The 72,089-nt window shown below is 34.7% G+C and overlaps 2 pseudogenes; both read left to right on the forward strand.

Annotated features, from left to right (window-relative positions):
- Positions 1–29,022: 29,022 nt before the first annotated feature.
- On the forward strand, positions 29,023–30,281 carry LOC144282849 (elongation factor 1-alpha 1 pseudogene; annotated as a pseudogene).
- Positions 30,282–44,971: 14,690 nt separating this feature from the next.
- Positions 44,972–45,449, forward strand: LOC144282850 (peptidyl-prolyl cis-trans isomerase A pseudogene; annotated as a pseudogene).
- Positions 45,450–72,089: the final 26,640 nt, after the last annotated feature.

The following is a 72,089-nucleotide window of genomic DNA, read 5'->3' on the forward strand; positions in this document are numbered from 1 at the left end:
AGATGTATATGTAAAATACTAGATAATTTATAATACTAATCAAGAACTTGATATTAAAGCAATTCTTTCCCAAAAGAAAATCTGAGGGACAGTTTTTTTTTAAAAGATTTTATTGATTTTTATTTTTAGAGAGACAGAGAGAGAGAGAGAGAGAGCACCAGTAGGGGCAGGAGCAGAAGAAGAGGGAGAGAATTTCTAACAGACTCCATGTTGAGTACAGAACCCGATGCAGAGCTCAATCTCAGGACCCAACTGAACCACCCAGGCACCCCTCAGGGAAACTTTTAAGAATCAACCCTTAGGTCCTTGCTTTACAGAGAAGTAGATGATATTATCTTATTTACACAGTAGATATTGGAATCTCATTCGTATGAATATGTAGGAGAGCTGTTTTTTACTTATACCTCACTTAGGTGGTGGCCCAGATCCATCTAAACTGTCACTTTCACTTTTTTCTTTTTCTTTTCTTTTTTTTTTTTTAAGATTTATTTATTTATTTATGATAGACATAGAGAGAGAGAGGCAGAGACACAGGAGGAGGGAGAAGCAGGCTCCATGCAGGGAGCCTGATATGGGACTCGATCCCAGGACTCCAGGATCACGCCCTGGGCCAAAGGCAGGCGCCAAACCACTGAGCCACCCAGGGATCCCCTTCACTTTTTTTCTGATCACAGAATACCCACACCACATCCTGCATAATTTCTAGAATGACATAGCAATGCAGTTACTTGCCAAATTACTGATTTCTAAAGATATCAATTAGATCCTCTCCTTGCCTCTATAAAACATGGAATGTTACTTCAACTATGTACCAGCGGAAATGCTGTCAGGAAAAATGTATCTGAGAATGTACAGGAGATGTTCAAAATAATTCATGAGCAAAACTTCCTTTGCTACTTCCATCTGTATTAAATCTCTTTTGTAAAATAACAGAGATTTGGAACTTATCTATGTCCATCATATCTTATCAAGTGAAATTGTCAAACTTTCTGTTTAAGAGGTAGAAACCCAGATCATTTTGTGTTTAGTCTTCATTTCCATATTTACTTTTGATCCCCCTCCTTCCCAAACCAGTGTCATGCTTTCTTCTCTGTCTCAGTGTGACTTGGTATTAGAAAATTGTGGGATTGAAAGGAAATGGAAAGCCTTTCTTCATATATTTTCAATCACTTCAGGCTAAAGTTTTTTTCTTTAAGGGAAAACTTTTTTCTTCTCAACAGACTAGAAAAAGCAAAATCAAAATTTATACCTACATAAAACTGCATTTGATTTTCATAATATCAGTGGTAATATAAAAATGAAATCTGCTCATTGTTCTAGTTTTTCTTACTTGTCTCATATTTGCAGTGTCCTGCAACAATCATTGGAACTTCTCAGTAAATGTGCAAGTTGTAAAGGTTTCCTATTTTCCATGCCTGCAGAATGTAAAAGTTAGATTTTAAATATTCAATGCTTGAAATGCCAAAATGTGTTGCTGGAAGAGGATATATAATCTCTTTCGCTGGAGATCTTTAAGAACAGAACAGACACCTCTCCTCCTGTGTTAGTTTAAATGTGGCTGTGCCTAGAGGCAAGGAAAGACAGGGACTTCTGGAGATACTTTTAAGCTCTATGATTTATGAAATGGGTGTGCAGGATTTCAGAGAGTGTGGACCCTCACACAGTTAGACACTTATTAAATTGCCTAAGTTATATAGTACATTTAAGGAATGTATTTTAATGAATTGTAAAAGCCTTAATCTCAATTTGTTAACTGACTTAGTAATCAAATAATAACCATTGAATTTCATTATTATTTCTGGTCAGATGAAGAACGCTCCCCCCAAAGATATGCAAACAAATCCCTGGATCTGTGATCGTTAATCTCATTTAGAGAAAAGGTCTTGGCAGATGTAATTAAGGATTTTGAAATGAAGACATTATCTTGGATTATCAGGGTGGGCTCTAAATCCCGTGACAAATGTCCTTCTAGGAGACAGAGGGAGACTGGAGATGGATAGAAGAGGGGGCAGAAAGCAGTCTGAAGACCAAGACAGAGATTGGATGCAGCCAAATGCCAAGGAAGACCCAAGAATACTGCACCAACCAGAAGCTGGAAGAGGCCACAAATAGATTCTTCCCCAGCCCCCCCAGAGAGTGTGAGGCCCTGACAGATTTAGGACGTCTAGCCTCCAGCATTGTGAGAATACATTTCTATTAGTTTAAGCCATGAAGGTTGTGGTAATGTTTTATAAAAACCACAGGAAACTAATATATCATGCTTTATAATAAAATGTTAAACCTGAATCTAAATTACTATGAGACAATCACAGAGAGTCATTTTCTTTTATATAAATTTTGTTATGCTTGTCTTATTACTTATATGTAAAGGATCTACTTAACAATATTTGATAGAATATATATATATATATAAACTTCACAATACTTATGCACAAAGTACTGTTGAGTGAGGTGGGGAAAACCTTCCTCTGCCCTGTAGTCTTTCTGTCTGGACCTAGAATCAGATTAACATGAGAAAGATTAACAGGAGAAAATAAAATTTAATAGGCATACCTAGGGGGAATCCACATAGGCATGAAATTCCAAAGACAATGAAGCAACGTGAGACTTCTATGAGCTAAGGTGATGGGTAGGGATCTGAGGATAGAAAGGGGAGAAAGGCCACTGGCAAGAAAACCCAAGGAGGTGTTTGGGAAAACAAGGTTGCTTACTTACGAAATAAGTTCCCTAGGTAAAGAGAAGTCTCTAGTTAGTAGTTCTCTTCCTGTTACAGTCTCTCCTTTCCAAGGTAAATTTAGGCAGTTATGAGGCAGGCAGCAACTTTTTCCTGCATTGGCTGGGTTTTGATTACTTTTAACTCAAAATAATATTTATGCCAAAGCGGCCCATCTTGGGGCAGTCTGCTCTGGGACCCTACAGTACTCAACACTGGAACTGGAAGAGTAGTGACAAGTGCTTATTTTGACTGGCTCCTCCTCCATTTTTTCCCCTACCATCTCCCTAGAGGTTGTCATTTTTTTTTTTTTTTGAGGTTGTCATTATTAAGAAATTTGTGTTCATCATTTCTTGTATTTTTGTATTCCTTAATCCCATATTTATATTTCCACAAACAAAATAAATGTTTACCCCTTTATAAGTATTTAAAAATGGTACCATTCTAAATATAGTCTCCAGCAACACAATTATTTTGCAACATTATAGATATAAAATCTATCTTTCCCACAGTTTTAGTTCATTTATTTTCTCTGCTATACAACATTTCATTGTATAACTAACTGGGAGGCCACTTGGATTGCTTGCTTCCAATTTTTGATACTGTAAGTGCACTATTGTGAACATCCTCTAGTATATATCTCCTTGAGCAAATATACAAGGTTTTCTTATCAGGTTAGAAAATGAAATACTGGGTAAGTGGATTGCTTTCCAAGATTGTTCTAGAATTTAGAATTCTACAAGCAAGAATTGGTGTTCATTCATATTCCCACAACATTTGTAATTGTGAACCAGTTTTTTCCATTCTGGTGGCATAAAATAATATTGGTCTTGGTCTTAACTTTAATTTCTCTCCCAACCCATAATCCTTACCCCTTTACCTTACCTTATCTTCCCTTATCTTTTCTGCTTTATTTTCTCCATTGTGCTTATTATTTCTAACATACTATATATGTTACTTATTTCATTTATTTTTGTCTGCCACCACTAGGATATATGTTTCAGGAGAACAAAGAATCTCTGTGCTTTTTCTGTAACAACATACAATATATTCATGACTCTGTTAAGTGTATATTGGTGCTAAGTAAATATGTAGTGAATGAGTAAAGAAACAAGTTTCCTTTGTGTGCCTTTGTTCGTTTTTCTATTGTTTTGTTGCTATTATGATTGCTAATTTGTAGAAGTATTTAGTATCTTCAGCACGAATACAAATTCTTTGTCAATCATTTGTGTTGCAAACATTTCTCCCACCTTGTGACTTGCCCTTTTGACATTTTCACAGTACAGATGAATAAACCAAAGTTCTTCATTTCAATGTAGTCAAATTTATCTTGTTCATAATATCCCTTCTTATGCTAAGGTCATAAAAATATTTGTTTATAATTTCCTGTGAGTTTTTAAAGCTTGATCTTTCACATTGCTATAACTGAGTAGAGTGTGTGAGTGGTAAGACTTCTTTCCCTATATGGATAAACCCTTTTCTCTGCATCATACATTGACCAGTGTTTCTTTCCTCTGGGGTCTGGAATATCACCTATCTCAGAATTACAGTTTTGATATGTATGGGACTACATCTGGGCTCTCTAATCTGTTCCTACAGCCAATTCAACTTTTTAACACCAGTATTATGTGGGCTTAAATGACATAGCTTTATAATAATTCTTGACAATTGATAGAATATGTCCTATAAGCTTATAATTATTTTTCAAGAGTATCTTTGCTCTAATTGGCCTTTTGTTGATGTAGAAATTTTAGATAAAGTAATCAAATTTCATCCACTGCTATGAGGATTTTTGGAGGTTTTTCATTATAATTATATTATATTGTTTTCATCAATTTTAGGACTATTAACAGTGTTGCCCTGTAAAAACACTCCTTTCTGTTGTTTTGACATATATCTCTCATTATTTAACAATATAAAAAAATTTTTTTTTCAATAAATCTTGTATTGTTCACCTGAGATTAACCCAATTATATCATGCTATATTCTTTATACTTTCCTGAGATCTGCTACTATTTTGCTTAAGATTTTTATGCATCTAAGAATGAAATGGGCCTATAAATTTTTTCTCATACTTTTTCCCTAGTTTTGGTATCAAGGATAAGTATTATAATGTAAACATGAATTGTGATTTGATAAGGTTTCTATATATCCTGAAAGAGTTTAAGTAAGTTTGAAATATTTTGTTTTTTTAAAATTTAGGTAGAATATTTTTGATAGAAAACACCTGGCCTGTGTTTACAAGAATTATTTCTTTATATGTCATTAAGACATTGTTCAAATTACAATAATAAAAAGAGGGCAACGAAAGACCAAAAAAGCAGAAATTGTTCAGCTAACAAACAAAAAATAATTAAGGAATTTGGATTATTTTTACCAAGAAAATAGAGATATACTATCACATATAAAGAAAATATTTTTTAAGAAAATAGTGAATTCTTACAATTGTTAAATTCCCAGTGAGATAAACAATCTTCTAGGAAAATGTGTTTCACAATTTGAGTCAAATAGAAAACATGAATGGAAGAATAACCTGAGAAAACCCTGGGATATTATTTATAATGCCATCTTTTGGTATCACTGAATTCAGAGCAAGAAATGTACAGCTCTGGAGCTGGAGCAAAAAAACCTTGAAGCTCAAAAGCTCTCAGAGATTATCCATTATTCCCTCCATTTCTCCAATGCCACAGACTTTTTCATTTCTCTTTTCTCAACACACAAGCTTCATCCTTTTCTGTCTATAGCTGTACTATATAATATAATTAATATAATATAATATAATATAATATAATATAATATAATATAATATTTTTCGGTAATGTGGTTACTTATTTAAGCCTAAATTAATTGAAATGAAATTATTCAATTCCTTAGTCACACTAGTCATTTTCAAATAATCAAGAGCCACTCGTGGATAGAAGCTATCTGAACAATGCAGATGTAGCACATTTTGAATATGTTACATATTTTTTTAAATATATTTTTTATTTATTCATTCATGAGAGACAGAGAGAGAGAGACAGAGAGAGAGAGGCAGAGACAGGCAGAGGGAGAAGCAGGCTCCATGCAGGGAGCCTAACATGGGACTCGATCCCAGGTCTTTAGGATCAGGCCCTGGGCTGAAGGTGGAGCTAAATCACTGAGCAACCCAGGGATCCCCAATATGTTACATATTAACACTCCATCATCTACTTCATCATGAACATATCCAGAGATGGGTGCTCAAACCCAACTTTATAGTTATCTCTAGTTAAAAATACCAATGGGGACTGAATTCTATCGTTTTCCAATTCTAAATCACTGAGGAAGACAATTTGATGGCTTCAGTTAGGTCTAGTAGCTGAATTTTATCTAATCAATTGAAGCAAAGGAACTGGTAGTTTATATAATATAAATATAACCAGGATATGACCCTTCATTAGGAACAATCTCTGAAAGAAATAGCTCAATGTATATTGCAAAAGCTCCTTTAAAAAAAGCAAATATTAATTACCCATACATTTATTTAATGTTTAAAAAATGTAAATTATTTTTTTTTTATTTTTATTTATTTATGATAGTTACAGAGAGGGAGAGAGGGAGGCAGAGACACAGGCAGAGGGAGAAGCAGGCTCCATGCACCAGGAGCCCGATGTGGGATTCGATCCTGGGTCTCCGGGATCGCGCCCTGGGCCAAAGGCAGGCGCCAAACCGCTGCGCCACCCAGGGATCCCAAAATGTAAATTAACAGTTAGATTCAACTAATAATATAACTGTCAAATTGCAAATTTTGTTTTATGTTTTGTTTTTTAATATAATATCCAGTATTCGTAGAGTGGGCCAAATGAACACTTATAATTTTCTAAATGCACTGTAATTTCACATAATATTGTTGAAGTGCAGCTTTGTAATATTTGCCAAAAGCATTTTAAATGGTTTTATAAAGACCCAGGAATTTACACAAAAGAAATATTCAAATAAGCATAAAAATGTTTATATAATTAAAATCTCTAAGTTTTCAGTTTAAGAGCTAAAAATGAAAACAAATATAATGCTATGTCAATCAAAGTATAGGCTGAATCCATAATATTCTGGCAGAGAATGGATGCTCAATTAATATTGTTTATATTGGCTAACGTTTTTGCTATTGTTATTTAACAACATGTAGAAATATTGATAATATATTCCAAATAAGATTATAGAAGTATACCTAAAAATATAAAAAAATGGCTGGATGGGAATAATATTTATCTCTCAGAACTGATATCATGAGACACTTTTTATTGTGTCTTCATATGTATGTTAAGTAGAAGCTAGATATAAGGAAGGAACCCCAAGGAGCCTTCATCCCCTCACCTGAAAGATTTCAGAGTCCCAAGTCCTTGGTGGGGGAGCATGATAGAGTAGGCAGTTAGACACGACTTGGAGGCAAGGATGGTGAAAAATAGGTTATATTTTAGAAGCCCAAGGGCACGACATACTGACTTTGTGTTTTCTGAGATCCTGGGGCTAACAGACCAAGAGCCACAGGTACAGGGCATGGCCCTCCTCTCTACCTATAACTCATTATAATGCATTCACAGTGCAGTTACTGCCACCCTCCCCAACCCAGCAAAGAGAAAAGGCTCCTGTGACCAGCCTGGTAACAAGCTGGTCAAAACCTCCCCCTTTCAACCTATGGGAGGAGTCCCCCAAGTGATGGAGGTAGGCTTCATTAAAGACCAACCTACTGGACATGACAGCTCCTCCCAGCCTAGAAAGGCCTAATAAAAATCCAATTCCAAAATAACCTAGCAGCAGGTTCCACCTGGGGGAGCCTGCCCACTCTTCCCTAGAGTGTGTCCTGTTGCCTTAAGCATACTATCTTCTGTTTTCACTTGGGGCACTGATCTCTAATTCTTTATTGCATCACTGACAAGAGCTGGGGCACAATGCTTCTCGCTGTGACATCCACATCTTCATTTTGTTTCAAGTTTTTACAGCAAACATCTGTTTTTACAAAAATAAATTACAGCAATAAATGCTATTTAAACATCTGATATTTTTAGTTTTGTGATCTAAAATGGTAACATTCTGGAGCACCTGATAAAGTCTCTTCTAAATTCTTTTTTTTTTCTCTTCTAATTTCTTATTTTAAAAAAATTCACAAATGTTTATAATTAAAGGAACTTTTTCATCATTGGAAGTAAAATATATCCTCTAAAAAAAAGGAATTTTCCTACAAGTGCATGTCTAATAAAATCGACCAAAGCAGAATATGATGATCTGTTAACACTTCATTTGCTGAAACAGAATACATGACCAACTTGAGCATATTATGTTGACTTTAAAAACACAAAAGCGCCAGCTATTTTAGTAGAAAAATGATTTTATTCAGGAAGAGCAGAGAATTATAATTCTGGAAAAGTGAACTACAGTGAACCATAGGCGATTCTGGAGGACAAAACAGATAGACTTGTTTTAATACAGCTGAGATGGAAGCTGGAGGGGCTGGATCATGAACTGAAGCTAAGGCAGATGCTGAACCCATTAAGCCACCTAGGCGCTCCTCTAGCTCCATTTTCAATGAGGTTTCCTTTATTTTCACAGTTAGTTAGAGTTGCTATTACTAAATATCATGAATTGAGTGGCTTAAACAATAGAAATGTATCAACCCACAGCTCTGCAGGCAAGAAGTCCAAGGTCAAGGTATTAGTGGATTGGCACCTGAGAAGCTTTGAGGGAGAATCTGTTCCATGAATTAGTTTTTGGTTGTTTTGGACAATCTTTGGCATTTCATGGCAAAGGGTGCATCATTCTGGTCTACCTTCAACTTCATATGATATTCTCCTTGTCCAAATTTTCCATTTCTGTAAGTGATGAGGGAGAGCTAGGTTTTGTGTGTGTGTGTGTGTGTGTGTGTTTAAGATTTTATTTATTTATTCATGATAGACAGAAAGAGAGAGAGGAGAGAGAGAGAGAGCCAGAGGGAGAACCAACTCCCCACAAGGAACCCGATGCAGGACTTGATGCCAGACCCTGGGATCGCACCTTGAGCAGAAGGGAGATGCTCAGTCACTGAGCCACCCAGGTGTCCCGAGAGCTAGGTTCTTGTCTCATGGAGTTGACAAATGAATCCCTGGACAAAGGAAAGTGAGCAAAGTGATAGAAGTTTATTAAGCAAGGATATAAAAAAAAGTACTCAGAAGTGAGAGGGGTCCCGACAGGGTTGCCACGGGGGGTTTGTAGTGGCAGTCTTCTATTGAGAACTGATTGGGAAGTTTGTGGCCTTGAGATTCTTGTGCAGTCTTGGATGAATGACTACTTCTCTCTTGGTCTGGTGAGTTTCTGTAATTACATTGTAGCCATCAAAGAAAGATACTCCCTAATACCCAAGACCAGTTGGTCTGGTCTCGTTTCCTTTTTTTTTTTTTTTTTTTAAGATTTTATTTATTTATTCATGAGAGAAACAGAGAGAGAGAGAGGCAGAGACACAGGCAGAGGGAGAAGCAGGCTCCACGCAGGGAGCCCAATGTGGGACCCGATCCCGGATCCTAGGATCACACCCTGAGCCAAAGGCAGATGCTCAACCGCTGAGCCACTCAGGCGTCCCAGTCTGGTCTCGTTTCTTATCTCTGATTTTTATATCACAGCACCGTTGGGATTTCTGTGAGCCTGATTCCATAGCCCCTAACCTATCTCTCCCTGTCTACCCTGCCTGTCCCACACTCATAAGGACATATCTGTACTGGATTAGGGCTGCCCTAACAACCTCAGCTGAACTTGGTCATCTGTAAATACCCTGTTTCCAAATAAAGTGACATTTACAGGAACTGATGGTTAGAATTCAGCATTTTTTTGAGAACCAAAATTCAACCCATAATGGGAAGTAAGTCAGAAAGAAATGGCCCACTACTCTGCATCTACATTGGATATATAAAGCCTTTCAAATTAGAATCCTGAGCAGCTACCACCACCATTATTCTCCAGTTGCATTAAGTCCTGCTTCCTGAAGAGATGTGCTTTTGTTTTCCTGCTCTTCCAACTTCTGTCACCAATTATAATCATTGAGGGACCAGGGCATACCAAGAGCAAAAGGGGAATAGACAGTAGAACTTTGCTCAGAATAAATACGTAATCCCTTTGAGAAGCAAGCCCATTTGAGAAACTGGGGAATTTCCACAGGAGTTCCCAGAGCAGGGAAGATTGACACCAAATTTCAGTAGGTAAAACAGATAAATGAGAGGTAAGGGAGTGTAGGCTATAACATGTGTAGGCTACCATGTCAGAAATCTCACCTATAAAAGAATGTGTAATATTGAGGAAGCTGTTAATTTGGTTAGTTTTAAGTAGAAGGGAATTCAGTTGAATGCAAGGATATAATATAATAAGAGAAATGGAAAAAATATTTTTTAAAAGAAGAAAATACATGATAGAAGGTCTAGGTAGAATGGGATTTATAGAATTGGAACTATTAGTTTGTGGACATAGGCTAAAAGTCTTTGCCCCATATTATAAAGAGGGCTCCCAGGATTGCAAATGACAGAAAATAAACAAGTTTTTCATTACAGAATTATTATTACATATTTTTTGTATTATTATACTTTGTACACTTTTTATATAAAGTGCCATTTATCTTACATCTTTGTAATCCCTACAGTAGCAAAATAACATGTGGAAATCTGATCAAAAATGGAAAATCAAAGGCTAAAAAGAATAGTGCTGTTAACTCTGGATTTAGTTGTGATGATGACTCACAGCTCTAAACATTTTAGTAAATAAATGATAATAAATGAAAAAGACCTTAGTGGCCTTATTCAGAAACAAAGAGAGAGACCCTCATTGTTAAAGAACTCTATTCTGTGCTTCTGAAGTTCCATATCCTAAGTGAAATTAATTTGAAGTTACTTTCTTCTATGTGTTGTATCGATCATAAATTATAGAAAACAGGGCTAGGAGACATTTTTTCACATTTATCCAGTTTTACCTCCATCTTTAAATTGCATTTATTTTTTATGAACTTCCTTCTCTGCCACAGTACATTTCCCTATGAATTACAATACAAAAATTAGTATGCCCACGCAGCCATTGATTGGAAGGTAATTTGTAGAACACCTATAACTGCTATAGTCTGGTCTCTTATTCAACGTTGTCATTTAAAAAGTATTTCTGGTTATACTTAAGAGTCAGCTCTGTTCTCCCTGATGACTGACAGTGCAACAGTGCTTGTTTAAATACAGCATTTTGAATTTCACCTCAGGTTTTGAATAATTACTGTATTTAATAGTTGACTAATCAGAACCCAAAAGAGAATTTCTGCAAATGAACTCAGTATGAGGCTCCCTAGCTAGCTCTTCCAAAGTGCCTCTGTAAATGTAGCAAGCTTGACATTCATTGCAAAGTTGCTATTATTATAGGTAGCATTAGCCATGAGCCAGAAAATGTGAATTCCATTACTAGAAGAACATATAATACCGTTGCTACTAGAATTCCCCCAGAGGAGTATGAGATAATTCAACATTTTTCTGGCAGCAAGCTATTTTCAATATTAACATGTACGATTTTTTTTTGAAATATATTAATCACATTAGTGTTTATCTTAGGGCTTTTTTTTCCCTGTAAGATAGCCAATATACTCGTTTTATTAATATTTTTCTCTCTATATTGCCTGATAATAATTTAACTTTAACTAGTTACTGATTTTTCCTACTTTCATATTTATAAGAAACAAAGAGTCTTGCATACAGTTATTTAGAAATTAACTAATTATCATTAATTAGCTGTCACTTAGTCTGTCACTAGCTTCACAATGTGAAAATAATCCTTGGAGGAAATGTAAAGAAATTAATGTTTTAAAAGATTTTGTCAAAAATATTTGAAAAAAGTGAAAATAATCTTTTCAGGAAAACATAAAAACTGCAAATAAATGTTTTAAAGATCTAGAGCCAACCAAAATTGAGTTACACTTGCCACCATTACTGAAAAGAGCACTATTCTTCATTTGCGCTATAAATTCTATAAATGATAGTCTTGATCGAAGGTAAAATTTGAAACTATACATTTTCAAGAACTCTCTAGCAATATTTGAAGTTATCTATACTCTGAACATTTTAAGTGCAACCAAAAGGATTAATTTAGAATGAATAAACCTAAATTTAAAAATGTATTGTTTACTAAATATTTAATGTAAACATATATTTCTATTTGTATATTCTTGTATATGTGCATTTATATATAAATATGTACATTATATATTTATTATATGTATGTATTGTGTATATGCATTTTATATTTTATGTAAATATGTATTTGTATACAAATATATATGTAAATAATGTATATAGGATGATTATGTGTATAAGTATACACGATTAATATTATAATATAAATATTTATATATTTAAATTTGATCTGTTGTGCCAGTTAGTTTCTTTTTTTTTTTTTTTTTTAAAGATCTTATTTATTTAGGAGAGAGAGTGAGTGGAAAGGGGCAGAGGAAGAGGGGGAGAAAGAATCTGAAGTCCATTTGCACTGAGCATGGAGCCCTACACTTGATCCTATAACGTCAAGATTAGGATCAGTGCTGAAGTCTAATGCTCAACCCACTGAGCCATCCTGGAGCCCTGTGGCAGTCGCTGCTAAGATGGCTCCAATGACCCTCACCTTCTAGTATTTTAATATTATACATCATGCATACTCCTTAGTGTGGGCTGAACCTAGTAACTTACTTCTAACGGATAGAATATAGCGAAAAGCCCAAAGATTAGGCAACAGGAAGACCTTGGCTTCTTCCTTGTTCACCTTCTCTTGCTTTCTCACTTGCTTTGATGGAAGCCAGCTTTCATAATGTGAAGTACTCTGTAGAGACACTCATGTGGGAAGTAGCTGAGCCAGGCCTCTGGCCAACAGCCAATGAGTAACTGAGTCCCTCACTTCAACTAACCCTAAGGAAATAAATCCTGTTAATGTTAATGACTAAAAAAAAAAAAAAAAAAAAAAAGTTAATGACTGAGCTGGGAAGCAGTCTTCCCTGCCTCCAAGCCATCCAGCCTGTTGAGCCTTCAATTAAGATCACGTTCTTGACCATTACCTTGATTGCAGTCTTGCAAAAGACTGGGAACCAGAGAACCTAGCCAAGATGTGGCTGAATTCTTGAGCAACAGAAACTGTGAGATACTAGATTGTTGTTTTAAGCCACTGCATTTGGGGATGATTTGTTATACAACAAAAGCTAATTAATGTATCTATGTATTTATCTACAAATGCACATAAAATGATATAAATATTGTTTATATGAGTATTTACTACTGATGCTACAACTTCAAAGGTAGTGATAACCATCTTGAGTTGTCATAAAATTACTCTGGTTATTTTGATTCCTATTAATTATTGCACAGAAATTTAAATTCTAGATATTAAGAAATGTATGTTTTTCAAATGTGAACTATGGAAAATATAGTCACTAAAGCCTATGGATACTTTGTGGTGACTTCTCTCTGCTGTATCAATACTAACATAAATATTTTTAACCTTCACTGACTTTGAAGGCTGAGTGCTATTTCAACATGTCTTTTTTTTTTTTCTTAAAATAAGTTTAACTTGTTTCCTCCTGTTTCCCACTATGAAATGACATTCCTACTTCTTTTTTCATACTCTGCTTCTGATGTAGCAGCATGATGCTTTCTTTTTTAATTATATCATGTGTTCTTATTTGTGTCTATGCTGACTTTTGAAAATTAATTCCTGGAGTTCATAGCTATATGCTTCAAAGATAACCTTCTCAGAAATGAAATAAAAAAGGAAATGCTGAAATTCATTTCTCAATTCACATAATGATTCAGAGTTTTAAGGAAACTCATTTTATGAATGCTTACAAATTTAACTATTTTGCTTTAATTTTGGTTAGCAATAGTACTAATGGTAAAAGTAATATTTATGAGCTTTGAATAATATTTATGGCTTTCATATATTTTATATTCTCCTAATTACAAATCCCATAGTAGCTAGCAGTGTTGTCATTTTTCATATGAAGAGACTAATGCTCATAAATATTAACTAACTTACATAAGGTCACAAAGATGGTAAACAATTATGTTAGAAGTTGAATTGGCATACTTTGAATTCAAAATTCTGTTTTTTATAGCAATTAAGAATATTTAACCTAAACAACTAATATCCATAATGAAGTTACTATTGGTTCAAAATTACATAACTATGTTTTTTTCTTCATGTTTTTATTGGTATGCTTAATAATAGAATAATGGATTAGACTAGATAATTTCTAGTGACTAAAAACTCTAATATACCATGATTCTATTCAGGTGACCATTTACACTTAATGACAAAACCTATCACAGTGTGTTGAAATAGCAACCTAAATATGCTTACTCCACCTTTCACTTGTCAGAATAGCTAAACTAAAGAAAAAGTAACAAGTGTTAAAACAGATGGGGAAAAAATAGAGCCTACATACATTATTGGTGGGAATGTAAATTGGTATAGCCAGAGTGGAAAACAATATAGAGATTCCTCAAAAAATTAAAAATAGAAATAACATATGCCCCAGTACATTCACTGCTGCCTATTTACCCAAAGAAAACAAAATAAAAAAGATACATGTGCCTTTATACTTATTGCAGTATTATTTACAACAGCAAGGATATGAGAGAAACCTGTGTCCACTGATAGATGAATGGGTAAGGAAAATTGGATATATATAATGAATGTGATATAATGAAATATTATACAACCATAAAAAGGATGAGGTTGTGCATTTGTGACAATACAGATGAATCTAGAGGGTATTATGCTAAGTGAAATAAATCAGACTAAGACAAATATCATGATTTCACTCACATGTGGAATCTAAAAAAAAACCAAAACAAATGGGTAAATAAAAAGCAGAATACAGGGAACAAACTGATGGCTGCCAGAGGGACAGGGTGGGAGGATGGGCAAAGTGGGTGAAGGAGGGTGGGAGATATAGGCTTTCAGTTGTGGAGTGAATAAGTCATGGGAGTAAAAGGCATAAGGAATGTAGTAAATGATAGTGTAATAGCATTGCCTGTGACAGATGGATGGTAGCTACACCAGTGGTGAGCAGAGCATAATGTATAGAGAAGTCATCGGCTGCCTTTTAGTTTTGTTGATTGTTTCCTTTGCTGTGCAGAAGCTTTTTATCTTGATGAAATCCCAATATCATTTTTCTTGTTTCCGTTGCCTGTGTGACATGTCTGTAAGAAGTTGCTACAGCCAAGGTCAAAGAGGTTTCTGCCTATGTTCTGCTCTAGGATTTTGATGGGTTCCTGTATCACCTTAAGGTCTTTCATCCATCTCGAATTTGTTTTTGTGTATGGTGTTAAGAAAGTTGTCTAATTTCAGTCTTCTGCACATTGCTGTCCAGTTTTCCCAACACCGTTTGCTGAAGAGACTGTCCTTTTTCCATTGGCTATTGTTTCCTGCTTTGTCAAAGATTAGTTGACCATATAGCCATAGGTCCATTTCTGGATTATCTATTCTGTTCATTGAGCTATGTGTCTGTTTTTGTGCCAGTACCATACCAGTCTTGATGATTATAGCTTTGTAATATAGCTTGAAATCCGGAATCGTGATGCCTCAAGTTTTGTTTTTCTTTTTCAAAATTGCTTTGGCTATGTGGGGTCTTTTGTGTTTCCTTACAAATTTTAATATTATTTGTTCTAGCTCTGTGAAAAACTCTGGTGTTATTTTGATAGGAATTGCATTAAATGTGTAGATTGCTTTGTGTAGTATGGGCATTTTAACAATGTTTGTTCTTTCAATCCATGAGCATGGAATGCTTTCCCATTTCTTTAATTTCTTTCAAAAGTGTTTATAGTTTTCAGAATATAGACCTTTTACTTCTTTAGTCAGATTTATTCCTAGGTATCTTATTGGCAAATGAGATTGATTCCTTAATTTTTTAAAGGATTTTATTTATTTATTTGAGAGAGAACAGGAGAATACAAGCAGGGGGAGCAGCAGAGGGAGAGAGAGAAGCAGACTCCTTGCTGAGCATTGAGCCCAACATGGGGCTGGATCCCAGGACCCCAGGACCGAACAGAAGGCAGACAACCAACTGAGCCACCCAGGTGCCAAATTCCTTGATTTCTTTTTCTGCCACTTTGTTATTGGTGTATAGAAATGCAACAGACTTCTGCACATTGCTTTTATATCCTATGACTTTGCTGAATCCCTGTATGAGTTCTAGCATTTTTTTAGTGGTACATTTCAAATCACTGCATTGTACACGTGCAACTAAATAACATGGTGTGTCAACTATACTCAAAGAGATAAGTAAACAAGCCATATAGTATTACAACAACAACAGAAAGAATATTTACTTTATAAAATAGATTCTATTAGAAGGCGAAAGAATATTATCCAAACTGTAGTTACTGAAGTTTGAATATAATATGCTAAATACCTTACATTTCATATTTTAGCAAGAAATCTACCATCTCTTTTTTTTAAAAGATGCATGTTATAAGTTATGAAATAAAATAATCTAAATGCAATAGAAGATTGACTTTCAGGAAACAAAATCATTGGAGATGTTTTAAAGTTATATACTGAAAAAATAAAAAGAAATAAAAGAGACTTGAGGTTGATTTACTGGTTATTCTGTTGTCTCTTAGCCACATACTCCCTCTTCTGTGCTTCTCTCTTACAGATATCTCATTCTTCATTTGCAAATTGTGATTTTAAATCTTATTGTTGAAGTTTTTTGTTTTCTTTTTTTATGGCAATTTGCTTTGTCTCCACACAAATATTCAAATACCTTGATTGTTCTATAAAACATAATAATAAAAATAAATAAATACATAAATACATAAATACATAAAACATAAAATAATTTTTCATTCATTTTCTTCCTCTGGTGGTTCCAATATATGATCCTATTGAGGATATGACTTTGTTGTCATTTGTTGGGTTTTAACCTTTTTAATCATTTGGCTTTCAAGCAATTTGGTCTTTTTCGTGGGTTCAATGAATTTTGGTTTTTTTGGTTGCCAATTTTCCATGGATTTTTTTTCTATAGAAAATTAAGATCTGGAATATAAATGATTCCTTCAGAGAGAATTTTGCTTTTGTTTCAGTGAAGTTCTTTGCTTTACCACCAGACAGGAGCCACCTTAGACAAAAATGTTTTGTTCTTTAAAAAAAAAAAAAAAAAAAACTTGTCTTTTTTTTTTCATTAAACCATGCAAGTCTTATGAATTTTGCCTTCAAATAGGCTTGATAATGTATGTATGTATGTATGCATTAATTTATTTTGTATTCATGACAGACTCAGATAGAAAGGCAGAGACATAGGCAGAGGGAGGAGCAGGCTCCCTCTGGAGACCCAGGATCATGCCCTGAGCCTATGGCAGACACTCAACCAGTGAGCCACCCAGGCATCTCAAGGCTTGATAATTTACAAATCCTCAGGGGAGTTTTTTTCTCCCTTGTGCTCAGCAATAGTGAAGGAGAAATGAATAGAGGTGTGTGCAGGTGTAGTGATGAGTGATGGGTTTATTATTAGCTCATTTTTGCTTTTGTTATGATGCTATAAAGCTTATCCTGATATAGACCCATTCATTAGCCTCCCCTCCATGAGCTGATCTTTCCTTTATCTTTGGTTTCCCAAGCTCCACAAGACCATGAACAGTGTTACTTAAATTTATCAAGTTTGATAAATGGCCTCAAGACAACTGGTCTCAATGCTGATTCTAGTCTATTTGTATTCTCTTCTCCATAAAAGCCCAGCACTGACTATCATGTGATAAAATTATATTACTTACTAATACATCACATTTGTGTTCATTCACCAGTTTTCAGGCCATTCTCTTTTACTTCTAAACTCATTTAGTGCCTGGCTCTTTATAATTATCTCCAACATCATTCATATTTTAATGACTGGTTATTTCAATATAGATGAGACGATTCTGAAATTCTAGCTCTCAGTTACTTAACTTCTCTTTAATGATTCAATCTCAACCATTCACTTTCAAATGCCAATGCCTCCTGGAACTTGTCAGTACCAGGAATGTCAACTCCTCATTTTTTTCCTTTCCCATTTTTTAAAAAACAGCAAAAACACCTTTATTTTTTGGCTTGCTTCCTCAATTTGTTAGTCCATCTCTGACAAATCCCTAGGACCCTTTAGGATCTTACTCCAGTATACTTTCACTTTTCAATGAGCCTTTCCCCCTTGATGTCTTTCTTCCCTATTTATCCAGCCCAACAATCAATCATTATAGTTTCCTTGAACACATTCTTAACTCTCTTGTTCTTTCTTCTTTTTTTTTTACTTTATTTTTTTGAAAGAGAGAATGTGAACATGAGACAGAGAACATGAGCAGGGGTGAGAGACAGAGGGGGAAGTAGACACCCCACAGAGTAGGGAGCAGATGGAGGACTCTACCCCAGGACCCTGGGATCATGACCTGAACCAAAGGCAGATGCTTAACCATCAGAGCCGCCCAGGTGGCCTCTCTTGTTCTTTCTATGCTTCCTTGAACTCAAATGGAAGAAACAGAATTCCAGTTCCCTGCCTAGGATTGCCTTCCTATCTAGCAGGATAACTTGCACTTACACCTTTAAAATATATTCAGAATCCAATTACTTTTCAATACCTTCACTGCCATCACCCTGTTCAGAGGCACCATCTTTTCTCACCCAGATTACTACAGAAGACTTCAAATTTGTCTCCTTGTTCTCACCCTGGTTTTTCTACCATCTGGGCTCAACACAGTAACAATGGTCACCCCTCTAAAAAATAATTCAGATCATGTCACTCACCTGTGCATGTGCACACACACACACATACACACACAAAAAGGAATATCTCCCCACTTCACTCAAAGTAACATGAAATGTATTAAAATGTACAATTACGGTAAACATATGTCTTAAGTTTGCCCAAGAAAATTTCATTCTTAAAAGGGTCTTAATTTATGCAATTAACTATATTATTATTGGCTATCGTTAAGCCCTTATAAAATTTACCTTTCATTATTTCACCTCTGACTGCATCTCCTACATTCTGCTTGTTTGATTACTTACCTTTGATTTCTCTCTTAATCATTATCCATCCATGCTTACTCTTCTGAACAATGTAGCACGTTGCTGTATGGGATCTTTGTGGTGACTGTCCCTTTCCCCTGGAAAACTACACCCACATAATCAAAGAACTATTTCCTTCATTTAGTTTCATCTCTTTTTTTTTTTTTTTTTCAAATTTCTCCTTCCCAGGAGAGCTCATCCTAACCAGCCTATTTAAAATTGAAAATTGCCTCTGTAACCTGAGACTTCCAATTTTCCTTTTGCCGTCCTATTTTTTCCTTCGTCATTGATCATCTTTTAACATTCTTAAAATAAATCTATTTCTATTAGAATATAAACTACTTAGGGCACAGATTTTCTGTTTTTATTCTCTCTTGTGCTCCAAGTATCCACCCTGCAACAAAGTAGTTTCTTAAACTATGTAATGAAATAAATAATACAAATAAGTTACCATAACCAAAAATCATTATTTTCAAATTGAAAGGATCAACCCATCAATAATCATCCCAGTATGTTAAAAAAACCCTCATACCAAGGACAAAATATTCAAAATATTGTGGATAAAGAAACAATTTTACAGCTTACACAGAAGGAAAGAGAGAAAATTAGAACCAAAGTTCACAAATAAGGGGTGGCTGGGTGGCACAGTGGTTGTCTGCCTTCAGCTCAGGCCATGATCCTGGAGTCCTGGGATCAAGTACCACATCAGGCTCCCAGTGGGGAGCCTGCTTCTCCCTCTGCCTATGTGTCTACTTCTCTCTGTGCATATCTCATGAATAAATAAATAAAATCCTTTTTAAAAAGTTCATAAATAAGAATGATAGAACAATCTTTTGTAGACACCTCTGAAGTAGAAGAAAATGGAGAAAAACCTTAAATATTTTTGGGTAAATGTCCAATCTAATATTCTATCCCAAGACAAATCTTCCACCAAGCTTTCATATTGAATAAGGACATTGGGAGGTATCTAAGGTCTAAAAAATTCATCTTTTATTCATCTTTTCTTCCTTTCTTTAGAAGCAAGTACAGAATGTACGTTACTAAAATAGTAAACCAAGGAAGAAGAACCAAGCAATAGAAGGCCCACAATAGATAAATGAATAGATATCTCATGAGAATAGAGGATGAAAATGCAAAGACAGCAAATTTGAAACAGAGTGGGAGGACAACCAGACCAGGCTGGAGCATCAGGTCTGAGGTTTTGATTGTTATTCAAGAAGAGTTGAGGCAGTAAGCCACATATTTAGAAGGAGCTGGAGTTGGTCTTCCTGAAGAAAATGAGGAGTTTTGAGAGGTTATGCCATCATGAAAAAAGAGCTAGTAAAATTCAATCCACAAACCTGATAGAGAGAGTAAGAGAGAAAGGAAACTTAACAACATATCAAGATAATCGCTCAAAAATAATTAACTGATGAGAAACTGAAACCACGGACCTCAGGTACGTATAGTGGGGTGCTAATTCTTACAACTGTATGTGAATCTTCAAAATGAGGAATTACTATCAAACTGTTCCATAGCCTTAAGACTTTTATCTGTAGAAACCACGAAAGAAATAGAAATCCATCTCAAAAATGGAATAGACTATGACAAAAGGTGGTAACTAAAATAAAATGTTAAGTCAAGGAAGGAGTATGAATACAGAATTGACTTCAACCTATATAAAGACAGAGAAATTGTGTTAAAAATGGGGAACAGCTAAGTAGGTGAGTTAGGATGCAATAATGAGGTGATAGTCCTCTTTGAGTGGGAGGAGAGGGAACCAGAAAACAAGAAAGCAACCTTCCTTTGTGAGAGAAGAGGCAAGAGTATCAATGAATATAATGAGCAATAACATATTTGTGCTACTGAATTATATTTAAAGATATTTAGTCACTCAGACATTGTCATGGAAGGTATTTAGTATAAGACTAATGTCCTTGCAGATTTATTTTACAAAAAGTTCTTAAAATTATCTTTTAAAAAAGAGATTAAACTTTTTCTACTAAAATTAAAGTCAACTGTAAAGAAAAGAAACTACCATTGCAAGATCAATTTATTTAATCAGTATTTACAAAGGACCCTACTGTATGCCAGATATTCAATAAAATGTTAATTGAGTAAAGATAAAATGGCTGATAATTTGATTTCTATCTTTTTTTATACTCTAGTGCTAGTTCTTCTTGAATAATATTTAATTCACTGAGGTGGGGAAATTGTGCAGAGACTTTCTAAGAAAATATATTTAGTTTGAGGATAAGATCAAGACACTTTATTTGGGAAAAATATCAAACTATGTTAATGGAGAATGGCAGTTTGCACTTCTATAATGATATCATTTTAAGCTATATAATCTGAAATTGTAGAAATTACATTCAAATATGTTGACATTTATTTTTTGAAATAAGGTAAAACTCAGTCCTATTTTTCATTTTGTTATTTTTTATTGCAGAAATCAGCCATTGTATAAACAACTGTTTTTTAAGATGTTTTCTGATACATTATATGATTATACTGTCACCAATCTCACTTTAGTAATTATTCTCCCCACAAACATAAGAGAAATCTTACTTACGCACTTTGTGAAAAGCTAACAGCATATTATTAAGAGAAAATACACCCTACAACTTTCTTTAGTCTTACAAAAGATACTTCACTTAAATTGTACAAGATATTTTCTTAAGAAAAGGATTATTTCAACAAATCATATTTCAGATAGATTGTATATATAACTCATGATTACATTTCAAAATACGGTGTTTTAATTCCAAGCCCTTACTGGGTTTGAAGTCATTATTGTACTGTAAAGAACCAAGATTTAAAATAATAATAATAATAATAATAACTACACTTATGATGAAAAAATTAAATGGAAAAAACAAAAAAAAATATAAAAAATAAAAAAGAAACTATCAAATGAATTTTTTAAGATGCTATTCATTTGACGAGAGAGAGAGAGAGAGAGAGAGAGAGAGCATAAGCAGGGGGACTGGCAGGCAGAGGGAGAGGGGGAAGCAGACTCCCCACAGAGCAAAGAGCTCCACCTGGAGCTTTATCTCAGACCCCAGGATCATGACCTGAGCCCAAGGCAGACACTTAACTTACTGAGCCACCCAGGTGTCCCTCAAATGAAATTTTCAAAGTACTGAATCTGGAAGATGATTATTTATGTGTATTTCAAAGCTGCATTTCAAAGATATCCTATTTTTTTTTATTTATTTATTTTTTTTTTATTTTTTATTTATTCATGATAGGCACACAGTGAGAGAGAGAGAGGCAGAGACACAGGCAGAGGGAGAAGCAGGCTCCATGCACTGGGAGCCTGACGTGGGATTCGATCCCGGATCTCCAGGATCACGCCCTGGGCCAAAGGCAGGCGCCAAACCGCTGCGCCACCCAGGGATCCCCAAAGATATCCTTAGTATGAAAGTAAAAACCCAATAGAACCTCCTGTTGAACCAAAAAAGACTTAGAAAAATCAAAGCAATGATCTGCACAATATTTATTAGAATTTTGTGTACCATATTTGAGACACTATGGTAGATAGGTACGATAGGAATAGAAATGTCTGTAAAGTATTATCACTTTCCTCACAGAAATTTACTCCTTCATGGTTGCGGAAGCCAGAAGTCCAATATCTTGGACTGGGCCACACTCTTTCTGAAGGCCCTAAGGAAGCATCCTTTCTTGCCTCTTCCAACTTCTGGTGGTTCCAGGTGTTCTTGGCTTGTGGCTGTGAAAATGTAATCTCTGCCTTTGTCCTTATGTGGCCTTCTCTATAGCTACCTCCTCTTCTTCTGGCTTTTGTAAGGATATTGCCACAGGTTATAGTGTCCACCCGAATAATTTCAAATCAATATTCTTCACTTAAATACATCTTTTACAAAGATCCTGCAATGTCACATTCGTTGATTTCACAGGGTGGGACATGAATTTTGTTTTCTGGCCATTATTTAACTGGCTAGACTGAAATTGGTGATGATTCTTGGGGGGATAATGTGAACTGATTTATTTATTTATTTATTTATTTATTTATTTTTTTGTGAACTGATTTAAAATGAATAACTGATCAGTGTAGAAAAGTAATATAACATATAAATATGTGGAAAGGCAACTGAGACCAGGTCAGAGAAGACTGAATATAAAACCAGGAAGATCGGAAGTTATCTGGTAGACAATGAAGAAGTATTGAGATACATTTTGGAAAGAGATCATATGCTTAGAGTTTCACTTTTAAGAAAACTATCAGGTATGAGGAGGAAAGGTTAATGAGACGTAAGAATGAAGGCTGAATGTTCCAGCCAGTCAGCCCTAAGAAAGAAGAAAATCCTGACATTTGCAAGAACATGGAAAGAACTTGAAGACATTATGCTGAGTGAGACAAATCAGACGGACAAATACTGCATGCTCTCTCTTATGTGTGGCATCTAAAAAGCCAAACTCATGGAAATAGAATCAAGTTGTACATATCAGGGGCTGGGGGGTGGGGCAATTGGAGAACTGTTGATCAAAGGATTCAAACTTGCAGTCATAAGGTGAAGGAGTTCTAGAGATCTAATGCACAGCATAATGATTGTAATCAACAATACTATATTATATATTTCAAAGTTGCTATAAGACTAAATCTTAAATGTTCTTACCATGAAAAAGAAATGATAATTATATGACTTGATACAGAAGCTAGCTAATGCTAAGTAGTAATCATATTGCAATTTATAAAAGTATCCAAATCAATATGCTCTAATTTTAATCTTACACAATGTTACATGTCAATTATATCTCATTTTTTTTTATCTCAATAGAAATTTAAACTAGTAGGAGTAATATTGGAGCTGACCTATTCATAGCCATGATATTTCAGCCCATGGATGACTTTCACCAATGACAGTTGAGAGGGAGAAGGGATGGATCTCTTGCCTTCTGTGACACCTTCACCTTCACAGTCCTTTTCTTCAACATCTCTCTAAAGAAACGCCCTCTGGGCAGCACCCACAGTTACCTCTGCTTTCGATCACACCACTACACAGTATAAAAGCAATGAGAACTACACATATCTTTTTAAATTTCCCAACAGCCACATAAGAAATGGAATACACAAAATTAATTTTAATAGTATTTTAAACCAGTATAGCTAAAATAGCATTGGAATATGTAATCAATATAAAAAATTATGAATAAGATCTTGCTACAGATTGAACATTTGTGTTCTCCCAAAATGTATATACTGAAACCTATGTAATGATATTTGGAGGTAGGACCTTTGGGACGTGATTGAGTCATAAAGATGAAGCACTCATGAATAGAATTAGGGCCTCTATAACGGAGACCCTAAAACTTTCCCTCACCCCTGCTGCAGTGTGAGGACAGAGCAAGAAGACAGTCTATGAACAGGATTGAGGCTCTCACCAAACACTCGATCAGTGCCTTATCTTCAATTTCCCAGCCTCCAGAATTGTGAGAAAGCAATTTCTGTTGTTTAGAAGTCACCCAAGTCTATAGTATTCTAACAGCCCAACAGACAAGGGCAGACTTTTTACTTTGTTTTCAAAGCTTTGAATTTGGTGTGTATTTCATACTTACACCACATTGCAATTCAGATTAGCCATAGTTCAAGTGCAAAGTGGACATAAGGAGTTAACAGCTATCCTGTTGATCATCACAGTTCTGTAAAGTGTCCTCATCTATGTGTTTGTCTCAATAAGATCATTTGAAATCTGGCAGTCACATCTCATAGAATTAGAGGGTATAGTGTAACAAATAACTTGGTTTTTATGCATGTCAGTATTCTTTCCTCTGTATATTTTCTTCTCCTTCTCTTTTCTTTCTTTTTTAAGCAGAGAATTACATCCATCTTGCTTTAGGACTGTTCTTCCTTATTTATGTGTTTGCACCTCTCCATGTGGTATTTTCCATGGTAGTCCCCATGCTCCACCCACAAATGACAACTTGTTTGAGCATGCCTATTTAATGTTGCAGTACAACAATAATTACGATTTATTTTGTTCACATCGTGCTCCAAAAATGCTGAAGAGTTGGCATTAACACTTACATTCTCCAGAGATTCCCAAAGGCAACTGTACTTTGCAATTGGTTGTGCAGTGCAGGTGTTAGAAATAAAAGTGGCCCTGAAAGCAAGAACTGTTGGGCACCACTGTTACTTTGTATCCTTCTTCTGGCTTGAAATGTGATGTTTTGATGGAACTACTATGTTTTAGCCTGAAAAATCTCCCTCTGGGCACATTTAATGGATGAAAAGGCTAAGGCAAGAGTAAAGATTAATTAGCTCATCTGAGGTCACTTAATAATAGAGCGGCAGAGACGATAGCAGAAATATGTACCCAGAAACATGAATTTGTAGGAATTTACGCAAAGTACTTGGCAACTTTTCTTTGATGAGAACCGTAACTACAGTATGAAGAACAGTAAATTCTGGATACCAACCACTCTAAATGAATTTAGATTCAGTCATATTAATGTCATGTAAATGCGTTTGTATTAATTTCATATTTGTTGTCAATCTTTCTTGCATGAAAACTAATCTGTACCTTATATTGAGCTACCTAAGGGCTACTATTTGTTATGCAATCCGATAAAAACAGGTCTGTTGCTTAATTTCCCTAAAGGGGCTTACATTTCTACTTCACACAAAATATTTATTTTCAAATCTTTATAAGAAGTTACATCAAGGATGCCTGGGTGGCTCAGAAGTTGAGCAAATGTCTTGGGCTCAGGGAATGATCCCTGGTTCAGGGATTGAGTCTCTCACTGCGCTCCCTGTGAGGAGCTTACTTCTCCCTCTATGTCTCTTATGAATAAATAAATACATTTTTTAAAAAAGAATTACATCAAAGAGTTCATAAAGATGTATCCATTAGTTATCAGTTACATACAGATTTTTAAAATTGCATATTTGAAGCCAGAAAGATGGCAGTTTTATCATATAAATGTGATGATAGAGCAGATGATGTATATTACAAATGTGTATTGCATGAGAAAAAATAAACTTAGTTCTCAAATTATAATACTAAAATTCCTAAAGTTTGAAGTGTGGGGGATGGAAGAAAGTAACTGAGCTAGTGATGATGGTGACACAGTACATGAAAATATAAGTTGTATCAGCACAGTCTTGATTTATTGGTTTATTTATATTCCGAGATGGCCTTAATGTTCTCAGCTTGACTAAATTCTGGACAGATTTCTTCCTGATTATAGGCCTCACCTTCTCTTTTCTTAGAACATTTGCTTTAGAAAGCTTGCAATTATAAATTCTTTCTCTTCCTTTTTTAGATATAAATAGTTATATATCATTTTTATATATAATATTTTATATACAGTTTTAAATATATATAGTTTTGTCACCAGTTAGACCCCAAAAGCCTGACCTCTACTGCCCACCTGCTTATAGTCACTGACCTTTGTTCCACATTTTTTTTAAGATTTTATTTTTTATTCATGAGAGACACAGAGAGAGAGAGAGAGAGAGAGAAAGAGGCAGAGACACAGGCAAAGGGAGAAGCAGGCTCCATGCAGGGAGCCCAACGTGGAACTCAATCCCGGGACTCCAGGACCACACACTGGGCTGAAGGCAGCACTAAACCGTTGAGCCACCTGGGCTGCCCTGTCTCACATTTTTCTTTAAGCTCTTCTTTTCAGCTTATCTCTTAATTCAGACAAGTGGAAACAGAAACCACCCCTTAGTGGTAGCAACTGCCCTAACAAGACCCTCCACTGGCCCAGACCACCTATACCACTTGGAGGATTCCCCTAATTCACGACCTTGCAGATGGACCATGAAGTGACCTCTAGAATGACTGACAACTACTTTTACCTCATTATAATACTAAAATTTTTGCCAAGGAGGAGTACAAGCCTCATCTACAAAACATGCAATGTATGAGCAGGCATGTTTTCTTAAGGTGTGTGTGTATGTGTAGCCTTATGCCCGCCTTACATACAATGACAAGGCTTCCCTATCTAAATATTCATCCTAATTCTAAATAAAAGGAACCCATTTACCTTTGCTCAGGGAGACATGGCTTTGGAAGTTATTTCCAGTGATATCCTTATTTGCTGCAAATAAAGTTTACTTTGCATGACAACTCACCTAGTGTATCTGTGACTAACCAAGGAGTGAAGTCACATTGGTTCAGTTACAGTTGTAGGTGTATATAATTTTTGAAATGTATATGATTTTAAGTTTATATTTAATTTAAGTAATATATAGTTTAATTATGTGTACTTTAGGAATGCATTCAAAAGCAATAATCATAGATTTATGAGTAAGGATACTTAAAAAACAGTATTATTTAGAATAATAAAACATTTATAGTAATTAAAAGTTTCAATAATAAGGATTCACAATATGGAATATTGTAAAACCTTAAATTCATGACTTGAGACTCACTGTTTTTAATGTGCAAATGCTCATGTTGACTATAGTACATATATCATCCCATTTTTAATTTGACTGCATTTATATAGAATATAATTTTGAAATCATTTGTATTGTATATAATGAGATCCAAACTTTTAAATATTAATTGGTGGACTTGAGCAACTTTACTTTTCTTCTTACAAAAATATTGTATCGCTTAACTTGTCTGAAATTAACAAATATGATAGAAGCAAGAACTTCTTATGATATTTTAAGTTAATAAAAAATATTCAAACCTCCTTGTGTGAATTTATGATTTTTTTTATAAACCCAGGTCAACATGCACTGAGTAGATGATGGTAGGGAAAATTGACTTGTGCATGTTTCATTATTCACACAGCTGTCTTAATTACTAGTAAATTTGAAACAGTGAAGATTTTTTTTTCCTGTCATACACCCTTCAGCTATTTCTTAACTTCTTTATCTTTTATGCCTTAATGATCAACTGAAATTAAAAGAAAGTAGTTTTAATTTAATACAAAAGTTAATTGTTCAGCACATTCTGACTGTTAGTCTGTCTTAGGTCTGCAAATTCTTTGCCTGAAGCAATACAATTGCAGTTACTCAAAATACATATCACTCAGAGGATGTATATATTTTAAGACTCACTTTGCACAGGCTGGCCACAGAGTTACCTTCTGTTACCAGTATGTAATGAGATCATTGAGCTAAGTATTATTTTTAGCAAAGTTAGTCTTCTATAGCCTGTAGCAAAGAAGATAGGGGGAAAAATGACAAAAATACTAGCCTTTCATTCTGTGACATGTGTTACTATCAGGCACTGTACTATATAGACTATACCACCTGGAGAGCACAGGAAGAAATGGGGAGAGGGTAAATTATTTTCCTTGTGCATGTTGTGGGAATGTATTTCTTAAGGGGGGGGGGGATGAGGGAAAAAGATACTCTGTCAATAGTATTGTATCCAGTATACAGAACAATTGCCAGGCCATCCTTTCAGAATTAAGTATCAAAGTTCAGAGGATTGGGGGGAGGGGGGATAAAAATCAATTTGAGACATTTTTCTTCTCTATTATCTGAGCCAAACTGCATTTCTTTCATAGATTCAGAGTAGCTCTGATTAATACTTCTGATTTTTCTATTCTTCTGGTCTCAAAATTTTTTTTTGGTGTGGCCTACCAATCCTGAAGATTTTTCAACATTTTTAAATGCAAAATTTAATTTTAACAGAGAATATGTCCATGCTAGATCACTAATCTTTTCTTTTAATAACCTATTTCCTAAAAGCTCTTCTTATGATGATTTATCTATTTATTAGAGAGAGAGAGAGAGAGAGAGAGAGAGAATGAGAGAGTGCCTGTGTGAATAGAGGGAGAGGCAGAGGGAGAGAATCTTCAAGCCAACTCCTGGCTGAGTGTGGGGCTTGACGTGGGTCTCCATCCCATCACCTGTGAGATCATGACCTGAGCCAAAACCAAGAGTTGGATGCTTAACTGACTGAGCCACCCCGACACCCCTAAAAGCTCTTCTTAGGATTTCTTCTAGTCTTCAACCAATCTCTGTGAAAGATATTAAAAATAAAGTGACATACATAATAAACATGTTTTTCTTTTTAGGGAAAGAAAAATCTGGTTCAAATGTCATAAATGTGAACAGAATGTAATTGTTATTTATGCATGTTCCACAGGGATCTATTTAATTTTTTTAAAATAATAAAATGAGTTTTTTCACAACAGGCTTGTTGCCAAAACCCAGGTATCATGAAAACCACCACTAAACATTAACCAAAATGGGAAAAGACTCATATCAACAGTTTTGTCATCGACACATAGATACAGGCAAGTCTATCACTACTGATCATCTGATCTACAAATGAGGAGGGATCAACATAGGAACTATCAACAAATTTGAGAAGGAGGCTGCTCAGATGAGCAAAGGCTCCTTCAAGGATGCCTGGGTCTTGGATAAACTGAAAGCTGAATGTGAATGTGGTGTCACCACTGATATTTCCCTGTGGAAATTTGAAGCCAGCAAGTATTATGTGACCCATGGACACAGAGACTGATGCCCCAGGACACAGAGACTTTATCAAAAATATGATAACAGGCACATCTCAGGCTCGCCGTGTTGTCCTGATTGTTATTTGCTGGTGTTGATGAATTTGAAGCAGGTATTTTCAAGAATAGGCAGACCAATGAGCATGTCTGTCTGTCTTGCACTCTGGGTATGAAACAACTGATTGTCAGCGTTAACAGAATGGATTCCACCGAGCCACTCTACAGACAGAAGAGATATGAGGAAATTGTTAAGGAAGAGTCAGCACCTACATTTAAAAAAATTGGCTACAACTCTAGCACAATAGCATTTGTGCCAATTTCTGATTGGAATGCTGACAACATAGTGGAGCCAAGTGCAAACATGACTTGGTTCAAGGTAACTACTTACAAAGATGGCAGTGCCAGTGGAGCCACACTGCTTGAAGGTCTGGATTGCATTATGCCACTACTGCATCCAACTGACAAGCCCTTGTGTTTGCCCCTCCATGGCATCTACAAAATTTGTGGTACTAGTACTGTTCCTATGGGCCCAGTAAAGACTAGGGTTCTCAAACTTGGCATGATGGTCACCTTTGTTCCAGTCAATGTTACAACTGAAGAAAAATCTCTCAAAATGTCCATGAAGCTTTGAATGAAGTTCTTCCTGGAGGCGATGTGAGCTTCAATGTCAAGAACATAGCTGTCAAAGATATTTGTCATGGCAATGTGGCTGGTGACAGCAAAAATGACCCAACAATGGAAGTAGCTGGCTTGATGGCTCACTCAGGTGATTATCCTGAACCATTCAAATCAGTGCTGAATATGCACCTGTGCTTGACTGTCACACAGCTCACATTGCTTGCAAGTTTGCTGAGTTGGGGAAAAGATTGATTGTCATTCTGGGAAAAGGCTGGAAGATGGCCCTAAGTCCTTAAAATCTGGTGATGCTGCTGCCATTGTTGATACAGGTCCTGGCAAGCCTATGTGTGTTGAGAGCTTCTCTCCTCTGGGCCATTTTGCTGTTCATGACATGAGACAGGCATTTGCTGTGATTGTCATCAGAGCAATAGACGAAAAGGCAGATGGAGCTGGCAAGGTCACTAAGTCTGCTCAGAAAGCTCAGAGGGCTAAATAAATATTATCCCCAATTCCTGCCATCCCAGTCTTAGTCAGTGTTGAGAGAGTGGTCTCAGGACTGTTTGTGTCAACTGGGCTTTTAAATTTAAGAATAAAAGACTGATTAACTATAATGATGCATCACAAAACCTCAGAAGGAAAGGAGGAGGTTTTGTGGACAGTTGGTTTCTGTTGGTGTGTGTGGTAGTTTTGAGTTATTAGTTTTTAAAATCAGTACTTTTTCATAGAAACAATTTGACCAAGAATATGTTACAGAATTTTGAGACCCATTAAAACAAAAGATTAATGAGAAAAAAATGAGATTTTTTTTGTTAAATGCTGTTTTAGGTAATAGCAGCTTAATACCTCATTCTAGTTAGTATCTTGTTTGTTTCCTATTCTTTTTCTAGAACACTTAATGCTCTCAGGTTCCCCCACATAGATACATAGCAAATGGAGCTTTCATGACTTGTTCCTAACACTCTTTTGTCGCTAAATAGGCTATCTAGTCAGAACTCCTAAATAAAATATCACCATGGTTCAGAAGCAGAAGCTCAGAGGAATTTCCAGGGAAGATTCCTTTCACATGTGCTTCTCCAACCGAATTTCAGGAAACATGCCCAACTCAGTTCTTACCTCCTCTTAAGTTTTGCTGCAAGATAAAACTTTGTTTTGGAAACCAAATATGTAGGTATTAGAAGCCAACTCCTATCAGAGTCAGGAGGCAGCCTTGCTAGGACTCAAGTCACAACATTTCTTCTGAGCTATAAGAAATTCATTCAGTGTGAGTTTCAACTCAACATAAGTGAAGAAAAGAGAGTGTGATATTATTTGGCTAACATACAGCACTTTCTCCAAGAAGGTTTAGGTAGTCACATTAAATATATTAAAACTGTAAAGGTCATAATTTCACCAAATGTGCTTTGGAGAATCTGATGTGTATGCTCTAGGCACCACTCTAGGTGATATGTGAACAGATCTGTATGGTCCTTATGTTCATGAAGCTCATGGGTTGTTGGGGACTACAGGCATCAAATGATAACACAGCGGGATAAGCTGTTCATGGAAGAAAAATTCCTAAGCTAAATTTTGAGTTGTCAGGAAAGGCTGCCAGTATGAAGTACACAGGCTGAGTGACCTTCATGATGAATGGAGCAGATCAGCTGAATTATGGTCCAATGAGCAATACAAAGCAGCATGGCAGTATCCCAGGACATGAGAGGAAGTAAACTGAAGTAATTTTGTCCAACAATGGCTGGGGAGCAACAGAAGACAAAGACTGGAGAGATAAGTGAGACATGATTATGAAGCTCCTCACAAACCATGTGAAAAAATAGCTTGTACTTTTTTTGGACAATAGGAGCTAATGAGGAACAGGTGAAGGATATGTTAATATTTACAATTTAGGAGACCACTTTAGTGAGAATAAGACCAGAGAGCTAAAGAGAAGACTGGAGAAGGAAAATAGGTAAGGAATGAAAGAGATTCTCTCTATATAAAAAAGAAAAGAAAAGAAAAGAAATATACTATCTCAATTTAAACTAATATGTACCACGACTAGATAGAATATGCCAGTTGCTCTTCCATCACAGATGTACTTAGCTCCTGGTAATAATCTTTTATGTGCTGCCTTTGAAATTCAAAAGTGCTTCTAAAACATATGCAATATAACTTATTGCAAACATCTCTAAATTAGGTTTTATTATCCTTCTTTTATAGGTAAGATAAATGAATCTCCATAAGGTTACACAGTTTGACTAGCATAACATAGGCCGTGTGTGAATTAAGCCAGGACTAAACTAAATATTTCACTCAAGTCCAGTGATTTTCTTTTTCTGTCTCATAAAGTTTTACTTTTTACCAATGAATCCAGTTGCAAGGTGGATGGCCGACTTTAGAAATATCACTTGTAGAAATGAAATCGCAAGTCCCAAAGGTATCAAACTAAAAACTTTGGCAAGATAGTTATTAAATCAAATCAAATCAATGTAATCAATCAAAGGTGTATTTGTCAATTTAACTTGCTTTATATAATATGTACTTTTTTATTATATATGTACACACACATACCAGGACTCATTGCTGGTTAACAATAAGTCTTTCACAAAGATACACATATACACGTGCACACACACACACGCACACATGTATATCAACATTTAATATATGTCAGTTTTAATACTGGTTAACTATAATAATTCTCATTTATTTAGAACTTACATAGACTCTATATGGAATTTACCAAGATTTATTAGCTTGTTTCAACTTACCAGTGGTTAAACGGCAGAGCTAGAATTCAAGCCCTATACTTCTGGATCCACATAGTTCTTTTATTACATCATAAATAATGCCATTATAATATTGGGAGAAAAAAATAAAAGAAACATTCAGATTTTGTTTGGAAAATTTTAGATATTTAATTTTGTTTTGTAAAATGCTCCAATAGATGAAAGTTTGCTGGCTTCACACTGCATTAGGAGACTTGTATTAGTTCACACTCTAAAAACTAAACAATTCCTTTTGCTCTTCTTTTAGAGATTGCAAAATAAAAAAAAATGTTTTTTGCTTCATAAATATTAAAGTATCAGAATAAATGCAAGCATTTATATGCAACTCAACCAGATCAACTAGCATATGGTCATTGTATATTTTGAACATTGCCTTAGAAGATTGATCACCAACTGTCACCCACATGAACTGATTTGATGATCAAGATGGTCATATATAAAATGCTTGGTTATAAAATTTAGAAAACTGAAGAGTTTTAGCAATGAGTAAATCAGACAGATTTTTTCATAGATCACACAGATAAGTATTAATTTTAGTAAGCTATCTCATTATTCTAAGAGCAAATACATCTAATTCTTTTTTTTAAGACTTTATTTATTTATTCATGAGAGACACACAGAGAGAGGCAGAGACAGGCAGAGTGAGGAGAAGCAGGCTCCATGCAGCGAGCCAGATGTGGGACTCCATCCCTGTACTCCAGGATCATGCCCTGAGCCGAAAGCAGATGCTCAACCACTGAGCCACCCAGGCATCCCCCATCCTCTTATTTCTTTATCCTGTATTGTGATGCTTGTATGCTCTCTCTTGCTCTCTCTCTTCTCTCTCTATTGACCTATCTACCTATCTATATGTTACTTAGAATATGGATCAGAGCCAATAAAGAAAATTCACTTCATTTGAATAATAAAGGGACTTTATTGGCTCACAAGCTGAAATGTCTAGAGCAGAGTACTCTGCCTAATTCACAGACTGGTATCTTTAAGGGTGCATATCCATTTGTTTGTAATTCTTTCAGTTCTGTCTTCCTTGTCATGTTGCTTTATCCTCAGCTTGTTTTTCCTCAGGGTTGTCAGATGGCTATCTATTTGAGCTACATGTATGCATTTATTTATGTATTTACATTTAAAATGAGAGCATCATATCAAGTTTATAATTATTTAAGAGAAGATATGGGCTTCCCTCCAATTGAACTAACTTAGGTCTCCCAAACCGATCACTAAGGCCAGAGGAACACCATGTGTTGGTTTATCTTAGTTTTGAACCTGGCCAATTCTAGAATAATCACCCTGATAAACATCAAAGCAACAGCAATAATAGAATTACTATGATTAACTTAAGCCAACCAAATGTATCCCATGGAATTTAGGATGGAAAGACATCTCAATAGCTTTCTGAAACATAGACAGTATGACTTAGTTCTCCAAAGTAAAACCTAGGTGTTGTTGTAATGAGAAAGTATAGGATATGGATATGTATCAACAGATGTCCATCATTAATTGTAAATCCATTCATTTATTCACTCAATCATCATTCCAATTCTATGTATCTGTTAATAATCTCTATTTTCCAGTCTATCTCTTCCTCTTTCTACGTATGTAGCATGCATTACATGTATGTAATTATATGCACAGAAAAAAAAGGAGTATTTACAAGATGCTAAGCAAAACTAAAGGCTCAAAACAAGCTAACTACTTAGTACTAAATCTTAATTCAAATGAAGAAATGAAATTTGAAATAAGCATGACTTAAATATGCTTGAATTTATTTATTCACATATTTACTACTTATTTTTCCTTAATACATGAGAAATAAAAATTAAAACATTCCATTATGTTTAATAAGTTACTCTTGGAATACTAGAATGATGATATTTATATTATAAGCTCTATTAACTTTTACCATTACATGAACTAACATAGAAGTGCAGGAATTATGGGCATATACTGAGGTATTCATATTTATATTAAATATTCTTATTGGAGAAAAAAAGCTGTCAATAGAGGATCACTACTGAAACATAAAGGAGATGCCAAGTCAGTTTTCCAATTCTTATATTTTTAAGGATTCTTTAAAGTCTTAAAAATAATATATATGATTTACAATTATTATATAATTATTTGCATGATATGAAATTTTACATTGGAGGATAAGAAGAAATTTGGTGTCATGCTTTAACATTTAAGGAGGTTAAAGATTGAAGTAAAGCCACTTAATTATTAATAAATTTGATGATATGGCTAGTAGGCTAAAAAAATTTTAAAAAATTACCTAGTTGTTGAGAGAAGAACCAAATAAATAGGTGGATATTTCAGATTGGAGGAGATTCACATATATCTTGTTTTCACAATATATTAGATGAAAGAAAAGTTTAGTTTTGAAGGATGCACAGTTTGAGAGAGCTTGGTTTGTTTGTTATTTAAGTGGAGAAGTGTGTGTATGTTTGTAGATCAAAAAATAGAAAGGATAACATTAAAGATAGAAAATAAAGTGATTGGTGACAGGACGTAGTAGAGGAAGAATTGTTTCGTCAATTGACCTGGTGGAGAAGTAAGCTTTCAAAGCAAAAAGATGTGTCTTTGAAACAGGAGATGAAAGAGAAAGCTTGGACATAGTAAGCAATTTCAGGTTCAGAAAAGAGGAAAAAAATGAAGAAATTCATTGAAATAGCCACAGAATTTCAGAAAGTAAAATCCAAAATTTCCTGCTAATTGTCATAATACTAGAGACTGAAAGTTCCATACAGTGAAGTATTAGAAAGAGTGCTTTGGGTAATAAGGGATCAATTAACGATAAAACTGATAACCATCAGACCAAAATTAAAGGAGGAGTCAATAGGACAGGAGATTGTTGATAAACTGAAGAAGTTGGAAAAGATGCAAATAGCTTATGGAGGCACTCTCAGGAATAACTTTCTTGTAAAGAGAACAAGAGAAGAGAGAAAGAAAAAAAAAGAAAAGGAAAAATAAAAGATAAAAGAATACATTACACCTCAAAGGGAGTTAAGCCTCTTATAAATTACAAAATGAAAACATCATAATTTTACCATTTGAATCAAATATCTATTTTCAGATATTTATATGTTCTGATAGCCCAAATAATCAATAAATTATTGACTTGTGCAAGTTTTTCTTTTCTGTTAAATGGATTCGATGCCATGAGAATAATACAGCTATTTCTACTCCTAACCTGTTTTTCTTCCTTCCTCCAACCTTCCTCCCTTCTTTTTTCCATCTTTCCATGCACAAATATTTTGAGTGCCAAATATATGACAAGTATCAAAGTACATAGTACAGATTTGTAATCATCTCCAGGCTAATAGGAAAGAAACAGACACAGATGTTTTGATTACAGACTCAGGGGGTATGATAGTGGTAAGCAGACGGTGTTTTGCTAGAGCATTAAATCTTGAAGGATGATATGACAGACTGTAATATTGTTCACAAATGGCCTTTGTCTCCTCAACTGGCCCTTTCCTGAGACCCCCTCCTTTACCCATTAGCCTTGGCTATGTGACTTGTTTCTGCAATAAAATGTAGATGAAAGTGACAAGCAGAAGTTTTATAAGTCACTACAATCTCGCCTTTCTTTTTTTTTTTTTTTCATTCACAAGACCCACAGTGTCCTAGAGAAAAGCCACTTCTCAAGCCTAAATTCCAAAACATAGAGTACATGAAATGACCTCAGCCTACCCACGATGGACATGCCCGTGAGAGAAAAATAAACATTGCTAGGCTACTAAGACCAGACACTAAGAAGACATGGTTTACTTTAGATCTGAAAGTTCAATGCAAATGTGTGCAAATGGTGAGAAATGGAAGAGGAGGTGAAGATAGGTGTTTTTGGGTGGGTGGGGGGGAACAGAAGGGGGTAGGCAGGAAACTGATTAACTTGTGCCTCAGGTCAAAGAGGCTTTTATTCTAAAAGCTGTAAGTTACTGGGGGCACCTGGTGGCTCAGTCAATTAAGATTTCCACTCAGGTCATGATCTCAGGGTCCTGAGATGGAGCCCACTTAGGGCTCCCACTGCAGCAGAGTCTGCTTGTCCCTCTCTCTCTGCTCCTCCTCCCATTCTCTCTCACATAAACGAACGAATGAATCAATGAATAAATAAATAAATGATAAATGAATAAATAAATAAGCTATAGCATAGTCATTGAAAGAAGGCGTCACATACGATCAGGTTAGATTTTTATTTTTTATTTTTTAAAGATTTTGTTTGTTTAGTCTGGAGAGACACACACAGAGAGAGGCAGAGACCTAAGCAGAGGGAGAAGCAGGCTCACTATGGGAAGCCTGATGTGGGACTCAATCCCGCGAACCCCGGGATCACGAGCATCAAGAGCCAAAGGCAAATGCTCAACCCCTGAGACACCCAGGCATCCCTCAAGTTAGATTTTTAGATGTGAAACTCGGGTTGCAGTAAACAGATTGAAGGGGGAAATGAGACTGCAAACAGAAACTAAATAAAAGACTTTGTAACAATTTTATTCTGTGGGGGTTTTCCAGGTTCTGGTCCCTTTGACCACCACTTCTCCCAAATACCTGCCCCCTTGCTCTGGACATTTCTTTGTTTATTTGTTAATCACTAATATTCTTCAATCTCCTTAAGGTGGCTAGGGTAACTCAGTCCCAAAATATGGATTCTGAGTTACTTCTGATCCTTAGAAGCTTTTTTCAGTAAATTAGGGAAATGACTGTCCTCCAACAAAACCTCCTGATAAAATACTTTCCTTTAGGTTTTTGCCAGATCAGTTGCCTGGGAATGTCTATGTGATAAAGTCCAGAGAGAGATATAAGAAACATTGTATCAGCATCAACAATGGGGCGGGGGGCAGGAGGTGCAAAGCCTGAGCTCCCAGAGGCCTGTCTCTGCTTCTGCAGCTGCCTTGGCATCACACTGCATGTGTCAGTTTTGCATTTCACTTTCAACACAAGTCTGCAGTCTGCGCAGGGACCTCCACAAGCAGCTATCAGCATTACGGAAATTCACACTTTGTTATTGCCTAAGGGTGATCCAGGGGCTTGGAATCTGGGAACTGCTTATTCGGCTCTAGGATTTGGGCTTTTTAATCTCATTTTTGGTGGTAACCTGCTTGAAGGCAGAGAACACGGGATTCTGTTACCTTCCCGAGGTACTGGGCCTGTTAGGGTATTTTCTTACAAACTCAGAAGAGCAGGCAACAAAAAAGATAATGAAATTAAGCCCACGTTGGCTCAAATTTCAAAGATCTTCTGGAACAGAATTTCTTAAACTGTTTGTGGAAAGAGACCAAGTTTATTTCCATCATCATCTATCTATCATGGAGCAATACTTTAGTAAAACTTAACAAAATGAATTGCTAGAAAAAAATAATAATGAAAAGGACATACAAAATATGAGTCTAGATTTTTTAGATTCTGTAAACATAAAATTACTCTGAAATTTCTATAATAGTTCCTAAGGATTTTTTTTTTAAGATTTTATTTTATTTATTCATGAGAGACACACACACAGAGAGGTAGAGACACAGGCAGAGAGAGAAGCAGGCCCCATGCAGGGGGCCCCATGCAGGGGGCCCCACGCGGGACTCCAGGACCATGCCCTGGGCCTAAGGCGGCGCTAAACCTCTGAGCCATCCAGGGATCCCCAAGAATTTTTTTTTTTTTTAATTCATGAGAGACACACAAAGAGAGAGAGAGAGAGAGGCAAAGACACAGGCAGAGGGAGAAGCATCCTTCCTGCAAGGAGCCCGACGTGGGACTCAACTCTGAACCCCAGGATCATGCCCTCAGCCAAAGGCAGACACTCAACCGCTGAGCCACCCAGGTGTCAATACAATTTTGTAGTGACATTGTTATAGACTAAAAAAAGATTTGCAAAGACTTCTTTAAAACCACCTTTTGATTACAATAATAGAATTATATTATTTAACATATTTTATAACAGAACATTCAGATTAAAATATCAAATAAAGAGGTAAATTATAAAACCAACCATCTAAACAGAGTTGTCCTGGCAGCATTGTTAATTATCTCTTATTAAAATAAAGCTTCCCATACTGAAGTCCCTACTGCCATATGGACATCTAATTTAGAATGACTCACTAGCCCTATTTTATCAAAATTATGTTTCAAAAACAATATTTCAATGTAATTTTCTCAATTTCTGAAAGTTTCATACTCATTCATGTGTATTTTGTTCAGGCTGAACAAATACAACAAAATGAAGAAACACTGAAGTGGTTACAAAAATCCAGTCTATGAAATAGGATCAGAAAACCAAACAACCAGTTTTTCTTTCTTTCTCTTCTCTTCTTTCTTTCTTTCTTTCTTTCTTTCTTTCTTTCTTTCTTTCTTTCTTTTTCTTTTTCTTTCTTTCTTTCTTTCTCTTTTTTCTTTCTTTCTTTCTTTCTTTCTTTCTTTCTTTCTTTCTTTTTCTTTCTTTCTTTCTTTTTCTTTCTCTTTTTCTTTCTTCTTTCTTTCTTTCTTTCTTTCTTTCTTTCTTTCTTTCTTTCTTTCTTCTTTCCTTTCTTTCTTTCTCTTTCTTTCTTTCTTTCTTTCTTTCTTTCTTTCTTTCTTTCTTTTTCTTTCTTCTTTCTTTCTTTCTTTCTTTCTCTTTCTTTTTTCCTTACTCCTTTTTTTTAAATAAAAGTGCCTGAATTCCTTAAAGCAAAGAACTGAATAGCTAATTGCTCTTGATTAGACAAATAAAATTGCTAAGATTTAAGCTCCTCCCCAAATTCAAAAAATGCTTCTATTTGGATTGGCTACTGCACTTGGAGTATGCTTGAATAATGAAAAGTGTATTACATTGTGCTCCTACTTATTTTAAAAAAGAATCCATAAACCATGGTGATTAGCAACATTTCAACTGGTGGCATATAATTGCAACATTAACCAATTGAAGCATTAATGATAATAATTGAAACATTATGTTTATTTTTCTCTAGGATTCTGGCAACATCACTAGCAGCAGCAGTTAAGGCATAGGAGGAAATATAAGTACATGTCTCCATTGAGAAACCTCCACAGAAATGCTAAGAATGTGTTTCAACATGTTATTTATCCTACGTAATAATTGCTCATGAAGTTGAAGGATAGCTGCCTTTAATAAATAGCTAATCTAATAGCTAAAATCTAAATAGCTAAAATCTAATAACTATGCTTTAAAGATACAATAGAGTTAGGAAGCTGACTACTTGCAAAATGACTGGGGGATGTTAATGTATACTTCAATATTTCCATTTAAAAAGGATGCAATTTGTATGGTCATAGAATAAGAATGGGATGGGATAAGGATAAGCAGTGGTCCTCTGTGTAGTGTTAGGGAGAGATAATCTGCAAACTTTTATCTAGTAATAAACAATGTCATAGTGAGAGAGCATTTGATGTTTAGGGCTGCAGAAAGCTCTTCACTTCACTACAGGAGCTACTACTGAGCGAGAGGACGCTCAATTCTCTCAATTTTATCATAAGAAAATAAATTAAAAATAGATAAGAAAATAACAGCAACATGAACAAGAGAAAACCTGTGGAGTGAAAATTTGTTAACTCCCTAGGAAGAATTCAATAACGGGTAAGTTAGTCTTTTTGTAAAAAGGCTGTTTCACACTGAGCCTCCAGGGGCTGTTTGTTCATATGCCAGAGCACCTGCTATTAATTTCTTACATCCCATTTCAGGGAGAACAATTCCTCTCTGTCTTCCTCACCTCTTACATCATGTTCTAGTAGGAGCATCTAAAAATAAACCAAGACAGATCACCAAGACACAGGGGTTTTTGAACAAAACCTCTGCATTAGTAACCTCTCAATTTGATATTTGAAAGGGCTCAAAAGTAACTTCGGTAAAATAAAAGGCTATTAATCTGATCAAGCCATAAAGCTAGTAGATGATTGGGCTGGAAAACAAATTTCAGTCTGTCTGTTTTCAAAGCACATTCATGTAACCAGCCCTCTATGACCATATAGAAAATCTGCTTAAAAAGAATCTTAACCAGGCTTCTTTAATTAAGCTATTTGCTAATAGCTGGTTACAACAGTAGACATAATTTTGTTCAGCCCTTCATTTTATCGGCTTTCTTTAGCCTTCGTTTGAAAAATTGTTACCTTGGAAAATGGGTTTGACACTTTATCTCAAACATTTGACAACATCTCGAACATTCATCTCTGGATGGCATTTTCTTCATACAAAAACATATCCTCTGTGAAATACTTTCTCAAAATGTTCATTTCTAATTCTTCTTGTTAGAGGAAAGGTTTCTGACCAGTGCATTTGTTTCCTATATGGAAACACATCAAAATTAATAGTGGGAAAGTGGATGGTTGAAGGGAAAAGCATTTCCCCTCAGGGACTGATTTTACTCTTGAGTCATTCCTTCCTATTATTACTTATGCCTTTGGCTATTACATCTATTTACTCAACTTTGACAAAAGTTGAGAGGAAATGGAAGATTTTTTTTTTTCAATCAGATATATTAGAGGGCACCTGGGTGGCTCAGTGGTTGGGCATCTGCCTTCAGATCACCCCCATGATCCTGGGTCCTGGGGTCAAGTCCTGCATTAGGCTCCCCAGAGGGAGCCTGCTTCTCCCTCTGCCTATGTCTTTGCCTCCTCTCTCTGTGTCTCTCACAAATAAATAAATAAATTGAAAATCTTAAAAAAGAAAGTCAGATATATTAATAAGAATCTCTTCATTACCAGGAAATTACAGATAAACTATTTTGCTATAAAACATTTTCCTAACAAGTGGTCAAGATTGATTTGCTATACTGTTTGATCCTAAGTTTGACTTGCTTTACTGTTTTTCAAAGTAATTTCAGGACAATATTCATAAGCAAGTTTTGCTACGTATTGTGCCCTCTTAAAATCTGAGTTGTAACAGTTTGCTTCTGAAAATTAAGAATGCAATTCTTTTTATTTTGAAAAAAAAAAACAACAACATGTTTTTGGAATTTATCTTAGCTGGAAAATTGCAATTGTCAATTTTACTGTGATTTCTGCCTCCTAGAAAAGCCTAAAAGACTAATGTGCTGTGTGTATTTAACACCTTCGAAAGGTACAGCAACTTTATTATTGATTCCTTCTGATTCAGGGTTAAAGAAATCCTTTAACAAGTCTGCCTTGACCTAGAATTCAAACAGAAGACAAAATGCTACACAGGAGAGAACCAAATATCAGATTGTGTATAATGTAGTATTCTAACTTGCCCTGGGAAGTTCCTCCCCCTAGAAAAAGGAGGTGGTGCTGGCAGCATGTTGTAGCCATAAGAGAGTAATATCAGAAAAAAATAGTTAACTTCCCATTAGTTTCCCCCATGATAATATATTAAAATGCTTATCTGAATTTATAGGGCCTGCATCCTTTTTATACATTTTTGTACTTTCTTTAGCATCATATGCACTTATCTGTCTGATTGTGTATATATTTGTCTGGAAATATATATATAAATATATACATAAATATTTATATATAAATATAAATATAAATATAAATATAAATATAAATATAAATATAAATATATAAATTTATATATATATTTTTAAGGTATCAGGGGATCCTGGAGTTCATTAGCCTAGAGGAAATAGACAACTTTTTATAGTCATAAAAATTAATTTTATCTATCACCACTGCTCATAAATGGAAGTATATCAAATTTATAAAATACAGAAAAAATAAATATAAGATTAATTATATATGTAGTTAATGCCCATGGCACTATAACTGTCTATAAGAACAGTTTTTTACGTCTTCTATGAGAGTTGCCATTAAATAATATAGAAATTCTTTATAAAACACATATGACCTATGAATAAATATTCTCTTATCTGATTTAGAGAAAATGGCAATTTTCTACGTCAATAAGAAATACAGGTCTGTCTTGTGCCTTGAGAAACTAGATATTATTTCAAGTCAAATTTTCTTATTAAATTCTGTGCATGATTTTCTTTTCATTATAGAATGTAGCTATGCTAGGATATTATGAAACATGAGAGATTTTGAAAATCTGTGTTGGGACTTGTCCTCAGACAAAATCAGTTGATTGTCTCAAAGGTACAGTCTCCACAGTGGCACAGTGATTACCAGGAAAATCTACTATGTCCCTCCTGCTCTCTCCTCTTTCCCAGACATATGCAGCTATCCATCCATGACGTTCTTCTGCGAGGAAAGATGCACCAGAGAGGTACTGGCCTTCTCCATCCCTTACAGGTAGGGATCTTCTGCTCCATGATTTGTAAAATGTCTTCTTACTGTGTCTGCAACATCCCTGTAGTTCTGAGTCTTCAATACCTTAGTATTTTGAGAACACCAGTACACACTGCCTCTTCCCTGTTACTATGACCCTTACCTACTTCCCTCCAGCCACACATGCAGAACTCCTCATCCCTCATCGCTTTAGAGAGTGGTCCCTGTTTATACTCATTTCCTTTGAGTACATTAATCTAAAGAGACCACTTGTTTATTGTGTGATGTTCTAGTTCCCCTGCCCCCCATACACTCTGGGGGCAGATTACTCAGGAGTTTAGAGCTGTGACTCACAAACTGGTTTTTCATTATTTGAACAATCCTAGTACCACATACAGTTGAGTTAATTCCTGCCCTCCCTTCCCTTAAAATACATAAATACTCACTTTCTGAAAAGCAGGTAGAGGATTCCTTCTAGGCTGTTTATTTATGTATCTACTGCTCGAAGAAGCTACTATCTATGCAGCTTAAAGCATCCAGTGCCTAAGATTAAATACTGATGTATTCGGAGTATACAAGTATATTATTTATCCACATTTTAGATGTATTGGGAAATCCATGTGGTTTATGTAATTTTTAATAAAAGTAACAGAATTACTGTTTTCCAGAGGTCTCAATTGTGGATGGGTCTTGGATCGTAGCCTCAAATTTGATGTCAACTCGTTGTATGACCCTTAGGTGAGTAGCCTAATCTTCTTAAGAATCATTTCTTTATCTATCATATGAGGGTTTTAGGATTCATATTCCTATGGTTTAAAATTTTATGATGCTATGGTCCCCTGGGAACTACAAGGACTGGAGTGTTGTGTGAGGGCAGGGAGAAGCATCCTGCCAATCACTTCAGTTTGTGTAGGCAAAGAAGAAATTCTCCAATCCTGCATTACTATACAGATGGGCTTGTAGAAGCTGCTCTAATACATATTTTAACAAGATGTTTGTGTAGTATGAAGATTTTAAAATAAGGTTCCTGCCATGATGTTGTCTGGCAATGCTGCTACTGTTGTGTTTGTATCTAACATCTGAGGAAGGGAGCATTTTCAGTGACTTCTCGAAGTGCTTGATGTAGCTCAATTACATGTATATAATTCTAGCCACAAAATCTAGCATTCAATGGTGTATATTACACAGTTCTAACAGTTCTTAATTTATATGTATTTGTTGTTCTAAAAATTTTTGATTCTATTTTGGTGAGTAATTCCATGCCCCTAGAGTTCCAATAAAATTTTGGTTTCCTCTTTTTGATACTCAGTTTATTTCTAAGATAAGTAGTTTTAACATTACCTGTACAATTACAAAATATTTTAGACAATAATCTGTTGTAGTCTTATAACAAGGACCACATTCATTAATTTGTGATTACTTAAAATGTATCAATGCTGGTACAAAGTTGCTTTCAATTTGCATGATTTCTAGAGGATACTATTTTTTTATTTGCACAAACTTTTGCAGACTTTATAAGTACCCAAAATAAGCTTATTAAAATGTTTTGTTTACAGAACCTATGTTTTAGAAAGATGGGAGGAATTTGGCTTGCTTGTCACCTGATTTGTTGGCTCTTGTGTATATCTTTAAGAGGAAAGTAACACATACAGTTTAACCAGAAGGGCTGCCTCTCAGCACATTCTCATGTTGTACTACCACGTCCAACGTGTGGGGAGTCAGGTGCAGCATTCTACATTCACTCTTTGCAATGCACTTCATTGTTTCACATTTTCCTGTCTCACACATGATTGTTTCTTCTGTCTTTGATGCCTTTTACATGAAGGCCATCTAGAAAACTACTACCTTGAAGGTTAATCTTAAATCTAATTTTCATAGTCAAATACTGAAAACGATCTAAGTAGTTTGGCATATTACGATAAAACATTATGGAGTTGTAAAGAATTAGAGGCAGGAACGTATGTAAGTAATGATAAGGGAGATAAGCAGATTATGTCATAAAAAGCAAATTATGGGGGCAGCCCAGGTGGCTCATCGGTTTAGCGCCTGCCTTCAGCCCAGGGCATGATCCTGGAGTCCCAGGATCGAGTCCCACATCAGGCTCCCTGCATAGAGCCTGCTTCTCCCTCTGCCTGTGTCTCTGACTCTCTCTCTCTCTTTCTGTGTCTCGCATGAATAATAAATGAAATCTTTTTTTTTTTTTTTTTTTAGAGCAAATTATGGCTTGCAGATACCTGCCCAGCCATGGTCACCCCCCACCATGTTCCTCCACATCCTGATAGATGGAAAGCCCTTGAGCCGCATCTCCTTTGAGCTATTTGCAGACAATGTTCCTCAGACAACAGAAAATGTTTGGGTTTTGTGCACTGGGGAGAAGGGATTGGTTACAAAGGTTCCTGCTTTCACAGGATTATTCCAGGATTTATGTGCCAGAGTGGTGACTTCACAATCCATAATGGCACTGCAGCAAGTCCATCTGTGGAGAGAAATTTGATGATGAGAATTTCATCCTGAAGCATATGGATCCTGGCATATTGTCCATGGCAAATCCTGGACCTAACACAAATGGTTCCCATTTTTTCATCTGCACCGCCAAGCCTGAGTGGTTGGGTGGCAAACATGTGGTCTTTGGCAAGGTGAAAGAGAGTATGAATATTGTGGAAGCCATGGAGCACTTTGGGTCCAAAAATGGCAAGACCAGCAAGTAGATCACCATTGCTGACTGTGGAAAAATCTAATAAATTTGACTTGTGTTTTATCTTAACTACCAGACCATTCCTTCTGTAGCTCAGGAGAGCACCCCTCTACCTCCATCTGCTGAAAATAGCCTGTAATCTTATGCTCTGGCTGCAGTTCTATGATTTCCATATTTTCCTTGCTTTCCTCCAAGTTTAACTGGATTGCAGAGTTGTTTATGATTATGAAACAAAAAACTGAACAAAAAATGTAAATTATGCTAATATTTATTTAATCGTTTAATTTGAGAGAAAGAGAGCAGAAGCAAGAGGGGAGAAGGAACAGAGGGAAAGGGAGAAGCAGACCACCCCTACCCCCCACCCCCGACCAGTGGAGCAAGAAACAAGCCTCAATCCCAGGCCCCTGAGACCATGACCTGAGCTGAAGGCAGACATTTAATTGATTGAACCTCTCAGGTGCCCCATGTAAATTTTTTTTTTAAGTACGTATCTACATTTTTTTTATGTAGAATACTAAAGAAAGCATTAACAGTACTTGAATCTGAGGTAAGATGGAAACATTTCATATATTATTTTACTGTATTCATATATTACTTTTCAATTAATAATGATTAAAAATATCCTTCACACAGTTGTTTTCTTTTCCCACTCAAGCAGAATTAATCATGACTTGCTTGTATCCTAAATTATTAGTCTTCAAATCCTTTGTGTCTAGTACTTTAATGAGAATTTCAAGGAACTTTATACCACTTGACATATTTTTAGAGAAACATATAAAATCTCTCATTGAAAATGGAAAAAGTTACACAGATTTTGTGAATTGCTTCTTTCTTTTTGGTTGCAAAATTCTCCTTCTGTCTTTGGCTTTAGATAATTTGACTATGTGTTGGTGTGAATTTCTTTGAACTTTCCTGCTTGGAGTTTTTTAAGCTTCATGAATATGCAGACTAATATTTTTCATCAAATCTAGCAAACTTTGGCCATCATGTCTTCAAATATTGCTCCTGTTTCTCTCCTTCTCCTTCTTCTTCCTCCTTCTCCCCTCTCCTCCCCCTCTTCCCCTTCTTCTCCCTCCTCCCTCTCCTCTCCCTCCTCCTCCTCATTCTCCCTCCTCCTCATTCTCCCTCCTCCTCATTCTCCCTCCTCCTCATTCTCCCTCCTCCTCCTCCTCCTCTTCTTCTTCTTCTTCTTCTTCTTCTTCTTCTTCTTCTTCTTCTTCTTGTCCCTGTATACATATTTTTATGCTTGATAGTGTCCTGCAAGTCTGTAAAGCTTCATGTATATATCCTTTTTTTTCTTCTTTTGGATCCTCGGTTGAAGACCATCTCAATTGACCTATGTTCAAGTTTTAAATAATATATATTGGCAGCTCTAGAAACCAGAGTCCTTCCCACCCATCAGGATTTGTTGTTGCTGCTGTTTGTTGGCTTGTTAGTGACTTTCCTGAACTAATTCTGCAAAGTCTAAATTCTCTGTCCTATTGGGCACTGGATTCCATGCTTGATTATCTTGGTCATCGAATAAGTTCACTGATATATTCTTATATTCTTTGAACTCATAAGTCTCCCAACCTTTGCTGAAAGGCACAGAGTGTTTGTTCATTTAAACTTTAACATTCTACAGGCTTCCTTAGGCATCATCTTCTGCTTGTACAGAGCCTCAAAATCAGCCAGAGGTAAGAGTTAGGGACTTTTTAGATCTTTCATAGGTATGTTCATGTCCTTCTAGGTTTCCAGATATATGTAAGAGTTTTCAAAGGTCTCTATGACCATTTGATTCCTCAATTTTTTTCCTCTTGGAATTTCTTTTTTTAGCCTTTGTTAACTCCAGTTGATAATGCCACCTCAGGCAGCTGGGATCTTAAACAGTTGCTGCTGATTATTTTTTACAAATGCTCTGTAGGTAAGGCTATTCATACAGAGAAAGTTCTCAATCAGGCTTAATAGAAACAAACCCGAACAATTGAGGTTCCAGAAAATTTTCAGACAATTCAAATAGTGATAATTCTCTGGGATGATGCTTTCGGTGACCCCCAAATATATCTGTCCTGCCTCCTCCAATGGCTACCAGGTTCCTGGGTTTCCTAGTTTCTGTGGTTGCGGAGAATGTTGGCTTTCAAGGTTACCACAGAGCTGGGGGTGGGGGAAGATATGGCCAGGGCAAGGTAAAAGACTTGTTCTTGCAGAGATTTTGCTTTTTCTTTCTTTTTAAAAATAAATACTCATTGCATTTCTTGAAGCTTTCCATTAATTTTAAGATTTCAGAAAAAGGTGAATTTGATGATACGTGCAAGGTTGATTATTTTTATAGGGAGCAGATTTTGAGAGATCCTTACTCCACCATTCTAGAAGTTGCATCTCTGAATATACTTCAATCAAATTTGTGCTTACATCGGAAATGGTATATAAAGATCTTTACCAATGAGGCTGATATAATACTTGTCCTTTAGACTGACTTTCTTGCTCATATCCATGCTGTTTGTGCCTTTTCAACTAGGTTCATGATTTCTTTGAAGTAATGGACCATGCTTTATTTATTTATTACTGCCACAATACAAAACATAGTAACTGTCCTGCAGATGTTAAATGAATGATTAAATAAATACACAAAAATTTCACATTCCCTTTATTTTGTCATTCTGTATTTATAAAACCCCCTAGAAGTCTTCTCCAACATCATCTTGCATAATCTCTATCCAAGCTACACTGGCTGTCTCTCATGTTTTTAAATGTACCTCTCCTCTCAAGATCTCTTTTTTTTTTCTTTTTAAAAAGATTTTATTTATTTATTCATGAGAGACACAGAGAGAAGGCAGAGACATTGGCATAGGGAGAAGCAGACTCCCCGCAGGAGCCTGATGAAGGACTCAATCCCGGAACTCCAGGATCACGCCCTGAACCAAAGGCAGACGCTCAACCACTGAGCCACCCAGGCATTCCTCTCAAGATCTCTACAGATACTCTTTTTTTCCTTCCTTAAATATTTTACCTTGATTAAGTTCTATTCACAGTTCAAATTATAATGCATATCCCACTTCTTCAGAAACACTTATACTGACCCACTCTTCTAACATTAATAAGATTCTCCTTGCCATGTGCCCTATGTAATATATATATATATATATATATAAAATCACAAGGTTTTGGGAACAACAAAAAAACTAACAAAGTTTTTGTTTCTAAAGCATTTATCTTAAGTACATATGTGTATATATGTATATGTGCTAATTTAAAAGTTTAATATTCACTTCATATCCCATATCCTTCAGTTACATGGATAATAGCCACATACTATTGATTCTTATTTAGCATTTAATGTACATTAACATTTTATAAATAGTAATGTCTCATTACAATTTCGAGTAGCTTGCCATTTATCCACTAATTTGAACCACTGAGGAAAAGAGAATTTATGTGTCAAGGTTATAAGATGCTAAAAGACAGCATTTAATTATCCTATATTTGAATATGGAAGTTGAGAAAGAGCATGATATGAGGCTAATGGACCAGCAAAAATGCAAAGTACCATTCAGCACTAAAGTAATTGGGCAGAACAGTGGAAAAGACTACGATAAAAGATTACTTCATTAATTTTAAAATTAAAGGGCAAGATAAGGTGGTCACTATCATAGGGTTATTAAGGTAAAACAAGCTAATCAGCACACTTCAAATGTAAAGCTGTCAGCTAATCATCTAATGATTACCAATTTCTGAAGAGTACAAAAGAAAGCAATTTATTCTCATTTTATCAATCAAATCATGCAATCAAATGTTTTACTGAAGGAAAAAAAAACCTTCTTAATTTATTTTTATCTTTCCTTAATATAATTTAACTATTATGCATTGGTAGGAAAACTATAAGAAGATGGTAATTTTTATTTCATCTGTATAAGCATCAGAAAAAAATGACTTTCTTATCAAAATAATGTTAAATGTCAAAGCTTTCAAGCTTGACTACACTAACATAGTGATTGTTAATATGAACTGCAGACTCAATTATATCCTCAAATCTCTCTTACAAAAAAGATTTACCAGTAGAAATATTATAAGCATATTATATCATAAACACTTTAGTAACAAAAAGTCAGCATGCAGAGTGCTAAATCAAAAAAAAAATGAGAGGGAAACCATAACGGAGAGCAACTAGTTTTTAAAAAGCACAAAAATAAAACTAAAAACATTCTTAAAATAAATACCTTAAATTAAGTAGCAAAGAAAAAAGCTCAGATAAGGAAAAGGTCAGATGATTATACTGAGGATCTATATTTCTTCAGTTTACCTAGCAGAAGGAAAAGAAGAGAGAGAATGTTTAATGAATTCTGATGAACATGTAAGAGAAATAATTGTGTATAAAATTGATAAATATCAGATGATGATGATGATAGATAATGGATGGATAATAGATGCATAGAGAGATAAATGAAATTTTGATCCTGGGCATGATGATGTATCAGGGAGTAGAAGTCCCCTGTAGCAGAAACAAGCAAACAAACAAAAAACAAAAACAAAAAAGGAAGCAAATAAGATGAACTATTCAATTGCTCTAGCTTTCTCTCTGTATTCAGTTTCTGGGCTGTGTAAGCAGAAAGGGGAGAACCAAATAAGGCATAATAATTTTAATGAATCAAGTAACTGAGGCATCTGGGAATTGCATGGTGGGATATGGAAAAGATGGAGTATTCAATAAAAAGTCTCAGGAGTCCTTTCAAGTCTTTGCTGAATACACAAAAGTATATGCATAGGGAGAAAACCACACTCGGAGCAGGAGTGATGGAGAACTGGGAACTAAATGATTTCCGGAGCAACCACAGTTCTGGGAACTGTTTAAATTTCAATCAACCAGAGAGTACAGTTGTCAAAGATCCCTTGGGACTCTTAGAGACCATAGCAACCAAAAGCCTTACCTTAGTGTTTAGGCTAACTCCTCCTACAGTGAAGGCTACTCTACACATAATATTATATAGCTTAAAAACCAGCCTCCAAGAGATAAAATTAAACCAAAGTAACTTAGCTGCCTGCCAACACAAGCTCCAGTTCTCTTTTAAGAAAGATAACAAAATCCAGACACACAAAAATATAAAATTCAAAATTTCCAAGATCAAAGAAGCAAGAAAACGTAATGAACACCCAGGAGAAAAATTAGTCAACACACACACACACAGAGGACTGAAATAATAGCTAGAGATTAAAGTAACTCTTAAAACAATGGGCTGCTATTTAAGGAAAAAGTACATATGAACAAAATATGCAGAGCAATGGAATTATAAATTAACCCTAAAAGAACTTCTAGAGATGAGAAATACAATATCTAGGGCAGCCCCGATGGCCCAGCGGTTTGGCGCTGCCTTCAGCCTGGGATATGATCCTGGAGACCCGGGATCGAGTCCCAAGTCAGGCTCCCTGCATGGAGCCTGCTTCTCCTTCTGCCTGTGTCTCTGCCTCTCTCTTTCTCTCTGTGTCTGTCATGAATAAATAAATAAAATCTTAAACAAAAAGAAAAGAAAAATACAATATCTAAAAGGTAAAACTGACTGTATGGAATTATAGAAATCCAATCACTGTAGGATAATAATCAATGAGCATTTTGGTAGAAACTAACTGAAAAGAAACAGAAAAAATGCTGAACAAAAAATTGAGTCACAGTGACTTACAAATAGTATCTAGTGGTTTATTTTTTTTTATTTTTATTTTTTTTAATTTTTATTTATTTATGATAGTCACAGAGAGAGAGAGAGAGAGAGGCAGAGACACAGACAGAAAGAAGCAGGCTCCATGCACCGGAAGCCCGACGTGGGATTCGATTCCGGGTCTCCAGGATCGCGCCCTGGGCCAAAGGCAGGCGCTAAACCGCTGCGCCACCCAGGGATCCCTATCTAGTGGTTTAAAGTACATGTATCTGGAGTCCAGAAAGCAGTAGGCGAGGAGGGTGAAGAAGACAAAAACATTTCTGGGTGAGGAAAAAAAAAAGTAGTTGATCCACTGTGGAAAATAATATATAAGTTCCTCAAAACATTAAAAATAGAATTGCGTTATGATCCAGCATCCCCTTAATGGGGATATATTCAAAGGAAATGAAAGCAGAATCTTGAAGAGATACTTGCACTTCTGTGTTTATTTCAGCAGTGTTCACAGTAGCCAACATATAGGAATAACTCCAGTGTCCATCAGCAGATGAATGGATAAAGCAAATGTGACATATACATACAATGGAATGTGTTCAGCCTTAAAAATAAGGAAATTGTGCCATGTGTGACAATGTGGATGAACCTGGAGGAGATTGTGCTAAGTGAAATAAGTCAGATGCAGAAAGACAAATACGGCATGATCTCACCTATATTGAAGCAGAGAGTATAATGGCTGCCACCAGCTGAAAGGAAGGGGAAATGAGGGTATGTGGGTCAAAGGGAAACAAGATTTCTGTTATGCAAGATGAGTAAGTTCCAGAGACTTAATATGCAACAATGTGACCTTGGTTAATACTACTTCATTGTGTATCTGAAATTTGCTAGGAAGGTAGATCTTAAGTGTTCTCACCCCATACTACACACACACACACACACACACACAAAAAGCAAAGAGAAGGGAGGGAAGAAGAGGGGAAGGGAAGACAAAGGAGGGGAGGGGAGGGAAAGAGAGGGAAGGGAAGATGGTAACTATCTGAGGTGAGAGGTATGTTAATTAGGTTGATTGTAGTGACTATTTCACAAAGTGTATCTACATCACATCACCAAATTATACAATTTAAATATATACAATTTTTAAGACTTTACTTTTTTAAGCAGTTGTAGATTCACTGCAAAATTGAGGGGAAGTTCCTGAAAGTTTTCATATCCTCCCTGCCCCCACACATGCATAGACTCCTCCAACAGTCACATTTTTCAGTAGAGTGGTACATTTGTTAAAATTGAGTCACCTACACTGACACATTAAATTCATCCAAAAACCATACTTTGCATTATAGTTCACTCCTGTTGGTGTGCATTCCCTGGGCCTGGTCAAACGCATAATGCCATGTATCATCATTAGAGTATCATACAGAGTATTTCAACTACCCTAAGAATCCCTTCTCCCTGCCCCAACCCCTGGCAACCACTGAAAAAAAGATATATATATATATATATATTTAGTTTAAATACAATTGACACACAATATTTTGTTTTGTTTTGTTTTTGACACACAATATTAAATTAGTTTCAAGTGGACAACATAGTGATTGGACAAGTTTATACAATTATGCTAGGCTCACCACATGTGTGCACCTTCTATCCTGATACATTGTTATTATAATATCATTGACTATATTTCTTATGTTGTGCCTTTTATTGCCTGACTTATTCTTTTTATAACTGCTAGCCTATATTTCCCACTTTTCTTTACCCATTTTGCCCAACCATTAATCTTTTTACTTTCTCCACACCTTTGCCTTTTCCAGAACGTCATATAGTTGGAATCATACAATATGTAGTATTTTAGTCTATCCAGGGTGGCTTCTTTCACTTAGTAATATGTATTTAAGGTTCCTCCAAGTCTTTTTATGGTTTTATAGCTCATTTCCTTTTAGCGTAGAAGAGTATTCCATTATTTGGACACAGCACAGTTTATTTATCCATTCACCTACTGAAAGAATTCTTGGTTGCTTCCAAGTTTTGGCAATTATAAATGAAGCTGCTATAAACATTCATGGGCTGGTTTCTGTGTGGTCATATTTTTAACTCTTTTGAGAAAATGCCAAGGAGCTTGACTGATATGGTAAGAATATGTTGAATTTTGTAAGAAACCACCAAACCGTCTTCCAAAGTGTCTGTAGCAGTTTGCTTTTCCATCAGCAATGAATGCGAGCTCCTCTTGTTCCACATCCTCAATATTTTATTTAATTAGGGTTCCAGGTTTTGGGTATTCTAGTAGGTATATAATAGTATCTTGTTATTTTAAGTTGCATTTCCCTGAAGACATATGATGTAAAGCATGTCTTCACATGTGCTTATTTGTCATTTGTATTTCTTCTTTGGTGAAATTTCTGTTAAGGTCTTTGGACCATTTTTAAATTGGATTGCATGTTTTCTTATTGTTGAGTTTAAGAGTTTTTTGTATATTTTGGATAACAGTCTTTTATCAGAGCTGCTTTTTGGAAGTATTATCTCCCAGTCAGTGGCTTGTCTTCTCATTCTCTTGACATGGTGTTTCACAGAGCAGGAGTTCTTACTTGTAATGAATCTAACCTTATCAATTCCCTCCTTCATGCATCCTGCCTTTGATGTTATACTAAATGTAACTGCCGTACCCAAGGTCATCTAGATTTCCTCCTATGATATCTTCTAGGAATTTTATGGCTTTACATCTTATATTTAGGTCTGTGATCCATTTTGTGTTAATTTTTGTTAAAGATGTAAAGTCTGTGTCTTTTGCCTTTGGATGTCTAGTTCTTCTAGCATAATTTTTAAAAAAGATCATCTTTTGTTCCACTTTGCATTGCCTTTGCTCCTTTGTCAAAGATAAATTGACTATATTTCTGTGGGTCTATATCTAAGCTGTCTGTTCAATTTATCTATTGTCTGTTCTTTCAATAATACCACACTGTTTTGATTACTGTACTTTCCACCATCTGATTGGATGTAATTTTAATTCTTCCTGATTATTTTTTGTCCATTTGCATTACGATCTTAAATTGCTGATCCTCTTTTCACAACATCTCCAAATGCTTGTTCGAGGATGTTTAATTCCCTTTTGGGTGTTGCGTGACACTGTTTTGACACTTGGTTGTTTTCTTCATGAGGTGGTTTCACCAGCTGAAATGCTTTAATCTGAATTTTTTAAAAATAGATTTGTATGAGTTGGTTGTCTTTTTTCTATTTCTAGATGTTCATTAACACTGGTTCTAGTTCAAGTACACATTCTTCAGTCAGTACAGTGAAGAATAATTTTGTGGATTGGTTGAGTGGTGAGGGGTATGTTGTTTCTTTCATTCCTGTAAGAATTTTAATTCTCCCCTCTTACTTTCTTCACTGTCACTGCACATAGGGTACCACCACTTCTCTATGTGACTGACCTTCCCTGTGGCAGTGCTTCTCTGTGGTTCCCACCTTTTTCCCGTATACCTTCAAGCTTCTTATTTATAGTGAATGTTGCGAAGCATCAATTCCCAGAATTAAGGTCTGAAGAACAGTAAATGTTGGGTTGGGCTTTCTTTCTTTTTGCCTGTGTTTCATCTATGTTCTCCACATTCCTCTTCTCTTTTCTCATGTTCTCCTAAGTTGCCTCTCCCCTGACATGTAGGCATCTGGGGAAGAGTTCTGTTGGAGTTTGGTGTTTGTAATAATATCTGCCTCTAGCTATTTGTTTAAGACAGATTATTTATTTATTTATTTATTTATGAGAGAAAGAGAGAGAGAAATAAAGGAGGGGCAGAGGGAGAGAGAGAGAATTTCAAGCAGTCTCCATCCACTATGTTGGATTGCATGTTTTCTTATTGTTGAGTTTAAGAGTTTGAGCTATGCTCAGCTGCATAGCCCAACTCTGATCTTAATCTCATGATTCTGAGATCATGACTTGAGTGAAATCAGGAGTCAGACATTTAACCAACTGAGCCACTAGGCACCCCTGCCTCTAGTTATTTTTAAAAGGTAAGCCATGTGTGTTTGTCTCCTGGATTACACTCCCTCTCTCTCAGTCTCCTTCTCTCTCTACTGCTATCTCTTTCCCTCTTTCTTTCAGAAGATACAAGGGTAGAGATTCTCGCTACCTTCATTATCTCCAGACTCAGAAACTGTAGAAATATATTCTTTATTAAATAATCCAATTTTGGTATAAAGCTTATGATTTTATTTCTGACATATTTATTATTAATATAAAATAATTTAAAAGTCAGTATATACATTAAACATTTACAATTGCATATAGACATATTTTTCAAAGTTTCCCATAATTTAATTTATTGAATTGTCACAAAATCATATTTTATTAATAAGAAAACTATAATTAGTGACTTGACTAAAGCTCAATGATAGCAGAGATAGACTTAAAGCAAGCCATTTGAACATAAATTTCTCTTCCCACTGTACAGTAGCTTTCTGGGTGCAGACTTCTAATTGAACAAATTATTTTTTTCAGTGAATATTAATCTTTAAGATAACAAATTCTAACCTCATTAATGGGGCATTCACCCTAGTTCACCTTGGTTATGAAACTGTTTTTACTTCACCAGATGTCTGAGCATCGCTCTTAAATTCTTTATGTGTGTAAACATAAATAACAGAAATTTCTTTTTATTAAGGTTTACTGGAAAAAATGCAAGTGGCCTCAAGGTCCTCTACAAATAAAATTTTATTGGATTTTAGTCAGTAGCTATGATATTATGAAACATAAAATACCTACCATAACTTCACAAACCAAGAGTTATAATGATTTGTTTACTTGGAAAAAAAACATTTAATTTGTCTCAAGTTCAAACTAACATGCCGGCCTGACTGTAATTTTTATTGATTCATTCCAAATATAACATTGAAAAGTAGCATCTCTTGTCACTTATTAGCCTTTGGGTCTCTGCTTTTATGTTTAATTTAATATCGACTTGTGACTTCTTTTCCTTTTACAGCTGATAATGAATTAAAATAAATAAAGATTTGCTTTTACCACTAGACAGGATGCTAGATGTCTTATTTGCCAAATTCATAGTTTATAAATAATAGCATGCCTTTAATAAAAAGTTTAATGAAAATACAAAATAAAAACTAAAGTATCAAAATGCTTACCTTTTACCATGAAATCATTAATTCTTACCACCTCAAATCAGAGAACACATCCCTGGTATCTACATCATTCAAACAAATATTTTGACAAGCAGTAAATCCATGAAGGAAACATTGTATGTTTTAAAAATGAAACATTCAGTAGAACAGAAAAAAGTTTCTTGTCCAAATAATATTCATCATGCAGTTGTCCAAAGCAGTCTGATAGCTACTGCTTGCTGTTTTATCCATACTGCATTTATTTTTTTATCCATACTGCATTTAATAAAAAACAAAACAAAAACACTAATTTGATAGTGCTCAATGTTTACTAAAATGGTTTTCAATTAGGTATAAAATCCATATATACGTATACATATACATATATACATACGTATATGTATACGTATATATGTATATATATGTTTTAATTGGCATAACCTGATGGAAAAGGAAAGAGAAATTACTCTTTTGTCATTTTAGGGCACTGGGTAAATGCCAGAAATAACATGGTCCAGTCGTTATTTTAATCTGAACAACTATTTGGATCATTGGCAAATTGAATATGTAAAAAGAATATTATTTCACACAAGGAACTATCAGTGTCATACAGCATGCTTAACAATTTTGATTGGTGGACCTAAGCTCCTAGGATTTCTGACTTATGCTAGAAATCCATGTTTATTGTTTTCTCTCCCTTTTATTTGTTAGTGTGGCATAAATACAATATCTAAGAATTAATCTTTTGAGAGTTGAATACATTATAAAGTGACCCATGTACATTTGCAAATCTAAAAATTTGCAAGGTTGAAAGATTTTGAATGGAAAACATATATTTTTGTTCCTACATATGCAGGTCTTATCATAGCTATTAGAAATGTACCTTAATTTTTATTGGTAGTAGTTATTACCAAATAAATATTATAAGTTTATTTGTTTAGCATCCACCTCCAAAAATTAGAGTGTTGCTTTATGAGAACATGACCTTTGTGTGTTCACTATAATTATAGTCCTAAAAACAAGGACGGTGCCTGGTACATGATGGAAACTCAACAAATATTTGTTGTATTGGAAAAAATACCTGAAAGTCAATACTTCGTTTTTCAATGAAATAACTGATTTAAATTATAGCACATGACTATATCATAAACATCTCATTTATTCAGAATGTTGACATTGCCTTGTGTTATAAAATAGCTTTTCAAACACAGGAAAGTTTTAAAAAGAATTTATTTGGGCATATACTTGACAAATGGCAATCAGAATTGATGGATTTTAGAACAACACATTGAAATAAATTAGTACCAATCTAAATACCTTTGTACAGATTAACAACTAGAGTAAGTATAAAAGGGGTGGTTTTTTGAGCCTGGAGTCCAGTAAGTAAAGACAACCTTCTAGGACATGATGATTTCAGAAAACCTTTAAAACAAAGACTCATAGTAAACTTGTAAAGAGAAAGGCATTTTTGGCTGTTGAAATAGCTATCAAAATACCAGAGTATTAAGTGGGAGAAGTAGAGGTGATCAACTTATCATGTGACCAAGTGTTGGAAATATATAAAGAAAATCTAAAACAAATTGTGGTGGTTGTGCCTAATACAGAATTGACCATGAGAAATAGACAGTGTTATCTAAAAAAAAGAAAAAAAATAATAAAATAACTACCTAAGTAAATAAATACTAGAACTGTCTGAAATGAGAACCTAAAACAAGTCAAGGCAAGATTTAAAACCAAAATGTTAAAATAATGATAATAATAATTCTTTTGGCAATTAACCAAAACAGATACGTAAATTTCATAATATGTAAAACTTTCATAGCTTTTTATAATTTGCCAAATGATTTCTCATTCAATATCTCATTTACATTTTATGAGCCTTCTGATATAGTAAGTGTACTGAGTGCCCACAAAAATACCAGACCTAATGATAAGATCTAGGGATCCACAGATGAACAAAAGAGCATTCCCTGACCTTCAAGAATTAAGTACGTGAAAACACTGTTTCAGAAATGAAATGGATTTTCGTTTATCCCACAACCAAATCTTCTTACTCTAAAGTCAATACTTTAAAAAAAGTAAATGCCTAATGACATAAGATGGGTTAAATAGGTGATAGATAGATGATAGATAATTTATTTTATTAACCCTATGGAAATAATAATGGATTGGTATTATTTAGCACAGCAAAGTTTATAATAGCAATGAAAGTTGGGAGCAACTGAATAATCAGCATTTGGAATCAGTACACAAAATATGATGGATTCTCACTGGGAGTAATAGCTCTTATGGTAGAAAAGCGTGATGGGCTGTGGAGTCAGAAAAGCCTGGTATTATAGCCTTGAAGACAGCACACAATGACCCTTACCTAATGTTCATGAGAATCTCTAATCCACTCCCTGTGAACATTCTCTGGTCAGATTGATTTGCTTTTCGTGAATAGAAGTGATGGGATACCACTTCAAAGATTGGGTTACTGAAAGAGAGTGGTATCTACTATAGGACCTTCTCATTTTCTTTTGGATCATTCATTCCAAGAGGAGACAGCTGTTGCAATGGTGAACTTGGGAGCAGATCTTCTGAAACCTGACAAATATCCAGTGTGTGAATTTGGAAGTAGAGTTTCATCCATATGAGCCTTGAGATACTGCAGTCCTGACTGACACCTCAATTGAAGTTTCCTGGAATATTCTGAATGAGAATCATCCATCAAAGCCACTACTAGATTCCTGAGCCACAGAAACTGAAAGATAATAGAAGGCTGTACTTTCTAATCACTAAATTTTATAGTAATTTGTTATAGAGCAACAAGTAGCTACTGTGGACACCTGATTTTAAATCCTAGTTCCTCCTCTGACTGGCTGGATGTCCTTAAATATTCTTTCATCTTCCATTTTTTCCTTTATAGAATATGCATAAAATAGAATCATGTATAAATATATATAAATGTGCATAAAATATAATTACTTTGGTATTTTGTAAGATGATATGTTGAAAGCATTTACATAGAGTTTTACCATAATTTAAACATGCAATTAAAAATTTCAGTTTCAGAAGAATATTTACTGATACTTAAACTATTCAGAATATATTCAATGACAAAAGACAGAATTAAAGCATATGTACACAAAGCGAATGGCACAATATATTAACAACATTTAAATCTGGGTAAAGGGGTGTCCCAGTATTTGTCATAGTGTTTTTATTCTTAACATTCTTGTGTAAGCTTGAAATATTTCAAATAAAGTGTTTTTAAAGTATTAACAGTATAATCACTCCTTTAAAACAACACATTTTTAAGGAAAAATATTTAAAAGCTATATGAAAAAATATTAGTAATGTTTATCTTTGAGTGTAGTGTTGAAATACATTTATTTTACTTTTTCATTTTTGTTTTCAAACTTTTGTACATTAATCATGTATGAATTAATAATATTAAAATGTTTTAAAATATATGTTTAAGCTAAGCTGTAATATGTATTAGTTAATGAGGGAACAAAAATCTAGAAAGAAAACTAGAAAATGGCATAGATATATAATAACTGAGTAGAAAGTACAATATAAGATTTAAACTAGAATGAAGAATTGGAAAGACAACTCATTTAAAAAGAAATGAGAGCTCTGTTTTAAATGTGCTTTTTAAATGTTTTTAAAGGCATTTTTATTTTATAGCTTTTAGAAATAATTTATGCTTCACTGTTGTTATGATTTATTCTAAAAAGTTTTATTTAGGAAAAAATTGGACAGAAAATTACCTTGCTTGATCTCAACATTATTTCCATATGTAGATAATGTACATGGAATGACACAAATTATAGTTTTCTGTTTGTCATCAAAAAAAGTGTTATCCACTTTTATCTTTACAAGTAGGATGTTTCTGGTTCTTGGACTCAAAGATCAGTTTGATTTTATTACTTCAATTTGAACTGCAAATTTCTGTTACTGAAACATATATTTATTTCTCCAGTGCTTCTGCTCAGCACTTACCTTCTGTCTGTATCTACAGTTCTCATGTGTTCTCTTATCTTCAGCTCAGGAAAAGCTTTAAGTATAATAACCAGGAAAAACACTTATTTTTTCCTCTTTCCTTTTATTCGAATTTAAAAATGTCCTTCCCTGTAAACTCATGTCTGTTAAACCTTAATAGTGAATGTTACAGACAATGAAAAGACATTTTAATTCCTTGTAAATATTGCCTAATATTAGGATTTTGTTTATGAAAGTTATTTAAACATGTTGCATTTCAGAAGTATGTTAGTAAGCACTGTAATAGAAAAACCTAAGCATTTGCTTAATTTGATTACTTGGAAGGTTATTGCATGTATGTGTCAGTTAATATCAGTGAATGAATTTTCCTATAATTTCATTGGAAGAATATCTTACCCTACATATTAGCATTGCTAGAAAAAAAATCTTCAGAGTAAGCCGAAAATCATGTGTGGCTTTACCAGATTAATAAGCACATTTTGCCCTTCATTATCCTTACCACTTCATGGTGAGCCTAAATGTTTATTGTCAATTTGGGCTCCAAGTTTCATTCGCTCATGCTTTCTTTCTTCTGTCTCAAAGACCTAACCCTAAAGCAACAACATAGCCTGGTATTTAAGAGTTCAGAATTTGAAAGCAGATGACCAAGATTCAAATCTCAACTAGGTTACTTATCCTTTCCGTGTCTCACTTTGTTACATGTTAAATGGGAAGATAATAATGGTACTATGTCAGATTTGTGAGATATAAATGACTTAACACATGTCATGTGGGCAGAATAGTGTCTTTTGCACATTAAGTATGAAATTATTAGCTATATTTATCATCATATGTTTAATTATGGAGATCAATCTCTTCTACATGATTTTGCCTTTTTTATTTCTAAGGGATTTATATTTGGTTCTATTATCTATTGCTGCATAACAAAGTAGTAGCCTGGCTACTACATTCTTGTATCATCAATTTCATCAATATTTTTCTTGACTGGCTACTTATACATGTTCACATTTCTGCAATCAGTTTCAAGAAAAAAAGAAAAAGAAAAAGAAATCCAAATCTCCTCCAGCTATTTCCCTATCTCTCCATATTTCCCCTTTACAACCAAATTTCTTTAAAAAATAACTGAAGAAAGTCTGCCAACAGTATTCTAGAATATTTCAAAGCTACAGAGAACTCTGACGCCCCTAAAAGAGGAACAGGGGCAGAACCTGGGGCACATTTTTCACTTTGAACTGAAAACCCATTACGTCATTTTTATTACTTAACGCCTTTTCCTCTGTCTCTCTCATTAAAGTTGCTTTATTTCACCATAAAATCTGTCCTTTCTTCCTCTCACTCTTCTATAAGCGGAACTCTCAAGGAAATCTTTATCTATTCCCTTGCCTCACCCAAAATCGATACTTTGATAACTTCCAAATCAAGAATCCATCTCATTTTCTCTCTGGGCTTCAAATCTCCCCAGCTATTCAATACTTCGTCTCTATATAAAAGACCATTAAACATAAGATATCTAAAAATTATTCCAACTATTCAAGCACCCCATCACCATCACTGATTCTTTTCCTATATGATCTAGCTCATCGCCTGGAACACCATGAACATATTCTTTTTTCCTTTCTAATCATTGTAAAATAGTAGATATACAAAAAGCTATAAATAATAACATAAAATATATATTATGCCACACCTAATTCAAGCAATAAACATAAAATTACTAAAGTCCTCTGTATATGTGCTCTGTACTGTTTTAGCCTTCCTAAATAAAGAAGTAACCGTTATCCTGAAATTAAAGATTTATCTTTCCTGATGATAAAATGTGTTTACAAATTCATTGATTCCTGATGTGTAGTTCAAATATAAACTAAGCTGTTTAATAACTAAGTTATTTTGGTAGGTCTACAATGAGTTTTGAGATACACTTAATATACTACAACTTGTATTTTATGTATTTTATGGAGACTGTCTCTGAAACCCAGAGGGAAAAGAATTGCAGAATCACCTAAGCCTCATAAAGACAGTAGCAATATAAATAAATAAACAAACAAACAAACAAACGAATAAATAAATATAGAAATGATATGTCAGACTTGAGCAATATAGGCTGTTACAACACAGAAGAGAAGCAACATCTAAAGAGATAAGGTGCTGGGCCTTTCTTGTTAGCACAAGTTCTTTTCCTACATCCTTATTATATTTTCTCTGTCCTTGGTCACATTACTCACTCATAAAAGCTGCATGATACAGAGAGTAATACTTTATGCAAACTGGATAAAGCACTTTACAAAATATTGGCCACCCACCAACTTCACAGGAATATCCTGAGGAATAATGAGATCATGTTTGCCAGGTTTTATGAGATCCATGGATGAAAGCTGTTATAAAAGTACAAAGTCCTGGAAGAAATTCTGCTGTGTTCTGAGTGACAGGTAGTGTCTATGCAAGAAGAATATATAGTTTTGTGTGCTAGTTGAACTAAAAGACATCGTGAGAAGTCAGATGTATAAAGTAGTGAAAGAATACCAAGGAAATGAAGTCAACTGGAGGGCAGCAGGACCTCCTCAAAAAGCTATTATAGATATTATTTAAATATTACTTTGTTTTCCTATTTTTCATTAAACCCTTATTTTAAAACTCAGGTGCATTATAATTGTTTGAAATTAGTATGCATTAAAAAGGAAAGATAGTGTCCTACTTTTCTGAATCATCCTTTATAAGGGTCCCGACAAAATAACTATTTCTGGTGAAGAAGAGCTATTTTTCTCACAGTATGATGGAGAACTAAAAATGGAATTTCAAAACTTGTATTGTTCATTCCAGTTTCCTGTTCATTGAGCACATCTTTCCAAGTACATCCAACAGGAAAAACTTTCATGAAGTAAATCAAAATTTCTCAAGCTTTGTTCCATGAAGCATTATTAGATTGAGATGCCCCATGAAAAACAGTGAGATGGTAAGACCTAAATAAACAAGTTTAATGTTATTATTACACTTATTCACTAAATGTTTTACTTAGAAAATACTTAGTTAATATTTTACATATTAAGGTCTAAGAACTTGTGTTCTTCTAGGACACACATTCAAAATTAATCAAAATTTCATATAGGTATGATAGTAATTATGGGCATTTAAGGAGCAAGCTTTAAATGCCATGAAAATTTAGAAAAGTAGGCACAACAACTCAAGAACGGAAAAACAAAGAAGATCCAATTAGATAGAACAAAGTTACATTCAGAAAGAAATTTACAAATGTTTATATTCTATGTGTTGGAGTAGGAAGAAAGTGTACTTTATTTTCTAAATAATTAGTTTAATCTATACCTTGGTGTAGGAGATTTTGAATATTTTGTCCTCAAAATTGCATTTGACAATGGCAAAAATAACCTGGTCTCAGGTCTGAAAATAATGTAGAAATAATAGCTTTATCCTGAATAGCTTAAAATTGAACATAAAGAATAATAAATGTTGTTCTATGGGTCCACACAGACACATCCACCTATAGAAAGATGAACACATGGACCTGATATATAGATATTCATTTTCTTTCCTAACTATAGAATTAACAAGTTTTTTATTAATATGCACATAAGTTAACCATTCAGACTCTCAATAATATAAAATGTTAGAGTGCTTTGATTATGTTTGAGGGTTTTGTTTTGTTTTTTTTGTCAAAAATGTAACCAATGAAAAGATTAGCACTCAAGAGGTGCCTAGTTGCTCAAGCTGGGCAACCCACTCTTAATTTCCACTCAGGTCATGACTTCGGGCTGGGGAATTGAGCCCTGAGTCAGGCTCTGCATTCAGTGCAAGAGTCTGTCTGAGATTCTTTCTCTCTGTCCTCTCCCACTTGCTCTCTCTCTCCCTCTCTCAAAAATGAATAAACATATCTTTTAAAAATGAGCACTTAAAATTAAGCAAAGAGAAAAATAAATTTGAAAATATTTCATCAATCACTCTCAAATTTTAAAAGCCAGGAAAAAAAATGAAATTCAATAGTGCTTAGAGGGAAATGTATTTATTTGCAAATCAGGAGCATAATAAAAATAAAATTCCAAATAAATAAAACGATGCTGAGGATATATTAGAGGCAAAATGTTTAAGTTAGGAAATTAATTAATCCTTTTACCATATACAATACATTCTAACAGAGTATGATATTAATTAATTTGGTTCCCAGAATGCAAAAAGAGGAGGCAGAATTGGTCCAGTCATAAAAGTTCTATATTTGAAGGCTCTGCTCACTCAATTTGCACTACATCCTGGAGTCTGAAGTTTCTTGTTAGATACTGGAACTTTCTGTCTTATAATACCATGTGAGATTTAAAGGATCAAAAGCTCTAGTCTTAGTGTTAGAAGATCCAGGTGTTAGTTATACCTCTGGAAACTCAAAGCTTCATTTTATTTTTCTATAATGCAGAGATAAAAACACCTCTTCAAACAGCTATGAAAACTAAAAAGGAAACATGGGGATTGAATACTCTTAACTATAAAGATCAAATCCAAATGTATATTGCACTTCTCTTACTAACCCCAATTTTAAACAAAATCTTACATGAAATCTCGATATTAAAAACAGATCAAAGTGGAACTAGTTATAGCAGAGCTACATTCCTGCTTAAAATCCCTCCAGTCCTCAGGTTCCTTCATCAGGAAGTTTCATAAAACACTGAGATTCCTCCTCCACGCCCAAAAATAGCTTGAAAACAAGCTTTCCATTACCAAGTATTGTTTATTTATTTTTATTCAAGTATAATTAACATATAGCATATTAGTTTCAGGTGTACAATATAAAGATTCAGCAATTTTATACATTACTCAGTGCTCAACTGAATAAGTGTACTCTTAATCTCTTTTATCTATTTCTCTCATCTCCCCACCTACCTCCTCTCTGGTAGCCATAAGTTGGTCCTCTGTTTTTAAGAGTCTGGGGTTATTTGTGTGTGTTTGTCTCTTTTTTCCTTTGTGCATTTGTCTTCCCAGGTCTGGGCACATGCCACCATATCCATCCTTTCCACTATCATCAAGTTATGCTTGAGTTGGGAAGAAGTGGTACTTGAGGAATAAATAATTAAGAACTGGAAGATTTCATTAAAAACTAAAATAGTTCATGTGATTGATAATGATTGGGATAAGCACAAAAAGCTTAATATACACACCTCTATTATGTTCATTTAAATAGTTTCCCTTGTTTTCATTTAAGAATTAAGTATCACTAATTGAATGATTGAGGTAAATATCATTAATTCATTGAGTTAAATATTACTCTTGAGTGTTAACATTGTCTTCCACCTGGTTTTGGCCATCATGTCTCCCTCTGATTCATAGAGAGAAACATGATATCTTCAGTTGGCAGCAACTGAATGGTCTTCATTCAAAGACCATTGTTCTATTTTGAATCAATGGAGCTAACTTGATTATTTTGATCTCTAATCCTCAACCTAAGGCTGTTACCTCTGAAGCCATGTTTGAGATGGCAGACTCCATTCCACCAGTAATCTTTGACACTCACACTTTCTCAAATCAACACTCCAATTTACAGCTTTGAGGCTGATGAAGTATTCATACTCCTTAATTATATTTGTACAACTCACCTTCCTATTTTTCTTTTGATATTATATCTTTGCAGGCAATTGCCAATCTCTTATATCATTTATTCCTTATATTAACAAATAAAATCTTCAATATCAGTCACTATCAAATTGACAGGGGTAAGCCAAAAAGGCCAACAGTTTTCTGTGGACTTTGCCCTAGTCCTGTATTTCATTCCTATTCCAGCATAGCTTTCAGATTTCCATGTAAGATCTGATACATTCATTATGATAGGGCTGATGAATGACTTGTCTTAGATCATTCTTCTTTTCAAACATTTACTTTCCTAGCCTAATACTGACCTAGAGAAATAAAAAAAGTGTTATATAAGAATTCTATGATTCTATAAATTCTATAAAAGATTGTATCTCAAATGAGATAGCCTAGATGGAATTCACAAATTCCTTAAAATCCTTAAATTACCAAAACTGACTCAAGAAGAAATAAAAAACCTGGACAGACCTATAACAAATTAAGACACTGAATCAGTAACAAAAAATATCCTGGCAAAGAAAAGTTCAAGATAAGTTCATTGGTGAATTCTCCCAAACATGTAAAGGATTAGAAAGAATCCTTCTCAAACTTGTCTCAAAAAGTACAAAGGAGGTAGCACATCTTAATTCATTTGGAGACCAGATTTACCCTGACACCAAATCCAGACAAAGATAACACATGAGGGTGGCCCAGGTGGCTCAGCAGTTTAGCACTGCCTTCAGCCCAGGGCCTGATCCTGGAGACCCAGATGGAGTCCCGCATCAGACTCCCTGCATGGAGCTGGCTTCTTCCTCTGCCTGTCTCTGTGCCTCTCTCTCTCTCTCTCTCTCTCTCTCTCTCTCTCTCGTGTGTCTCTCATTAATAAATAAATAAAATCTTAAAAAAAAGATAACACATGAAAAGAAAATGACATCGTATGCCTTATGTATATAAATGCAAAACGATTAACAATTTACTTTCAAAGTGAATCCTACAACATATTAAAAGAAAAATATTTAAAATAGATAATGAATATAAAGTGATTAACTTTTCTAACAGAGTGTAAGTGTTCAATAATTTCCACTAGTTATTATTGTTATCAATGTTTCTATTGATTCATTGTTACTATTTTTTATATTCATAGCACTGAGTCCACAGCCTAGCACATATTATGGTTTTCTGTTAATTTGGTATTACTAACTTAAAGACAATTTTTATCTATTGTTGTGTGTGCCCAATAATGAAACAAGATTTATGGAATGATGATATTTTTTACTAGACTATCTACTCCTATAATAGAAGAATATGTTTTTTAATTCTTTCAAACTAAAAAATTTCTTGTGCATAATTACTCCTAATGCATGGTTGATGATACATGGTTATTTGAATAAATTAATGAACACATAGATTTTAAAAATCTGATTTTGCTAGAACATAGACTTTAGACTAAAAAAAAAAGCCTGGACACTGATAAATACTGATTTTTTCTTCAAACCATCAATAGTTTAATTAATTACATGTTAGAACACCAGGAAACCTCTTGAATGTGAATTTACAAAGTTCATTGGCCATTATCTCTTTTTTCCCTTGCATTTTCACACATTGCCAATTAGTCTGACAAGCACAGATGCTCAATAAGTGGGAATACAAGACTGGCAGTAATTCAGAAGTCACTGACACAATACTATACAGGAAGAGCAGATCTTTTTTTTTTTTTTTTTTTTTTTAGAGCAGATCTTTTTATACATTTATCTGATTTCTCTTTTTAAGCTCAAAGGGAATGTTATTAAGTTGCATTTTTAAAAAAAAAACCTGACAAAACGATTGGATGAAAAACATAAATTTACATCAAGGCATCAAGAGTTAATCATCTTATATTATGAAACATTAAACCAAACAGAATTTTTGATTAAGGCAGTGCCAAAGTTAACCAACTATTCTTTTTATTTTTTAACCAACTATTCTTTACTTGCCTGTAGAAAATTATGCCTGAAACTAACACCAAACAAAAAACTTCAGTTTTCATTTAGCCTCTTTACAAAGATGAAAGACTTTAAAAACGTGATGATTATATGAGGTAGAGAGTATATTTGTATACTTCATAATAAATACTTTTATCATTTAGAGTTTTTTTCTATAGCATATTGACTAGATGCTTTAAATATATTTTATCCATTCTTTTTAAATATTTTTTAAGTTTTTATTTTAACTTGTTAGTTAACATATAGTGTTATATTACTTTCAGGTGTTCTTTACACATTCTTCCCATACAAAGAGAAGAACTATGGATATCACTTATTTTTAACTACTTCTTTGATACAATGCATTTATAAAATGTAACTAAAATTTATGTGAAAAAGCTTTGGTCATGGATAAAATACAAACAAATGTGCTATATTGTTTTTACTAATGCCAAAACTCCTTTCTAGTAGCACAGACTTTTTGAAAACTGTGATATATAAATAAAAAGTTCTTTTTTTTTCCAACTAGGGGAAATTTAAGTACCCTATTTTGTCTTGCAGAATAATATGATAACTAATTAAAGAATGTCTCCAACTGAGCTCCATAATGGATGATCAGAAAATGGTTAACATAAGAAAAAATAAACCATCCTCCCTTGTTGTTGATCTTTTCCCTAATTCAGAAATATTTCTTTTTTTTTCAGAGATATTTCTTAAGAGACGATCCTTCCATTTTTCTTTGTAGAGTGATATGAATTGAATTCACTCGGCACATTAGGAAATACTTCCTTCATATTTGTACAATCTTTTTCATAGATATCTCTGGACACAAGAGAGAAGTTACCGATATCTTCATCCTGTCTCTGCTGAAATAATACTTTAGTTTCATTGATAGTTTTGAAGACTATCAAAGAAATTCATCAAAGAAATTTAAGAAAAAAAAGAAATTTAAGGAATTTCTTTAATGAGTGAATTTTTATGGAGGAATTCAACTTCCCATGCATTTTCAAAACAGTATTAATCACATAAATTTTTGAGACCCATTTATAACTTCCTCTAGAACATATCATAGAAACTCATAGTTAAGTAGAACTCTATTAGATTTCACATTTTGAGACCAAGAATTATACCTCTAAAGAAGAATATATTCCTCTTTGGTAAGTATAATTATGCTGTCTACCCTTCATCAGGTATATGTTCTCTTTTTATAGCATTTTTTAGTATTATCTGTTTGGATTTGAATAGTGTAATGTTAAACATATATTATAAACTATTATTTCTATCTTCTTAAATTTTAATAAAATATAATTGCTTATAAAACTTTACATTCCTGACTCCACTATCCTATACTTTAGATTTTATGTGAGGAAAGTACTTCTTTTCATCCGTATCACATGCTTTAATTGTAAGAATTTTAGAAAAAAGCAAAAAAAAAAAAAAGTTTCCACAAACTCAGTTTGTAAAATTCTACAAACTCAGCTCTTTTATTTCATTTGGAATATGGTTAATCAGGAAGATAAATTGAACTATGCTTCACACAGAGCTCATCAAAATTCATACTGTTGGAAAATTACTTTTAATTTGGAGATCTTAACTTCAATTTTCAACAATTAGTTTGGCAACAATTAGTTTGGCAATTAGTTTGGCAAATTAGTTTGCTTCATTAATATTTGTTTCAACAATTAGTTTGGCAACAATTAGTTTGGCAATTAGTTTGGCAATCTAGAGGTTAATGAGAAATTTGTTTGGAAAAATTCTACAAGTTAGAAATTAATTTATGAATTAATTCTGATAGGAAAACAAAATGCTAAATATTTGTTTGAGATTATTATGAGGCATTTGATCCTATCTCCTGTGTAATTTTTTTCTTTATTGAAATATAATTGACAAATGTAATTGTAAGATATTTAAGGTGTACAATATGATAATTTGATAGATGTCTACACTGTGAAAGGATTCCCCATATGGCATTATTCCCCATAACCTCTCATATTTGGCTTTGTGTGTATGAGAGAGAATATTTAGTTTCTACTCTCTCAGCAAATTTCAATTATATAATATAGTGTTATCAACTATAGTCACCAGGTTATACATTAACATATTCATCTTACAACTGAAAGTTTGTACTTTTTTTACTAACCTCTTCCTATTTTCCTTAATTTCAGCCTCTGGCAACCACTTTTCTACTCTCTGATTCCATGAACTCAACTTTTTTTTTTTCCTATTCCACATATAAGTGATAACGTGAGTATTTGTTCTTCTCTGTCTGGCTTATTTCATTTAGTTTAATGCCCTCCAGTATACAAATGTAGTCACAAATGAAAGGATTTCCTCCTTTTTAAAGGCTAAATAATATTGCATTATATATATGTATAGATATAGATATATATCACATTTTCTTTATCCTTCATCTGTCAAAGGACACTTAAGTAGTTTCATTTCAGGAGTTAATTCATTAAGTGGTTATAACATTTGTAAATATTTATGCCCCCAACATAGAAGCACCTAAATACATCAAGCAAATATTAATGAATATGAGGGGACAAACAGACAGCAATACAATAATACCCAGGAACTTTAGTTTGGTTTTATATTCCTCAGCTTTGTGATTTCTGTTTAAGACATTTGTTTATGTTCTGTCTCTTGTTGAAATTCTCACTTTGTTCATACATTGCTTTCCTGGCCTTGACGAGTATCTTTATGACCATTATTTTGAACCCTGTATTAAGTAGTTACTTATTTCCGTTTCATTAAGTTCTGTTTCTGGAATAAGTCAGTCAGAAAAAGATAAATACCATATAATTTAATTTATAGGTGGAATTTAAGAAACAAAACAAATGAGCAATAGGAAAGAGAGAGAAAGAAGAAAACTAAGAAATAGACTCTTAACTGTAGAGAACAAACTGATGGTTAGGAGAAATAGGTGATGGGGATTAAGGACTGCACTTGTGATGAATCTCATCAATCAGCCTGTCCAGAGCCCTCAGCTGTCTCTCAAATCTTTGTGTTGCCCAAGCCACCTTTTTTGTACGTGGTACCTTTCAGTAATTTAGGGTATGTCTAGACTCATCAGTGTCCTCAAGAGAAGGATCACTGTCACATCCTAGATGAGAAAAGTAAGTTAGGAAAGTATATAGTTAAACCCTTTCCAAAGAAAAATGGGCTTTTTTGTGTGTTCCCTCTGTGCTGGATCCAGGTGTATAGCTATGATGCGGTGGGGTGGGAACAGGAGAGGAACATCTATGCCAATTTAGACTGTTTCTTTGTTTGCTTTGGTCCTGTGGGACTTGTGAATGCAAGCACCTTTGGCTATTAGAGCCAGGAGATTTGGGTGCATACTGTTCAGGTGGCAGTGCAAAAACTGGAACACCAGATGTGTGTACAAGCTTCCAGAGAAATAACTGGTGAGTTGGTTTTATTACTGGAGGGGCTGGGAGGAGAGGGCTAGAGAGGTATCTGCTGGCTTCCTGGTCCTTGAGGAATATCACAGGCAGCTCCTAATTTCTGCTGAATTAGAAATCTGGCCCCCAGGCAGAAGCTTGTAAAGCATGCAAATATACCCTTCCAGGGAAAGACTAGGAGGTGGGTGGTTTTGCCTGCTGTCTCTGCAGTGAGCCCTAATGGGGATAGCTGTGGTGTACTAGCACACCCATGCTTTTGTTTGGTATGGTCTTCTGTGCCTCCTGGAAATAAGCCCCATTGGCTTTCAGAGCTTGATGTTTGTGAACGCGTCCCCTCAGGTGGGAGTCTTAAAAGTTGGGACTCAAGATGTGAGGTCCAAATCCTTCACTTTTTCAGGGAGAAGTTGGGAGTTCCCTCAGGATTCCATGTCACTATGCTGTGTGTGGGGGTTATGGTGAGACTGTCTCAGTCTTTCCTACCTGGTTCAAAGTGGGTATTTTTCTTATTCACTTCATGTTTTTGAGTGCTTCAGCTAGCTTCCTCTTTCAGAGGGAATTTCTCTACATGTAGCTATATGTTCGGCACGTTGATGGAAGGAAGAGAGCTCAAGAGCTTCCTATGTCATCATTTTGGTTAATTCCTCTTCTGTGTAGTTTTTATAAATTTTCTTCCTTCTATTTTGGAAAGCTTCATTTTACTGAGGAAGAAGATATACAGATTTAGCAATATATTAACAGTCTTATCTAAAATTGAGTGCTTATTCTACAACTTTTAGTAATAACATTCCTTTAGGATAGAAAGAATTTAATAAATCATGGATGATATTATTATTACTTTTTAAAGATTTATTGATTTATTTTAGACAATGTATGTGAGTGAGTGAGGGAAGGAGTAGAGGGAGAGAGAGAATCCTAAAGCAGACTCCCTGCTGAGTGTGGAGCCTCCTGGAGGGCTCAATCCTAGGACCTCGAGATCGTGACCTGAACTGAAACTAAAGGTCAGCTGCTTAACCAACTGTGCCACCCAGGTGCCCCATATTATTATTAACAT

The sequence above is a fragment of the Canis aureus genome, chromosome 14 (genome assembly GCF_053574225.1).
Source record: "Canis aureus isolate CA01 chromosome 14, VMU_Caureus_v.1.0, whole genome shotgun sequence".
Classification (NCBI taxonomy): Eukaryota; Metazoa; Chordata; class Mammalia; order Carnivora; family Canidae; genus Canis; species Canis aureus.